This window comes from Hydra vulgaris, chromosome 02, assembly GCF_038396675.1.
Source record: "Hydra vulgaris chromosome 02, alternate assembly HydraT2T_AEP".
Lineage (NCBI taxonomy): Eukaryota > Metazoa > Cnidaria > Hydrozoa > Anthoathecata > Hydridae > Hydra > Hydra vulgaris.
In genome coordinates this window covers 56,653,258-56,725,346 of record NC_088921.1, presented here as the reverse complement: position 1 = coordinate 56,725,346, position 72,089 = coordinate 56,653,258, and the positions used below count along the sequence as shown (strand labels likewise).

The 72,089-nt window shown below is 28.5% G+C and overlaps 4 protein-coding genes across 4 annotated transcripts; 2 read left to right on the top strand and 2 right to left on the bottom strand.

Annotated features, from left to right (window-relative positions):
• Positions 1 to 41,240: 41,240 nt before the first annotated feature.
• On the bottom strand, positions 41,241 to 42,679 carry LOC136077048 (uncharacterized). The gene is made up of 4 exons (XM_065791457.1): positions 42,541 to 42,679; positions 42,264 to 42,463; positions 41,973 to 42,129; positions 41,241 to 41,511 (listed from the first exon to the last, which is right to left on the bottom strand). The coding sequence occupies exons 1-4, from the start codon at positions 42,599 to 42,601 to the stop codon at positions 41,279 to 41,281; spliced, it is 651 nt and encodes a 216-aa protein (XP_065647529.1). The 5' UTR covers positions 42,602 to 42,679; the 3' UTR covers positions 41,241 to 41,278.
• Positions 42,504 to 45,154, bottom strand: LOC136077047 (uncharacterized). The gene is made up of 9 exons (XM_065791456.1): positions 44,978 to 45,154; positions 44,502 to 44,651; positions 44,094 to 44,197; positions 43,919 to 43,975; positions 43,747 to 43,836; positions 43,510 to 43,599; positions 42,898 to 42,936; positions 42,775 to 42,817; positions 42,504 to 42,640 (listed from the first exon to the last, which is right to left on the bottom strand). Exons 1-9 carry the CDS (start codon positions 45,042 to 45,044, stop codon positions 42,627 to 42,629), a joined length of 654 nt encoding a protein of 217 aa, XP_065647528.1. The 5' UTR covers positions 45,045 to 45,154; the 3' UTR covers positions 42,504 to 42,626.
• Positions 45,155 to 65,162: 20,008 nt separating this feature from the next.
• Positions 65,163 to 66,038, top strand: LOC136076169 (uncharacterized). Its single transcript, XM_065789643.1, has one exon. The coding sequence runs from the start codon at positions 65,163 to 65,165 to the stop codon at positions 66,036 to 66,038; it is 876 nt and encodes a 291-aa protein (XP_065645715.1).
• Positions 66,039 to 69,470: 3,432 nt separating this feature from the next.
• LOC136076168 (uncharacterized) lies at positions 69,471 to 70,427 on the top strand. Its single transcript, XM_065789642.1, has one exon. It carries the CDS (start codon positions 69,471 to 69,473, stop codon positions 70,425 to 70,427), a length of 957 nt encoding a protein of 318 aa, XP_065645714.1.
• The last annotated feature ends 1,662 nt before the right edge of the window (positions 70,428 to 72,089 follow it).

Below are 72,089 nucleotides of genomic sequence, written 5' to 3'. Positions count from 1 at the left end.
TTTGCTCTGACGCCTTTCATATGCGACTGTAAAAAGTTTAAATCAATTTCTTGTAGTTTTAGTTTAATGCGATCAATCAAAACTTGCTCTGTTGAAGCTTGCCAACCTCCCTCGTAAACCTTCTGTGCCAAATGTCCCTAAAAATTTTCAATTGGTCGTGCTTGAGGCACATTTGGTGGATTGGATTCTTTATCAACGTAATAGACATATTGGTCCATCCAATTTAGAGAATCTTTAGAATAATGAGAACTTGCTAAATCTGGCCATAATAAATAGTTAAAGTCTCCATGATACTTGTGAATAAATGGAAGAAGTCGTTTTTTTAAACATTCATAAATATAGATTGATGAATTGATCACTACAGCCTTGGAAGTGCGAAACAATGGCTCGGACATACCACGGTCAGATATGGCTATCCACATTAATAATTTTTTTGGAAATTTCTTTTTTCCTATAAAACGAACACTTTTTGGGCATGTATTTTTGTTGTTTGTGTAGTATCCAGAATTTCCAGGCATGTTGTCCCCTGCAAAACAAAAGTATTTTTCGTCATCGACGACTAGAAGCGATTTTGTGTTAACTAGTTTAATGCTTCTTTTCTTTGCCTTTATTTGTTGTTCTATAGTGTATTTTGGAGTCTTTTAACGTTTTCTATATTTAATATTTATTTTTTTGAACTGACGACCAATTGTCGATTGATTTACACCGAATTTAATACCTATTTTTCTCTGACTGACCCCTTTTCGATTGTTGATAAGTCTCGTTAATTTGGCTTTCTTTTCTCTAGTCCAGGATGTCGGACGACCAGGGTGCTTTCTATCAGAAAACGATTGAACAGTTTCAAGTCTTTTTAGGTTATCATATATTGTACTTTGAGCAAATCCCTCCTTTTCAAAATGATTTACGATTTTTTTTTTATACTAGGCTTATCTACAAAAAACATTTTTAGTCGCTTTCGAAAAGATTCTCGTTCAGCTGCATTTAACCTCATTTTAAGTAATTGTGTTTCAAATAATAAAGTTTATATTTTATAGAACGTTTATGCCTACGCATAAAACCACAAAAACTAATTATTATGCTCAAATAATGAAATTAGGATTTGTCCGCATCACCCGTTATATACATATTTATTAAGACTTTTATTTGATATATTTCAAAATTGCTTTGAAAAGAGCAATTGACAAGTTTGAAATAACATTTTTTATATTCTTTCCTTCAGTTATTGTACTTAAAGCTGCCAAATATTATTCAATTATTGTTTATTCAACCACTGACGTTTTGCACGCAGATCAACTTACTTTTGTTGTTCGCCTGACGGAAAATTGAACGTTTTTTATTATTCTATTTTTGTTCAAGCGGTAAGATCAAGTTTTGACAAATTTGAAAAATAAGCTATGGTGTTGGTGGGCACCAAATGTACTCTGATGACCAGAAACGAAAAAAAGGGCACAGAAGCCAACATGACAGATTGATATCCATTAAGGCATCAGACATTACTGGAAAAGGAAAAATGATTGCCAAAGTTAATATCATCATGGATAACATTTTAGCTGAGTTTGAGAGGCAAAAGCAAGCTTAGTCTCTATTTATCTCCCGTTTAGGATTTCTTCTCCGCCTTTCAGATATAGATTCTGTTGCATTTGTATCGCACGCAAGAACTTTTAAAAATCTACCCAAACGTAGCCGATAGCTTTTTTTCAAAACGAATGTCTCTATTTCAAGATTACTGATTCAAGATTCTCTATTTCAAGAGCTTTGCTCTTATTTCAGTTGAATTTGGTAACGGTGAAACTAGAAAACCAAATCATTCAGGTTTATTTTTGATTATTCGATCAAAGAAACTATTATCCACATTCCCTAATGTCGACGTTATTTTGGGATGTTTCATTCTTCTGTTGTTACAAATTGTACCGGAGAAAGATCCTTTTCAACTTTAAAGAGGGTAAAAAATTGCTACAGGTCTAAATAGTGGACAAAAACGTTTTTCAGCTTTAGCTGTTCTTAAAATTGAATACGTTCTTCTAAAAGATATTACCGTGGAAGGTTTAATCAATAAATGCGTTGATAATAAAAGCCGCCGCAAGATATTAAAATAATTTATTAACCTATAAATGTAAAACAGTCACCTAGATAAAAACTATGTATACTTTAGAAATGTTTAAATTTCGTTTTACCCTACTGAATTTTTTTAATTAAATTTAAAAAAAAAAAAAAAAAAAAAAGAAAGATATTTTGGATAAGCTTATTATAATTACCACATTAACTTGATGGTTTTTGATCTTATGCAGTAATATTTATTATGTAAAGCATATTAAAAAAACGAGTTTAAGACTTAAACTTTAAGAAAGGATTTTTGTGTGAATGGGAGGTAGGAGGAGAATTGGGGGGGGGGGGGGGGAAGATTGAACGATTGAAGGCGGGCCTGGTTAAAAGTTTTAAATAGATCATAAATGTAAATTAAGAATAGGAGAGGTCTTAATAAGTATCTCGAGGAACTCTGCTCGTTAGATTTAAATAACTAAATGATTATATCTAATAAAATGAAAGTATATTATACTTTTATCTGGATAAATAAATTGTTTTCTATTATTTAAGTAATTTTTCAGCAAAATTAATTTATAAATAGAGAAAAAATATATATATAATAGATAAAAGTTAGAGTGATAAACATATCGCAAGGTCAGTATTATTTTGTTCTATCTCCACAAATCAAAAAAATCGAGTTCAATTAATTTTTTTGATTTGAGGAGTTTTTTTTTCTTTTTATAGATAAAATATTTATTTTTTACAAATAAGTCAGTGAAACAAAAAAATTAACTTACTATACCTGTTATTGCATTTTGTTCTTTCTCCTTAATCTTGTTTATAAATTAAAATTATAATGTGCTATCTCCATTTTATCCAATCAAAAGTTGTTTACGCCAAAATGGTAGCAGATGTTTTCATTAAAGAAAAACAAAAACAAAACGTTCAAGTTAAAATATGCTATTGTTCACACACACACACACACACACACACACACACACACACACACACACACACACACACACACACACACACACACACACACACACACACACACACACACACACACACACACACACACACACACACACACACACACACACACACACACACACACACACATACACACGCACACAAACACACACACACATATATATTTGTTTCTTGTTTTTTTTAGAGACTGATCTGACTGTTCTTGATTATCATGATAATAATCCTAAAATAGCACCAGCTCGTCGTTTACCCTTACGTTGAGCAAAAACTAGGAAAAGAAAGTCAGAACCTAAAAGTTGTACACAGAATGTGAAAAAGTAGCTAAGACAATCATATCAGCCTTATAAAAATAAAAAAGGAGAAAATGTTTCACGCAAATCTGTAACCAAAAAGAAAAACTGTTAAACTCTTGTAAATTTAAATGCACAAAAAATATCAGTGATGAAAAATGAACACGTATACTTGTTGATTTTTGGTTTGTGATATGTTACCCAAAAATTAGAGTAATTTAACAAAAGTTTAAGACAAGGGAATTCTAGTGTACAAAAGGTTGATAATATCGACAGTCAAATTGATAGATCACTAGCTCCTGTTGAAATATTTAGTCCCCTTGGTTTAATCAAAGCAATTCCTCTCTTCGATAAATAAACTTTTTTTCTGTTTACCAAATGAAGAAATTGGATTTCAAACATTTTTCAGCTATTGCAGGCTACTTTAATTTTAAGCTTGTTCTCTATATCCAGATAAGGCATCTAGCATTCAGGTCATATATACTACAGAAAGTCATGTTCTAATGTTTGTTCAAAAGCATGAATTAACAATCTACAATCTTGGTCGTGACAGTGGTACTAATATTTTCTGCCTTGAATTAGGGTGCTCAAATTTTAAATAATTAAGCCAATGTCCTTCAAAGTATGTTCAAGTATATGCCTGCTGTAAATATTGCATTTTATAAGAGTATTTTAAAACAATTTATTTTGTTGTCTAAATATTTATGTTTTATATATTATGTTGTTAAATGGGCTTCATACTAAAATGTTTTTAATGGATTAACCAGAGGTGCTGGTTAACTAATTATCATCTAATCTTATCTTTTTATTGTGCAATGTATTTTAGATGTTTGCTTTAAGTTTTTTTAGTGTGCTTTTTTGGTATGCTTTTAGAACTTATAACAAAAGTTTTTATTTTGTTGTGAAGATCTTGGTACATACCTTAGATAATATACTTATCTAAGGTATGTACCAATAATAACTTATCTTCTCTGTAGAATTAAATTTTAGACAAAATAGCGTGTTTATATTATTTGTTTACTAGTGTAAAATAAAATTTTTTTTCTAATAAAACTGATATGTATCTTACAGTAATTTAATTGCCAAAATATAGAATCATCTTGCCACAATATAAAAATATATAAAAAATACTAGTTTTTGTTATGTTTTTTTAACAAAAAATGGAGATAGAACAAAATAATACTGTATTTTTTTTAAAAAGTGTGTATTACATTGCTCTCCAAATCCGGGTGTAGTAATTCAGACGCCTGCACTATAAATATTTTAAAACAATTTCTTTGAAACTGTGGTAGCCTGTATAGGAAACTAATACAAATCGGTTTTGTTTGCGTTTTTTGTTATTTGACCTGCAGGTCCATTTAAAACATTGAACTTTATTTTTACGGTTCAGAAAAACATGGAGATAAAGCAAAATATTTCTAACCTTGCGATATAACTTTAACTTTTAAAAAAAAATTTAGTGATCAATAGAATCAAAAACTTTCGCCAGGTCAATAAAAACATCAAAATTAAATTGAAAACTTTCAAATTAGTCAGAAATATTTCAAGAAGTTTAAAGTATTCAGTAAACTTATTTTTTGAAAGCCATATAGAATTCCATCATAAAGTTAGCTGTTTATCGTAAGATGATTATTTTATTATCGCAAGATGGTTGTATTTATTGTTATCGTACGATGATTATATGTTTTGGTTGTACAAATTTTTTTTTAAAACGTTAGGAGCTCAGAAAGAATTAAAATTAGACAATAATTATTGATGTTTAAATATTGGCATGACTTCTTTTTTTAGACCTTGTGGAAAAAAAACCTTGTTTTATTGAAACTGAAAAAACCTTAAATAGTATATCTTTTATATCATTAAATAAACTTATAACTGTGTTGTCATTAACACCACCCGTACCTACACGTACACATACCTACTGATTTGTTTGACTTTAACATTTTAAATGTATTTTCAAATTCTTCGAAAGATAGTTCAAAGTTGCTTAAGTAAGAGTTGATAGGGAAACTTGTTTATTTGACTGTTAACTTAAGTAAAAATGGCAAAATTTGGTTCTACAGACACAAAATATTTCTTAAATTCTTGAGGAATTTTTTTTTTTATATATAAAAGAAATCATTTTAAATTTTGATTTTATTTGGTTGAAGGTGCGATGTAAATTTATTGCTGCCAGTAGCTTCCCTTATTTCGACTATGTGCGCTTTAAATTTAATTTATATTTTTTGAGTAAACTTATGTAATGCTTTTTTTTGCTTTCAAAAAGTTTAGCGTATTAATATAAATAACTTTTTTTACATTTTTTTTTTAGCTTTAAGTATTTAATGTATCGCTTTTGTTTAATTTTTGAATCGGTGAGGTCAAATAGAAGCTAGTAAAATTTGAAAAAGGTGCCGCGGACGTTGTTTACAAATTAAATTAAAATCCATACATTTTACTTTAATCTATAAAACTGCTGAAGTATCATTTAGTAAGATAGTAGCTAAAAATGCAAAGTTTATGATCTTTTATATGATTTTATATGACATTTATCAGATACATTAATTTTCTTTCCAAATTTAAAGATTTTAATAAAAACTGTATCAGTAAAAAACAAAACACGTTTAAAAACTTTATGGTTTATCACCAATTAAAAACTTAAAATAAAATTTCGAAATATGGTTTTTTGAACATTTTTTCACTTAAAAATTAAGAAAACAACAATTTCAAAGATGCTTTTACGAACAAAATGCTACTGTAAGTGTAGGATATTAAACAAGAATGTTTTTATTTACCTTTGATAAATGAATAGGCGTTTCAGAAACAGCATTTTCAAATATGGCAGAAGTTTTATGATAAGGTATTTTAATTATATTTATTGTATTAAGACAGTTTTCAATCAAATTATTTGTTTAAAGTTTGATTTAATAAATAATTATAATAACAAATTTAAAAAAAGGTTGTTTGCACAATTTATAGATAATCTTAATCTCTCTATAGCGCATGAACAGTTTTTCACAACCCTATCAAATAAATTAGATATAAGTATTAAATATTTAATAAAATAATTAAAACATATAAATAAAATAATATCTACCGTACCACAGCTGACATAAATCCTAATACAGCGAAGAAACTTCTTTTAAGTTAACAAATGAATTTCAAAAAAAAAAAAATTATTCTGCGGAAAATATGGTTATATAAATAAAATAATTAAAAGAGTAGAGATAAATTGGGAGTTTCCGTCCTGATTTTTAAGACTACAATCGCCGATTAAGGTATCAATCTGGTTTTTAGAATACAACCGTTGAGTAAGCTATCAATCCGGTTTTAAGCCAGTTCTAAGCTTTTTTTTGCCTAGGAACAATACCAGTTACTAAAAAAATTTTTATTAGTATTATCGCTATCCCGGATTCAAGACTGGTTACGATGGATTGAGATTAAATACGATTAATTACAACGGATTGTCAAGAATAATATGCGCTGGCGCGCAGGTGCTTACAAGACACTCATTAGTAAAAAAAAACTTCACAAGCGTCTAAGAATAATACTAGTTGCGACGAACTTTTATCGACTCGTGTAGTGCTTGCGCCATTAAATTTAATTGCAGTGAGCTGAAAAAGTTATCGATTATTTTTTTCATATTTTTAATATTAACTCAACTAGATTTAATAAGCAAAGCTTAAGAAGCGGCCACTGACGAACCCTGTGACTACATCCATACAAGACAATTTTATCTATTTGACCTATCCCAGTGTTCGTGTAATGGAAACTTGAATTCTGTCAACTGTGTTTTTAAACATTGTTATGTGTTGTGCAAATGAAAATAACTTATTAAAAATGACTATTAAATTGATGACTTGAAAAAAGACTTTTTTCATTGCAAGTTATTAAAATATTTACAACAAGGATTGACACTGAGAAGACACAAAAGGGTGTTCAGTATAACATGAATACAATTGTAAATGTTTAGTAGATATACATTTAGGTGTAGCAGTAAGAACTATAACTTTTGCAGTTTATGATGAGGGTTGGTGAGAGTTGTGAGCCCCATCAAGTTTAACTGGTTTATAGTGAGAGTAGATATGGTAGAACGTATGGCAGTATTACGTATTATTTATTATTATTACATTAACATTATCAGACATTCAGACTACAAAATACAAGATGAATTCTAGCAAAACATATAAAACGTGCATCCGCAAAGTTACTAGTGTCATTTAAAATACTATTTTAGAATAAAAATAACATTGCATTAATATTTCTCTATATATAAAGTAACAAGTAATATTAGTTATCCCACAAAATGTATCTAAAAATAAACAAATTTTGTCAATTATAGTTATATCTTATCATGACCTACTCAGCACGTAACTAATGTTGCACGTAACTATGATGTTCTAAGCAATATTCGGAATGGAGTAGAAGTATTCATTTCATTAGAAGTTAGTACGTGATCTTTATATATTTAACAAAGTATATGTATAGTATAACTGACTTTGTGCGGTAGCTGGGGGTTTTTTTGTAATTTTTAAATACGGATTTTATAATACATATAAAAAAAAATATATATATATATTTTTTTAATACATATTTCAGTAAATTGTTTTAAAATAAATTTCTTAAAAATAAAAAATTGTTACACAAAAAGAAATAATTAAAAGATAAACAGTATTCAAGTACTAACTAAAAAGAACGCGGATAATCGCAGAAGACTAATCATGTCTTGCAATCAAAAACCGAATGTTTGCAAAACGAAGAGCCAAATCATCAATCAACTTTAACAACGACATTATAATTTCAGCTGAAACATACGAAGTAGTCGACAATGTGATAAATACTGAAGAATCAAAAAAAGAAATTGATACGAAATTAGCAAATTACTTTTTATCAAGAAGCGAACGCTGTTAGGTTCGCTTCTTGATAAAATGTACGCAGAATGCTCCCCTAAATTGGAAGAAACTCTCGAATCAACTGAAGATTTAACGTTCGTCAATGATGGTTGGTCGAAAAATTAAGGGGCAATCTTTTAGTGAAATTTTGTATCAAAGCATCAAATACAAAACCGTTATTTTATACTTCAATCAACATATCGGACATAATTCAAAACACTGCAGCTGTTGCTGGTGCCATCATTGAAGTAATCGAGACATTCTGCTCACAAAAGTTCAGAAGCATTACCACTGACAACACTCCAGTATGAAAGCTGCTTGGAAATTATTTGAAGAAAAATTTGGCAAAACTCGTAAAAGATATTAAATATCCGTCCAACATCAATGGAAGACTTGAAAATGATGATGCCCCATTATCTTTGATGTAGTGTTATTTTGGTGAAGTGTACGCAAGAAATTCACAAATGAGGAAATTATTCAGGAAATGGTTATGAAGCGCTTTAAATTCCTTATCACCTCAAATTTAGGAATTGCCTATATGCCGACACCGAAGTATGCTGCAGAAAGATTCTATTTCGGTGAGGATAAGACTCATATAATTAGTCCAATTTCAGAATTAGCCTCCAAATCAAATCCACCATATGCTGAGAGAGTTGAAAGTTAAATTGATTAAATTTGTTGGAAAAATGACAACACTGGCAGAAAAAAGTAAAGAGACAATTTTTAAAATGAGCGTAAAGAGTTATTGGAACATTCTTTGGTCGTTTTAGACTTTTTTTAAAATACAATATAGTTGATTATTATATATAAACATATGTAACGATATTATTCACTTTTACAAACAAAAACATTTTTAAAAAAGCTGAAAATATTTAAAATTTGTGGCGTATATGTCATGATTGAGATTTTAAAACGTTTTTTAGACGTTTCTATAAGGTTTATACCTAATAAAAACGTCCAAAGAACGTTTTAAAAACGTACTGTGCCCACTGAGTTGGAACATTTTTGGTTGTCAGAAGTATCCAGCAGTCTTTGAAGTTGTAAAATCTATTGTTGAAATGATTTGTTCATCAGCAACAGCAGAGAGAACTTGGTCGACGTTTAAATTTATGTATTTATGATTGAAAAATCGCTACTTATGTTATTTTAGTTTTACATTTCATGTTTTTTTACAATTAAGTTGAGTTTGTGCAGGAAAATGAGTATACAACATGTTTATATATAGAACATAAAATATATAGAACTATGAAGTTGTTTTGATTTGCATTTTAAATACCAAAAATTAAAAAAAAAGCAAGCTGATAATTTGAACTTGCCACGCGGCGACCTTAAATTTTTAAAACAATAAGGGGGTTCAAAAAGGTTATTTTTAATAAGAACATAATTGAAAATTCTTATTTTATATTTAAGTTAAACCTTTTTATTAAATATATTATTTTTAAAAATTGTTAAAACTTAAAATTGTTTAATATTGATATAATAGGGAAATTATAACTAGAGTATTGCAGCCATTATAACACGCCTCCGTTAAATATTCTAAACCGAGTGTACAACAACAACAGAATTTAGATTACCATCAAAATAGTATTATACTCCATTATTTTTTGATTAACTTTGAGATTAGGGATCGTCCACAAATTACGCAACACTAAATTTCACTAATGAACAAACCAAAAAAAATAAACTTTTCTCTCGCAGAGTCGTAAGTTAAAATAAAAAATCAAAATAGCTCATTGAGTTTAATAAGAATCGCCACCTAAAAGAACTTAAGACCTCCTTCTTTTTAAAAATTAAATTTAGCGTTGCGTAATTTTGGGATGATTCCTTAGCGTTTTATAGTCTTTAGTTTTTAATGCTATAAATTTTTTTGCTATAAATGTTGCTATGATTATTATGATATTTACCTTAATAAAAATTTTGCTCTAAATATTGCTATAAATACGATTGAAAGATTGAAAAAAATATTCAAAATTTATTAGGGTAGGTCTTTAATCTCCAAAACGACACTGATGACAGCGCACTAAATCACTGAGCTATCAATGATATGAGAAAAACAAACTAATTATAAGTCTTTTATCAGCTCTAGGTATGCGGAAAAGATGTGCATGCTAATTTTTTTGCTCTTAAAACAATTTTTTAAAATGAACTATTTTACGTAAGAATAATGAAGCAATCAAATAATAGGTACAGAAATGATCAATGTGGAATAGGTAAGTATAGAAACGGTAAGTTTGGTAAAGACCCGTATTTTATGGGTCCAGAAAGCTACGAAGTATATATATAAGGAAAAAAAAATAGAAAAGGTCAGTGTGGAATAGACCCGTATTTTTACTGGTCAGATCAGCTAGTATTTAATTAATTTCACATACCATTCATCTGTTAAACTTGTAGGCGCATCGTATGCATATTATGCTCATAACTATGCGCATAACTTTTAAATGGTATATGCATATATTCGCCGATATCACAGCATTCACTTTTTTTTCCCCTAATATTGACCTAAAAAAAAGGTTTTAGTAAATGTAAGTGTTTGATTGAGGTTCAAATCATTGTCATACTCATTGCTAAGGTTTTGGAAAAATTTAAAAGCGACAACATCTTAAAAATTTTAGGAAACGGCGAGTTTTAAAGTAAATTTTTCAATTTAAAAGTAAATTTTTTAATTTTTTAAAAAATACAAATAAAGTTATATATATATAAAAAAATTAGTTATGAAATAACTTAATTACGGGCTATTAGGCTAAAAACAATTACGGGCTATTAGGCTAAAAATATTAATTTTATTAAATTTGTTAAAATTATAAAAAGTTCTTTTAAAAAAATGTCCCCTAGCTACTGTTACTATACAAGCTCAAAATAAAAAACCATAGTAACTAAAAAAACTTTGAAAACTTACGTTTTTAAACTTTGTTTCCTCGTAAAATTTCAGTTAATATTTTACTAATATAAAAAAATATTTAACTTTTTCACTAAACGGGTTGTAACTAAAAAAAAACGGCAATGACTTTAAAGACAAAGTAAAGTACTTTATATGGTTGCAATCTTACCTAGTTTGTAGCATTTTCAATTCTCTACAAAACTTGTTTTGTTTTAAATAAAAATAATATTTTGTTACTGAGAAAAATGAAAGAAAAATAAGAAGCCCGTCGAGAACGTTTTGTACAGCTTCAATTTGAAAAATCATTCTAAAGGGAAAAAGTTTACAGTTAATCACTTTCTTACTGAAAAAATTCCTATTTTATTCCTGAAAATAATTCTGGGTACCAGAAAGTCCTTGGAAGTGGTAGTATGGCTAAAATAATGACTAAAAAGAACATCGAAAGACATAAAACAATGTATGACCACAACGACGCCATGTCGGAAACACAAGCAGCTCGGAAAATTAAGTGCACCCAAGTATATATCAGCAAAACATTAAAAACAAAGTAATTAATCAGGCCAAAGATAAAGAAAAAAATTCTATCAAGAATTTGTGACCAAATAGAGACAGCTCGAACGAAGTGCAGTCGGCTGTATCGAAGTCCGCCAATAAATTGTTAATCCTTGACGACGAGTCGTACTTCACATTTAACCACTTTTCGATTAACAGAAATGATGTTTATTATTCAAGTGATGTTTCTCAAGCACTATAAAGTGTCAAAAACACCACTGAAAATATGAAAAGGAATTACTCGTTTGGATTTGCTTTTCCGATAAAGGAATATCTTCGCCAATATTCAGAGAAAGTGGCTTTGCAATCAACGAAGAAATCTACAAAAATGATTGTATAAAGAGCAAACTAATTCCATTTATCAAAAAGTATCATTCCGATGGCGAATACAAACTTTGGGCTGATGAGGCATTGTCTCATTACGCAAAATCTGTACAAAGCTACATGAATGAGAAAAATATCATTTTTGTCAAAAGAGAAGATAACCCTGCAAATGTGCCTTAATGTTATCCGATTGAGGATTTTTAAAGTATTCTCAAAGGAAAAGTGCATGAGAATAATTGAAAAGCTTATAATATCGGGAAGTTGAACAGAATAAAGTATTACTCTTTTTAAAATGGAAAAATCTTTTGTACAGCGCCTTTGTGAGTCGACTCGGCGCCTATTAGACAATGTAAGGCGCAATGGTTTGATTGAAAAAAATTGTTATGCAAATAAATTGCCCATCTAAAATACCATTTTTTCTTTTTTAAATTAAGCTTTTATCTCATAAACCAAGGGAGTTATGCTACTTCAAAGTTATTACCGATTTTTTAGTTATAACCCGTTATTTAATGGTAAAGAAGTTACTTAATCTATATAAACTGTAGAAAAAAACTGAGGAGGGGTTAGTTTTATATTTGTACATAAAACAAAATATATCAAAAAACATTGAGCTGGTATATATTAAGAATTTTCATTTTAAATAAAAGAAGTTTGGCATGACTAAATCTTTCTTTATAATTAATAAAATGAGCAAGGTTCTTCTGTTGACGATAAAAAGGCTTTAGTTCGGATTTATTGTCAATATTTGCACTGTTTAAATGACATTTCATAAATGAGAAATTTAAATGAGATAAAATACGTTTGTTTAATGCACCTGTAGATTTTTACAACATTTTAATACATTAGCAACTTTGTCACACAAAAATGAAATACGGTACTTCCAACAAGGTTTTCATCAACATAGACATTGTTTATTTTATTTGGATGGTAAATATAAAAAGTTAAAATAACTCGTACACAAAAAACAAAAAGTGAAAAGTTTTGTACTTTTTTATAGAAAGTGCAATTCATTATAGTGTAGCTGGTCCAAATAGTGGATGCCTTTAGAAAAATATCAAAATTATAAAGCAGTTTGCAGAGTGAGATAAATAATAATAGATATTATAGTTCAACTAGACGTATAAAAGTGAAAAGATGTATAAGCAATGTTCCAAGGTTATGGTTATGAGCAAATATTATTTCTCTGTTCAAAAAAAGACATTAAATATAAATAACAAATTATAGACCTGTATCACATTGATAGAGTTCAAAGTATTTGAAAGCTTAAAAAGAGACAAAATAATGAATCACGTGACTTTGCACAGTTTACTCTTTAACTCTTAGTCAATAAGACTGTCAAAAACGTTGTCGAAACGTTGCAGCAAGACTTCAGTAAGCTAGTTAAATGGAGCGAAAAATGGCCTTATCAACTTGAATATAGAAAAATGTAAAACTATGTTTATTGGCAAAGCAAACTTAAACAGTAATTACGTACACTTAGTACACATATAATTCAGCAAAATGTTCCGATTATGCAAGTATCCACGCTAAAGAGAGACAGATCTTTAGATGTTATGATATCAAAGAACGTCAAATGGGAAAATAAATCAACACAATTGTTGCATAAACTAATAAAAAGCTGTGTCAGATAGAAAATTTTTTTCGTCGATATGATGAAAGTTTAACGACATTATTATACACGTCATTGTTTTGTCCACATTTGAAAATCGAAGCGTCTAAAAGAAATCCTTATTAAAAAAAGGTTTTTGATTTGTAAACAAGCAAAGAAGTCTTGACAAATAAATACTTGTTTTTGAAGACAGGCTGTAAAGATTTTTTTTAAAAACTTTTTAAAAACCGCTTTTAAAAAAAGAAGAGCAACATATGATATGATTTATTATTATTAAATAAGTAAAGTATCTTTAAAGTTCAACGGAATCATCCTCCTAAAATAACTAAGTGTGCAATAACAAGAAATCATTCACAGAAAACAAAAATAAAAAACTCACACGCCTTATTATAAGATTCAACTTCTTCAAAAACAGAACAAAAAACAAATGGAATAGTGTCGCAGAATTAATTGTATTTAGATTATGTAAACATATACAAGAAAAAGTTTAATGGTTTTGAAAGCAATCAAAAAAATAAAAAATTAGTTATAAAACAAACTTTATTTTACAAAGACTGTCAAAGTTTAAACTTTAGCATTTCACACGAAATAATGAATTTCTGCATTGTATAATATGTCACTGTAAAATTACATCAAAGCTCACTTTTATTTAGCTAAGAAAACTTTTATCACATTATAATTAAAAAAAAAATCACTATGTAGCTGTTTCGACACTCAGAATAAGTTCTATTTGAATTTCCCTGTTTTCCCTAAAGTGATCATTTTAAGTTTATAATTACTTTTTAAAAAAAGTTTATTTTGTTTAAATTTTTTTTTTTTTAAACTGTTAATAGTTTTGTTCAATCATGATAAATATGCCAGATTTTTGGGATACTTGTTGATCAGAAGATCTGAGACTTTAATTCACTATCAGCTTTTTTTAATATAACTTCGATACGAGGCTGTGGTCTGCTTAAATTTATTATTGCATCAACGAAGAAATGCTTTTTGGTTATGAGTATCAAAATTAAAAGAAAATAAAAAAATGATTTTCATGCAACAATTATATTTATTAAAAACAAAAGTTTTTGAAAAGATTACACAAAAACTTCTTTTATATCAAATTTTGTATTTTTGATATTTTATTTTATATACTTATAAAAAAAATACAATCTGTTTTCATAATTTATTTAATCCATCTACTTTTTATATAATTAAAATAATACTTGTTATTTGTTTAATATTTTTCTAAATATATCATCTAACTAAAACACCAAAAAAATATATGTATAAATCTTAATACAATCAATTTTTTTAAAGACTTAAAAAACAATTATAGTTATTAAGAGTATAAGTAAACAATTTTTTATGACTGTTACCTCGTAAGTATGTACTTCTAAAGTAAGGCAAGACTTCTTAGCAAAGCTCAATTTATGTTGCATCGATTTTGCTATTTGAGGAGAGGTGTTGTGACGGAAAAAGTTATTTTTTTTCACGAAGAAAGTTAAATTTTTTATTGTTTGCCGAATTAAGTACAGTTGTTTAAGCATGATTACAGCTGTAATTCCGGTGTTTAACAGAAGCAGTTCAAAGCACAAGATACTGAGAGTGTATCGCGAAAACAAAGCTAAAACTTTTTAGAAGGTTGCTTTTCATAAGTGATTTTCCAACTGTTTTAGCCTTAGATGCGTGCATTTTTGGGTGTGGTTTCTATTGATTATTGGTTGAGGTTTATTTATATTCTCACCTCCGGTGATGGACTCGATAAACCAGTTAAATATGTGGTGCAAAGGAAAAATTATTATGACGTGTCCGGTTCTTGACTGAGCTTTTTTAACATTTCTATTGTTATTACTAGTGGAGTTTTTAGCTTTCGTGGTGCTGTAAACAATAACATTAAAATTTTTACCCATAATCTGCTCATTCCTCTTAAACCTGACATGTCAGAATTCCAAACTTCAAGAAGGTTACTTTATTTATAATTTTTTAATTTTCCATGATCCTATAAACTTTCTGTGTTAACTGTCTATGTATATAAGAACATATAAACAAACAAACAATCGTTTTTTCAAAAATATGGATTCAAATTAGTTACATCAGAATAAAAATGATTTTACAGTTAAATGCCTTAAAAAAGGTTGGTCAATTTTTTTTTTCTGAGTTTTAAACTTCTTTTTCTAGACAAAGACAAAAATGATACAATTTGAGAAAGAAAATTTTAACACATATGTTCGGGGCGTATGTTTCAGGCTATAGATGTAGGTTGTACACTTCTGGATATATTCCGTTTTAACTTTTTTTTTTTTGTTCAGTAGGCAGTTAAATATATTTTTAAATTCGCGTCTTACAGGCAAAGAAAAATAAATAAATATTATTACGTCCAAAACTATACCAATATAATACATATTAGATAGATATATATTATAAGTTTTAAAACTGTTATCATACCAATATATAAACCAGTTAATCATGTCTGGGATTGCCATAAATACAACATAGGATGCTGTTAATAAGCCAAACAGCACAATACTTTTGATCAGTTGCTTACGATTTTTTAAGAATTTTTTAGAACATAATTGACTGACAAACAAAGCTGAATAATTTTTAATCTTGTTTTTGTTCCGGATTTTACTTTCATAATATATACAACATATATAAGCATAAGAGACAAGGACAACTAACAGTATACAGATATTTATTATAGGAAATAACCACTTAGTAAAAACGAATTCGCATTTAAAATTATGATCAAAAATGATAATACATGCTGTTAAAACTGTTGTCGTTATAAAGATAATAGCTAAAGCTGCTTTTACACGATGATATGTCCATGTTTGATTATAATGTAAGTTAAGATATACTTCAGAAAAACGATTAACAGATAAAAGAAAAATAGTGCAGTAAAAATTCAAACATAAACCGCTGCCCAAGTAAATTGAAACAAAAAAAAGTGGTTTTATTTTCACAGTGTTGTATAAAATATGAGTTGGAAGGGCAATATTTAACTGGATGTCAAGAAAACAGTTATTCAGCAACAATAAAAACTGAACTTTATCAAGTTTTCTTCTAACTTTAAACAATAAATATGATCCTAATATTTGAATCGGTAGTATTCCATATCCAACATAGATAAGTATAAAGTTTGATGTATCCATTGCTATTTATTCAAAAAAAAAAAACATATTATATAAACTTTAGCAAAATATTTTTTTTGTTTACTTTTTATTTTTTTAAATATTTTCAAAAAGTTATTAATTAAAAATGATAACTTTTGTTAACTTAATAAAACTATTGAGATTTTTTTTTTAAATACATTTCTTTTGTTATTTTAAAGTTTCGAACATTTTTTTTTTGCCTTTTTGTCTTAGTTGGTTCCTTATATATGATTACGTCTTCTATTATATTAATGTAATAAAAATATGTAACGGCGGTATAACGGTATTCATTCGGCCAGGTGGGTTTTAATACTTTCACAACAGCATAACGATAACACTAATAAAAGTACTTTTGAAAATAAAAAATGATTTGATTAAAAATGTATACATATAACAAAGTGAATTTTTAAAAAGAAATGTTTTCAGAAACCATATATATTTAGATACAGATATCCTGAACTGCAGCTTTTTTATAGACATGTTAATTTTAAAATTGCCAATGTTATAAGTTAAAAAAATTTGGTTTATCTCTTTACATCCCTCCCTCTCTCTCTTTGTCACTCACTCTCTCTCCCCTCCTCCTTCATCCTTTTGTAACATTATAATTCGCTGTAAATTTTACACATATATTAACACTGTAAATACTACACATTAGTTTAAAACTAATTTGTTAAGCGGAAAGAAGTTTTTTGACCAGTGGGTGGGATGATAAGATTCATAACGATGGAGTGCGATGTATCCTGGAGGCTGAAGAAATTTAAAGGAGGGAGGGCGTGTAACACACCTTATCTGCGTAAGAGCCGATATTAACACCACGCGTAAGCCGTGATGTTAAAATAGCTTTAGCATAGAAGCTCATCAAAACGCGAATGTTCACAAACTTCGTGACGGTCTTTAAAAAAAATTGAGGCTGAAGTCAAAAGCATCAAATGAACTAATAAATCGGCAAATAGTAAACATGTTCCAGAAGTAAGTTAAGAAAAACAATTTGGATCTTGACGTCAAGCTGATATCGTAAAAAGAAATTCCAGTCGATCCGTTAACAAAAGTTCACAGTCGGTGGATGAAAATCCCTAGTCTTGAAATCTCTGCAAATAAAACCGTTATTGCTTTTACACATAAATATTCAAATTTGGAAATGTACCAGCAGGCTGGACACTTTATCTACCGCATAGATGCCAGGAAAGTTAAAAGATGAAAGAAATCGGAAAAGAAAAATCATATATATAACTCATTACAGAAAGGATCATTATCTAATTTTAACTGATTGTGGTCCTTTATTATTCGCAATGCAGCAGTTGTCACACTCACAGGGAAGCACCGTAGTAATTCGACATCAAGCAATATTTTGCAAAAGAAGAGCAACTAAAAAAAATATTGACAGATAATGATTCTCCATTAAAAAGTTTTCAGGAGAGCTGAGGTTTTACCTCCAAGTTGAGAGAAACCACCGCATTATTAATTGAACGGCTGAGCAAAAATAAAAGACTTTATATAATCCCATATATGAAAACCCATATATGAAAACCCATAAATGAAAACCCATATATGAAAACCCATATATAAAAACCCATAAAGAAAAAGTATATTTTCTTCATATGGAAAAAAAAAATGATCGAAGACAAACCAAACATCTGCGAAATTTTGAAACTGTTATCCAAACAAAATACGACTGCACCACTCTGCATAAGAGAAACCACAATTTTTTCTCAGAAAAAATCTTAGAAAAAATTAACACCCACTATTTAGGATTATTCCCTAAAAATAAATTTATATTTACGTTTATTGATCAGAAATCCAAATCCCCGTTTACAAAAGTAATCAACTCCAAACATTTAAAAATTTCTATCAAACATTTCCACATACCATAACACTCTATTTTCATTTACGTTAAGCCTAGTTATGTAAAAACTTATTATTGATCGTAAAATGGGGTAATTCTGGACATATTAAAAACCAATTTTCTTTAAAAATTTAATTAAGAACGATAATATTTAGATATAAATTGTGTTAAATGTTCATCATTTCAAATGAAAAAAACGAGAAAATTAGAAGGAAAAGTTTTATGCTTGTATTTTATAAAAGTACTATTTGTAGCAAATATTTATAGTTTTTATTATATTATTTTATCTTTAAAGCTGGGTCCAAGTCACTTCCCTAGTGGTGGGGACTAAAGGGCCACCTAAAGGTAGTTTCTAACTATTGACGAGTTAATAGTTTCATATTTTACATATACCCAGATATATTGACACTACGTAATATGTTTTCAAGACGAAAAAATTAAAAAACTAGAGCTTGAAACTAACTTTTGTTTATGTTATAAAAGACAAATAAATGATAATCAATCAATATATTTCTGAAATAGTTGTAACACTTTATGGATATTTACAAATAGTATATGCACTAATCCTAAGTAAAAAGTTAATAACAATAGCATTATATTATATTTATAATTTATAAATATGGTAGTAATCAATAACAGCCGAAATAGAAATAAAAATAAGAACGAAAGTAGAAATGATTACAATAATAATACAAATAACAATAATAATAATTTAAGTTATTTATGTGTTTAAGCGACATTTTTTGTTGTACGTATCCCCAATATAAATTCCCCCACACGAACACGTAAGCTTGTACACCCCAGGGTTGCTGTTTGGCATTAAACTAAATTTGTTGTTAAGGAGAATTGTTTTTAAATTAGATGGTGTTGTAAAAGTAACTTTGACATTATATGTTTTTAGTGCTTTTCGTAGTTTCGGTCCAAGTGTTGGTAGCCAAGGTAGCTTTATTATTATTATTAAGTTATTTATATATATAATAATCGCCCGGAAATAATAGGCAAGTTAGGATGCATATATTTGGGACCATAACGAAATTGTATTCATAAAACATTATATGTAATACAAACGTATGTGCCGAAATAATAAAGTCGGATTGTCTTATTTTATTTCTTATTTTTCAAGTAAAATTCTTTTGAATGCACCAGGTGCTCACATGTTTCAATAAAGCCTGTCAACCATACGTAATACTATGAAATGCTCATTCTGTAACGAACTGTTTCGCAAATATTCATTCAAAATGATTTTTTTCGCAAGTTTCTTTTCGTAAAGCGTTATTACGGAATTGTTATTATTTATTTTTTTCGTATAATGCGATACGGTAGGGAAACTTGCGCATGTACAATACACGGGTTTATAGTCTCAGTTTCGTTTCGTAAATTATCAGAAAATCGTTTAGTAAGATAAATATTTCGAACTTAAATTAGTGATAAATTTGGCTAGGAAAGATATTAGGCGTTAAAAAAAATTTATATCAAAGATTTTATATCAAGGTAATATCAATATGTTATATTCTGCTTCTCAAATTTTTTGTCAAATCTTCTCAAATTCTAGAAATGTTTACTTTTCTCAACCATTTTGAGATTATTCGCGGAACGGAATTGAGACTATAAATCCGTGTATTTCCATAATAGCAATTTGAAAAAGAAAAAAATGCGAAATTTTTGTAAGTTTTGTTTTTCGGCGAGTACTCCTAAACTGGTCGCCTATATCGCTTTTTATGAATCCGCTTTGAATGTTGCATGTTGTAAAAATTAGAGATGCCACGAATATTCGGCAACTATTCGGTATTCGGTTAATTCAGCAAAATTTTATATTATTTGGTATTCGGCCGAATATTGCAAACTATTCGGAATGCCGAATACAGAATACTGAAACATCAAAAAAAAATCGTATTATAAATAGATTATATTACCGTAAACCGGGGTTACTTTGAATGTTTTTGAGATATTTTTACTTGCTCTTCCTTCACTATTGACAATATTTGAAATAATATAGAGGCTAACATTGACTCATACATAAATCATATTCAAAATAATATTTAAACAAAAAGATTTTGCATAATATTAATTTAAATAGTCATTCAAAGTTACCCCACAAATGGGGTAACTTTGAACGTGCTTTTTGTAAAAGCTAAACCTATTCAAAAACGCCTTGTTTTGTTATAAAATTTAACAAAAACAATAGTCTAGTTTCACAGTAATTTCTAAAATGTTATAATATTATTTCATAATAAACACCCAGTTAGCATTTTATTTCGTTTAAATGGGTATGTTTTAAGTGGATTTGCATAAAAAAAAGTCTCATTTGCATCAGTTTCACTTATAGACTATGCAAGTGGAATATCTTTACATTTTGCTATAAAATCCTCAAAAGAAATATTTTTAACATGGTCAAAAGTAATTTTTTTTTCCCTTTGAGCCTGCTTTTTCCTAGACATCAACATAAAAAAGTTGTTAAAGAACATAAATTACTGCTCGGCATACTAAAGTTACAACTACCATCTGGCAAATGATTGAAGATGATACCTATATCTAATGGGTAAACCCCATATTTCTTTCAAAACCACTAAGCTACTAAGTTGCTGATTACCTTTTGATTTGACAAGTATAATGATTATAAGTAAATAAAGAACAAAGGAGATTTATTTTTTGTAATTGTCTGTACTTTTTTAACACAAGCGGTTCCCAATTGATCAAGTATTTTTCCTCCGATTTTTTTTAAGAAACCCATGAAATGCAATATTAAGAGATTGCAATTTGTAAATTCAAGTACTTTTTCACTGTAAAGATTGCTTCGATTTTAACTAATAAGAATGTTCCTAAAATTTGACAAAAAACAACTAATAACCAACCAGTTAAAAAAGTGAATAGAGTAAAACTGTCCTGACTTTGATTATATTTTTAGTTGTATATACATTAGGTGGTCCACTTCGGTTTTTGTTGTGCATAAGTGGTTAGCTTTATAAACATAACCAGAGACAATTTGACCAGAGACACTTATCATGATTGACATAACATAATATGTTGTACAGCTGCTATATTTTGCATATTTGTAAAAACTATGGATTTCCCATGTGTTTTTTTAATAATTTTTGTTATAAAACAATTTAAAGCATTTTAAAATTGGTTATAAAGCATTACAAAGCAATTTGTTTAAAAGCAAAGTTTTTGCCAAATTTTTTTCGGATTACATTTTTAAACTTTATTATACAAAGTGGCAACTTGCACCCAATGAACATCTATTAATGTTTTTATCGAATAGTTTTTATTGTTACCATAAAATTTGTAAACTGGCACTCAGCATAATTTATATATTGCCTTGTATTAATTTCTATTCGTATAAAAGTGGGATAGTACTACTATGAAACGCTAAACAAAATCAAGTTTAAAGATAAATAAGTGAAAAGTGAAAAGTGAAGCCGTGGAAGTCATTTCTTTTTCGGGCAAAAAAACTTATCAAGCTTTTAATAAATAAACTTTACTTTACTCCTACTTTTACTTCGCACTTTTACTTTGCACCGATTTTGAAAAGTTTTTGTAGTTCACCAGCTCTAATAACAATGTTGATTTTTAAATATATTTGTTTTTTTGTTTGTTTGTTGGGCCATTATCTTCAATTTTCGGAATTAGTTTTGAATGATGCAGTCAATTTAGTGTTATTTTTTTAATATTTATGAAGCCATTTTTTTTACCGATTTTTTTCTCCTTTAAAAGTGGCGTGTTTCTACACGAGAACTTAATCAACTTAAGCAAAGTTTAGTTTTTTTATGCGAAGAAACTATCAGTAGTTTAAATTATGCAAAAAAAAAAAAAATTAAATTTGACTATTATATATGAAAGTGCTGTTCAAAATAGTTTGTGTGTCATGTTTTAAACAAAAAGGGGCTACTTTGCACCAGCTAAGAAAGTGGTGAAAAGCAACCTCAGACTATAGATTTTTAAGCATTTTATAGCTTTAAATCTTGCTAATAGATACAAATTGTTTTTAAGGATGGTAAGGTATTACAGGAGGAAGATAGGAGCTCGTAGTTACAAAAATTATTCAACTGAAACACTAAAATTATGTTTGGATTTAATAAAAAGTGGAAGTCAAGGTATAGCTGCTAAATAATTTAATATACTAAGAAAGACAATAATTAATAAGTTAAAATCAAAAAATTTTTATGAGACCCGGTAAACAGCCTATATTTTCAAGATTTGAAGAAGAGTTTTGCTGCAAATATCAAATGCTGCAGAGCTGCAGTAAACGAGGAAACAATACGAGCATATATTGAAAATTTGAAGGAGATTGTGAAAAACTTACTTGCAGAAAACATATGGAACCTAGATGAAACTAACTTAACTGATGATCCTGGAATAAGAAGAGTGATATGTCGTCGTGGAATTAAGTATCCAGAGAAATTTTGTAGTTTTTCAAAGTCCAGCACTTTTTTAATAATGTGTGATAGTGCAGCTGGTGAATTGCTTCAACCATTTGTTTTGTACAAAGCCACTAAAATTTGGAATACATGGACAGAGGGAGGGCCAAAATATTGTCGCTTTCAAAGTACTAAATCAGGTTGGTTTGATTCATTTTGCTTTTAATAATTGGTTTGAAAGTCTTATGTTGTTAAAACTAAAAAAGTTAATTGGTAAAAAGGTTCTCATTGCTGACAACATATCTACTCACCTTAATGTTACTATATTTCAAAAGTGCAGAAAAGAATATATTTTATTTGTATATTTGCCTCCTAACAGTACGCATCTTACACAACCCTTAGGTGTTACTTTTTTTAGGCCAATGAAAATAGCATGGAGAAAAATTTTGTTAGAATGGAAAGGAACTCCAGAAGGTTTATGTTTTGGTGTCTTACCTAAGCAGTACTTTCCGTTGCTACTAAAATAAGTCCTTGATTTTCTAGAACCAAATATTATAAAAATCTTTAAAATGGTTTTCAAAAGTGTGAAATTTACCCTTGTGATGTGCAACCACTGCTTGATAGAATTTCTAATAAAAAAATTGGTGCTTCAGCCATCAGTTTGACATTTTTGGATGCTTTCAAATTGACAAAAACTTCAATTGTGACAAAACCAAAGTTAGCAAAAAATAAATTAGTTAACATACCAGCAGGAAAAAGTCTTTCTCATTTAGAGTTACTTGATATGGAACTAGATGGTTCCAGTAAAACAGAATTATTAGCTACCCAGCTTCTTGATAACCATTTATTTTATGACTTGGTGAAACCAATTAACAAGCAGATTGATGCATTTGTAATTGTAATAAATTGTAAAAAGGAATATTTTCCTGGAATCATAAAATGTTTTGACGAGAATGGAGCAACAATAAGTATCATGGTAAAATCTTCATATAATTGGAAATGGCCTCTAAAAAAAGATTTTTTTATACGTGGGATACAATAATTGGAGGAATAAGCCCTCCTAAAATTTTGAGCAATAGAGGGATCTTCTCAGTGCCAGAATTTTTTAATAGTGTGGAATAATGTGAAAACATTGGTATTTTAATTCAGTTATTTTATTTATGAGATGGCCTATTTTTGTTTTTTTTTATTTATTTTATTTTTGATGTTTGTTTGTTTAAAAGAAAATATTACACTTATTTAATAATTTGTTTTGTGAAATTACTTTAATTATAACCTCATAATTAAAGTAACTTTCAGGGCGTTTTTTTTTTTTTTAGAGTTTAAAGACCATATTTTTAAACAGATAAAATATTTTAACTATTTAAAATAAAATTCTAGTATCATTAGCTCCATGAACACGATGTTGAAACCTCCATTATATTTGAAGATCTTCACTCTACCCAACTTATTAAAAAAGTATGTAGCATTTATTTTAATATGAGATTTGCTCGGTATGTACATGTGTACACTGAAAATTTAAAAAAGTCTACACTTGGGCTAAAACAACAAACAAATAAACTCCTTTTGTTTAAAGGTTTGTAAAAATGTTTATTAAATTTAAAAAAAATATACGATAATGTTTGATTAATGTTTCCTAAATTCTTTTCTGATAAGGTAGGGATTAAAGTTTTAAATAAAAAAGCTCCAAGTTATTTAACTTGGGACAGGCGCTTTTAGAGCATTTCTACGAGTTATGATATTTTATAAAGAACCTAGGCTAATAAAAAAATTATCTTAGTAATTATTAAAACGAGTTTTGGAATGATCTTTAACTTATTGGTAACTTTAGATGCTCTGAACATGCATTTTTAACTTTTATTTTGCACGTTGGATATAGCTTTTGCCCTTATTACAAATGGCGGATTCAATTTTTAAACAAAAAAAGCGGCTTCACTTTTCGTCTAATAAAATCCCACAAGTTAGACATCTAGTATATATAATATATCATTGATTTAAGGATTATAGCACACTAAGTGGAATAATTATGTGGATGCATTATGTGTTCCACATGTGGGCTACACTGATCTTCAGCATATATATCAATCATCAACTAGAATATAGTTTTACACTTTTATTCCATCTGAAGCACTATGGCCACCCGGTGGCCACATATACCTTTCTTGTCGGGATATGACATATTTTTTATACAAGATTTAAAATTTATAAGTGTTCTGTAAACAGTATATATAGGGCCGGATTAAGCCTTTTTAGTGCCCAAGGCATAAACCCACATCGGTGCCCCTTTCTGCACGGGGCCCCTGATTTTTCGCTGACTGTGAACGCTGGTATGTTCAATATTATGCAAAGAAAACAGTTGTTAACAAATATGTTTGTAGTTTGTACTACTATCACTCATATAAAACCTACAATAAAGTATTTCTGTATTAAAATTAATAGTTAATAAACTTTGAAATATTAACAGACAAACTGTATTTTTTATTAGATGAAAAAATCAAAAAGATATTGTCATTTACATTTTAAAGTTTTTTTTTCTAGATTTATATCTACCAAAGTCTTTGAGTATATCGTAAAAGTTAATTTTGCGGAACATATCTGCCTCAATCATAAGCAGAGATAAGGAATCGAGCCTTTCTTGTTTCATTGTTGATCTATTTGGATTATTTGTACGTTTCAACTGAGAAAAAGAACGCTCAGTTAAACAGTTAGTAACCATTAATGTTAAAAATATGTGGAAGGCGATTTCAACACTTGGAAAGGCACACTCAATATTGTCTCTAACTATTACTTGGTATAATTCTCCATGATTGAACGTGTTGTTTTCCGATTTTGATGCTGCTGGAAACTTGTGTCGAATATATGAATGAAACTGTTGTAGTTCAGTATATAAACTATTGTTCAGATCTTTAGGATAAGCATTTATTAGTTTTTCACAACACTGAGATGTATGTGATAATAATCCATTGACCAAACAAGAAAAGCGAACTGCTACATCATTATATACTTGTCTTCGTCTACTCATTTCTGTCTCAAGTTTGTCAACAAAGGCGTAGAATGCAGATATAAGAAATTTGTCTCTGGCCTTCAGAGATACTTCAGGGGCATCACCATCATTGAACACTGTCTTTCGTTTACGATTACGGGTCAAAGTTGACTTATAATCTACACCTGGTGTCATTATTTTTGCAGCTTCTTCAAATCTTTCAAATTCATTCCTAGATTTATGCAAGTGATCTGCTAGTGAAGAATACAAATCATCTACAGAAGATTGAAGAGGGTTACACTTACAACAAATTTCATTATCAAGCTCTATTGCAGTGTCTGGATTTGCAGAACAGTCTATAGTAGACTTATCAAGAGGGCCGATAGTGTCAGTAAAATCCTTTTTTGCCTGTTGCTGATCTAAAACTAAATAACTTGTTAGTTTTCTGCTTGTAGCTTTCACAACAGAAATAGTGTGCTCTTTTTCTTTAGCATGTTTTCTCTTTTATGCACCACTTAACTAAACACGTTTCATTTTGGGATCTGAAATTGAAAAAAGTATGCGAAAAGATGTAAATAAAAATGATTAAATGATATAAAACGAAAATGCAATTTACATAAAAATTAAAAAATTATGCAAAATAAGGCAAAAAAACAACAAACTTAAGGTGTAAGTTCCTATAAATAATTCCTTAATATCAGAATCAATAAAAATGATAAAGCAAATGATAAAACAGCTTTAATAATAGTTTCACGTTGTTAATAAAAAAATATCCTCAAGTGAAGTCGTTAAAGCGCAAAAAAAAAGTCATTAAAGCGCGAAAAAAATAACTAGTTTATAAAAATGCAAAATAGAAAAAACCGGCTCAATCATAGCTTAATTTTTAACCGTTCAAGATTTTACAAAACTTGAATGTAAATCTTTATTGTAATGTACTTCTTCATTTTCATAGCACTTGTTCTATTTTCAGTTGTTTCTGGACTTAAATTTGTTTAAAAAAAATATTTCTTGAGGACTTGTGGTGCCCCCAAACGCTTGGTGCCCAAGGCAAATGTCTTGTTTGCCTAATGGTTAATCCAGGCCTGAGTATATACACACAGACGCACACAAACATATATATATGAATATATTACATGTTTACATATATATATATATATATATTATTACATATATATATATATATAAATATATATATATATATATATATATATATATATATATATATATATATATATATATTATATATATACACACACTCACACACAAGCACACGCAAACACACACACACATATATATATATATATATATATATATATATATATATAAATATATATATATATATATATAAATATATATATATATATATATATATATATATATATATATATATATATATATATATGTATATATATATATATACATATATATATGTATATATATATATATATATATATATATATATATATATATATATATATATATATATACACACACTCACACACAAGCTCACGCAAACACACACACACACATATATATAAATATATATATATATATATATATATATATATATATATATATATATATATATATATATATATATATATACATATATATATATATATATATATATATATATATATATATATATATATATATATATATATATATATATATATATATATATATATAACAACGACAATAAAAATTTTTTAACTAATAGTGTTTTTGTTTTTATTTTTTTTAAATATACTTTTAACACAAGCGCGAAGTGTTGGTAAATCGACAATCTTATAGTCTGCTGCTACAAAAAAGTTTTACTACATTGACTATCTTATAGCCTGCTACTACAAGGGAGTGTTGTTTCATCAACTATTTTATAGCCTGCTGCTACACTGAAGTGCTGCTGCATTAACTATCTTATAGCCTACTGCTACAAGGAAGTACTACTACTTCAAATGAGGGATTGGTTAGAGCAAGCAATCTGTATCTCTCTCTCTCTCTCTCTCTATATATATATATATATATATATATACATATATATATATATATATATATATATATATATATATAATATATATATATATATATATATATATATATATGTATATATATATATATATATAAGTATGTGTATGTATATATAAACATTCATTTTTGGTTAAAATTTATTTATTGTTGTTATTGTTATGCTTTTGTGAAAGTATTTAAATCTATTTGGCCAGAGACTTTTATAACGTCATTTAAACTATTGTAAACTTTGCATGATTTGAGTGGAAATTAATTTGCAATTCAATACAAAACGTTATTATATATAAATCAAAAAACAACTGAAAAATATAAATAAAAAATTCAAAGCAATAATAAAAACGTATGTTTTTTATTATTGTATCTGTTTTAATGACATCCAAAATACTTTTTTGAAAGTCGTTTTAATCAAGTATTTACTTCCTATTATAAATATCTGTTTCCTGCTAGCTGTCGTTGTCTCTTATGCTTATGTATGTTATAAATATTATGGAAGTAAAATCCAGAACAAAAATAAGAACAAAAATCATTCATCTTGTTGGTCAATCAATTTCTAAAAAGGTTCTTACAAATTATAAGCAGTTTATCAAAATTATTGTACTGTTAAGTTTATTTGTAACAGCCTATCTTGTGTTTATGTCCATTCCAGACATGATTAACTGGTGTTTATATTAGTATCATAACAGTTTTAAAATATTTAATACACATCTGTACATTTTGTATCATATTAGTATACTTTTGGACGTCTTTATTTGACATTTTGTTTTCTTTGCCTGTAAAACACATATTTATTAATACATTTAGTTTCCTAATAAACAGATAAAGAAAAGTTAAACAGAAAATATCCAGATGTATACATTCTACAGCTATAGCCTAAAAAATACATCCTGGATACATAATAAAATTTTCATCCTGCAGCTGTTTTCTGCATCTATTCCCTGCATCTGTATTCGGCCTTTGTATTCTGAATTTTTATTCTGTCTTTTGCAGCGCTGTACAGAAAAATTATTTTTATATTCAAAAATAGATAGTTATGCAACGGTTTTTTTTATACATTTATAAAATAGTAAAAATTTAATATTTTAATCTATAGCTTTTTTATTGCGAATACAAATATAAATATAGAATTTATATAGTTGATTTATATAGAAAAAACAGTGTTTTTGAAAGAGTTGATGTCGAAATGGCAATTATAGCTTTTCCACAATTTAAAATAAGTATTTATTTATATTTCCTTGAAGATTTCTTAAAGAATTTGTATATAGAAATTATTTATATAACGTTTTTTTTTTTGCTTCTCGTATTGTTTGTTTTGATTTTTGAGCTAAAATTTTGATGGTTTCTTATTTTATTTTGGTGCCATTTTACACAGCTGATTTTACATACTTTAGTGTAAGGTGTTTCGTCAAAAAATCATCAGTGTTTCGAGCACAGAAATGCAGTAACTGCGGATCAACTTAATTTATGAATTGAAAAGAACCTTCATTTTTTAACTATTTTAATTATTGTGTTAACCGTATAGAAAATTGTTGACAAAAAAATCCTGTGGAATGGCTAATATAGCCTGATTTTAGAGTTTTACAAATATATATTTTAATGTTTAAATAAAGCCCTAATTAAATTTGTTAAACAATGTAGCATTGTTTGTAAATAATGTAACATTTTAAATACGTTGGAAAATGTATTTATAAAAATAACAGTTAAAAATAATAAATAAAAATAATAACTAAAATAACATTGATTATTACTTTTGTTGTTCAAAATGTAACAAAAATACAAACATTAAATGCTATGAAAATTTTTATTTTTATACTCCTATTTTTATACTTTTATATTTCAGCGTTTTTAAAATAAACCATTTGATTATTAAGTAAACAAATTTGGTTTTATATCTTACTAAGGATGATTTATCTTAATTTGTTAAAAAATAAGTTAAATTACCTTTGCAAAAGCATTATTATTTATGAATCTGTCAAAACATCTTTACGTAAATATATTTGTTTATAAATCTGGCTGTACTAGACATCCCAGAAATCCCGTTTGCTGAATTACAAGAAAACAAACCAGTCGCACAACACTAGTGCAAACTTAGAGTTATTTTCGTTTTTTTATCAGTATACTTTTTCTGAAATAATAACTCCATTAAACTGTGCAAATTACAGCCTCTAAACTTACTGTGGAGTTATAAGCCCACACTTTTTGCGAGAGTATAGGTCGATAAAATTACTTTTTTAAAACAAAGCTACATTATTTTGGTTGTAATTATATCAAAAATCCTCACAATATTTTTACTTTGACTGTACTGAGTAAGTTTTGAAACTTTGAGCAATAATTTGTTTTCGATCTAAACAGTATGAAATTTTATTTTACCGAAACAGTTAACACACACAAAAAAAGTTTCTGAAACCGTAACAAATCATCACAAATCAAAACATAAATCAAAAAATTTATCGTTGCGTATGAAGTGTATTGATATAATTACAAGTTTTTATGATGTATGATAAACTCGATAAAACTAGAGGTTTGAACATTGAATTAGAGGTTTGAACATTATAGTTAACGGTTATCAAAAATGAATTTTTAAGAGCTCTTTAGATTGATTAAAATTGAATAATGTACTCGTTTACAATTTCTATTTAGAGTTTAGCTATATTTTGTGTATGGCCTTCATTATTCTATATGAACCCGAGTTGTTTCAGTTTATCATTGAGATGTACAAAAGAACAATTAATTTGAATTGTACTTTTATAAATGATTGTTTACAGCAGATAATAATTTCGATTTTTTCAGTTTTTAGTTTGATATAGAGGTTTTTGCATTGTGTTTAAACTTTAATAAGCAACTCTTGTTGTCCAAAAAATGAAGGCCTTTGTTGAATTGTTTCGTATGCGTAATCAATAATGCCAGTGTATATACCACTTACTGTTGTCCTAAAATTGCATGAAATGCAAAGTTGCAATCTGATACAATTTAATTTAATATATATTCAGGGTAGATATTGTATAAAAGTGGTGATAAAATGGATCCTTGACGCACAATTTCAGACAAACGGAAATGATTTATGTTCAAGGTATGATATATTAGCAGTACCCAAGCGGTATAATAATTGTAATGCGCGAACTTTTGTTGCGCGAAGTTTTGATGTTGGAGGTTGATTTCCTTAGACTCATTTACGGAGGTCAGCCTAATTATTTATAAGGTCCCGGATAAAGACCAGATATTTGTTTAAAAAAATAATGTCAGCTCAAATTTTAAAAATAAAATTTGGACACACACACATATATATATATATATAAACACTTTTAAAATGAATTCTACAAAATAGAGTGATTTTCTACTAATTTATATATATATATATACACATATATATATATATATACACATATATATATATATATATATATATATATATATATATATATATATATATATATATATATATATATATATATATATATATATATATATATATATATATATATATATATATATATATATATATATATATATATATATAAATTATGTCAGTGTATTCTACAAATAAAGTGCTCAATGTTCTCAAAGAACAGAGCAATAATAAATTAGCAAAAAAAAACCTTATCTAACTTTTATCTTCAACATTATGTTTCACCATCAGTAGGTTCATCAGGAAGAATATATATATATATATATATATATATATATATATATATATATATATATCTATATTATATATATATATATATATATATATATATATATATATATAAATTATGTCAGTGTATTCTACAAATAAAGTGCTCAATGTTCTCAAAGAACAGAGCAATAATAAATTAGCAAAAAAAAACCTTATCTAACTTTTATCTTCAACATTATGTTTCACCATCAGTAGGTTCATCAGGAAGAATATATATATATATATATATATATATATATATATATATATATATATATATATATATATATATATATATATATATATATATATATATATATATATGTATATATATATATATATACATATATATATATATAGATATGTATATATATCTATCTATCTATATATATGTATATATATATATATATATACATATATACATATATATATATATATTTATATATATGTATATATATATATATATATATTTATATATATATATATATATATATATATATATATATATATATATATATATATATATATATACTTAAATTTTAGAAAAAACGATATTTAATGGAACTTAAAGTTTCATGACTATCGGCAATCATTAGCCATGAAGTACAAAATCAAAAATATAAAAAACCGTTTAAAAATTAAATACTACGGTAGAATTAGTTCTGACGTTATACTACAAGAAGGCGTAATGGAAAACTAATCTACGCTATCAAATAATGAAAAGAGAAATTTATTTTTGTGTCTGCATTTTGAGACTAACTCGCCTCTTTTGTTTAGCAGATTGTTTCCTTTGTAAAATTATATTTCGAACTTCTCATTTAAACGAAGCTTACAAATTTTTGACGCAGGATTGTATGATTTACAGCGTTTAATAATACTTCATTTGATTGAAGTTGTGAAATTGTTTTCTTTTAATCTCCATACTTCCTTAGACAACTATTTTTTTATGTTAAAAGATTTATGATGGTTCGCATTTAAGCTAAGTTATGCGAACCATCAAAAATCTTTTAACATAAAAAAATACAAAAACGACACTGAGTTGTCTAAGGAAGTATGGGGATTAAAAGAATACAATTTCACAACTTCAATCAAATGAAGTATTATTTATTTTAGTTTATTTTTGGGGCATAAAGAGAGAGATATATATACAATGAAAAATGTATATCAAACAAAATCTCAACTTCAAAAAATTTTTTTTTTATATATTTCTTTAAAGGTTTGTAAGAAATTAGTAGAAAATATATTTAACACTAGAGGCCTTTCAATGTTTCATCAGTAGTGTTAGTTTAAGTGCTGTTATGTACAAATTTGTTTATTTTTTGTTACAAAAGTATTTTTTAATCAATTAATGTATTGTTGCTATTAGTTACCATTGTCTAATATTTTTTTTTAAACAGGAAGTGTTAGTTAAAAGTATCATGCTTTTGTTTATGCAAATGACTTTTATAAGATAATAAATTTTTATCACTTTTAAGTTCCAGAAATACAAAAAGCTGGAAAAATGGTTCCATTATTTTTTTATTTATACGTTGGCAATCATATACATGATTGTCAAACCTGTCTGTTGAATGGCCAGTTCTGCAACTTGAAATATGACCATTAGTGCGATTTCTCAAATTGTTTGTTTTTCCAGTATACGTTGATTGACCATTACAAGACAAACATTTTAGATAATAAATGACATTCTTGCTGCTACAAGTAATGTGACTTTTAATGTTCCAAATAGTACCGTTGGATGTTACGAAATTATTTACCTCTTGTAGGTAAAATAAACAAATTTTGCAACGACTATCATTACATTTAAAAATTCCTATTTTTTTGTTATTAGATGTTGTGGAATAAAATTTAGCGGAAGTAAGTTGTCTCAGTAAATTTGGTGGTTGTTTGTAAGCTATTACAGGATTTATGTTAGAAAATATTTTTTGTATTCTTTCACTGGTGGATAAACTGAGTAGAAGTTTGGTTTTAGTTAATATAGGTTGGCAATTTAGGTTGCTGTAAAATGTAGTGACTAAAGGAACGACTTTATTAGGTTTCTTTTGTTGAGCTGGTCCTTGTAGTTTTGCATTATGAAATGCTTTTTCAATAACAATGTCTGGATAATTACATTCTTTCAGCCTGAATTTAAGCTCTGCTAAACGCAGGTTTTCGGTGATATTTCAATATGAATTTCGGGAAAAAAAGATTGTTTCTACTAAATTAGCTTTCGATAAAGATCGTCTATATTTCAATTCAAGAAGCTCTAAATTTAACCATCAAAAAGAAAAAGAGAAAGAAAATAACAATTCGGCAAACTTTAATTCTTCATCAAATAATATTATAAATTATGACCAATTGTTAAATAGCGCACCTTCAAAAAACTGGACAAGCACAATCCCAAGAAAATACAACCTAAGGTCATCAACATATTCACCAAACACCTGACCACTTTCCAAATATCACTTCTGATAAAAGGTCCTAAATTCTGCCCAACAACTAAAGGTAAATTTTTACACATTAATTCAGATATAAGACAATTCACTCGAAAGCTTAAACTAAAAGAAAAATTTTATGAAACCCATAATAATGATATTAGCATTTTAAAGAAGAAATCAAATTATAATGTTAAATCAACTCTTCCAAAACTTAATGAAATAATTTCGAAAATCGAACAAGTTGATCCCATTAAAAATCTATCAGTTGATAATATTTCATCACAAGTAAGAACAGCTCTTAAAGAGCTGAGAGAAATGAAAGACATTGTTATTAAAATAGCTGATAAAGGTAGCAGTTTAATTATGATGGACTCTACATATTACAGCGATAAGCTTGTTTATCAAGATCATCTATCATCTTCAATCACGTATGAAAAAACAAACTTAAACTCTGATAAACTAGTTTTCAAAAATCTTTTAAAAATGATTGATAAACATAAATGCTTAACACAAAACGAGATAGACTACATTACAAAATTTGAATGGAAACCAAGCAATTTTTATGTAATTCCCAAAATTCACAAATGTAAAGAAATAATCAAAAAAGTTCAAGAGTCTAATTCTCTAGTTATTGAAATGCAACCACCAATCGATTTAAAGGGTCGAACTATTATTGCAGGAATTGACTCACCTACGTCACATTTAAGCCAATTTCTACACGTAATTCTATCTCCTATTGTACGGAAGCAAAAAACTTATATAAAAGATGATTGGGACTTCTTAAGAAAAATTCCTAGAAAAGTAGAGCTAGATAGTATTATACTAACATGTGACATTGTTAACCTTTACACTACAATTCCCCTCAACCTTGGTTTAGAAGCATTAAAATTTTGGGTTGAAAAACATAAAAATCTAATACCTGAACGAATTACTACCAATTTCATTATAGAATCAGCATCATTTATTTTAAAAAACAATAATTTCCTCTTTCATAATCAATTATTTCACCAAATCACATGTACAGCCATGGGTACAGACTTTGCACCAGACTATGCATGTCTTTCGATAGGTTTCTTAGAAGAAACAATACTTTTTCCAAAAATTCTACCAAGATTTTTTTCGAATGACGAGGTTCATACTATTGAACAGTTCTACTTTAGATATGTTGATGATGGTTTTAACATATGGCCTAAACACTTAGATATAAACAAATTTAAATTGTCACTCGCCGAATTAAACAATTCAATTACCTTCACAATTGACTATGGCATTGAATTAGTTGAAAAAGAAAATATTTATAGTATAATTAATTTTTTAGACATTTCTGTTATTCTTCAAAATAACAAATATATCAAAACTGACATATTTCATAAAGAAACAAACACACACGATTATCTTAATTTAAACAGTCATCATCCTTACCACCCCAAAAAGAACATCCCTTATAGTCTTGCAAAAAGAATAATTGTATTTTGATCTGATTATATCACCGAAAACCTGCGTTTAGCAGAGCTTAAATTCAGGCTGAAAGAATGTAATTATCCAGACATTGTTATTGAAAAAGCATTTCATAATGCAAAACTACAAGGACCAGCTCAACAAAAGAAACCTAATAAAGTCGTTCCTTTAGTCACTACATTTTACAGCAACCTAAATTGCCAACCTATATTAACTAAAACCAAACTTCTACTCAGTTTATCCACCAGTGAAAGAATACAAAAAATATTTTCTAACATAAATCCTGTAATAGCTTACAAACAACCACCAAATTTACTGAGACAACTTACTTCCGCTAAATTTTATTCCACAACATCTAATAACAAAAAAATAGGAATTTTTAAATGTAATGATAGTCGTTGCAAAATTTGTTTATTTTACCTACAAGAGGTAAATAATTTCGTAACATCCAACGGTACTATTTGGAACATTAAAAGTCACATTACTTGTAGCAGCAAGAATGTCATTTATTATCTAAAATATTTGTCTTGTAATGGTCAATCAACGTATACTGGAAAAACAAACAATTTGAGAAATCGCACTAATGGTCATATTTCAAGTTGCAGAACTGGCCATTCAACAGACAGGTTTGACAATCATGTATATGATTGCCAACGTATAAATAAAAAAATAATGGAACCATTTTTCCAGCTTTTTGTATTTCTGGAACTTAAAAGTGATAAAAATTTATTATCTTATAAAAGTCATTTGCATAAACAAAAGCATGATACTTTTAACTAACACTTCCTGTTTAAAAAAAAATATTAAACAATGGTAACTAATAGCAACAATACATTAATTGATTAAAAAATACTTTTGTAACAAAAAATAAACAAATTTGTACATAACAGCACTTAAACTAACACTACTGATGAAACATTGAAAGGCCTCTAGTGTTAAATATATTTTCTACTAATTTCTTACAAACCTTTAAAGAAATATATAAAAAAAATTTTTTTTGAAGTTGAGATTTTGTTTGACATACATTTTTCATTGTATTGGTTAAAATTATATTAATAGTTATATATATATATATATATATATATATATATATATATATATATATATATATATATATATATATATATATATATATATATATACATATATATACATATATATATATATATATATATATATATATACATATATATATACATATATATATATATATACATATATATATATACATATATACATATATATATATACATATATATGTATATATATATATACATATATATATATATGTACATATATATATATATATATATATATATATATATATATATATATATATATATATATATATATATATATATATATATATATATATATATATATATATATATATATATATATATATATATATATATATATATATAATTGTGAAAACCTATATATATACTCAACACTTTTATAAAATAGACTCGGATATAGCAGTCACAAAAGAATTCACAACATTCGATTTGACCATATGAGACCACATACATATACATGGGATTGAACCCTCTAGCAAAAGATTATGCTTGCTTATAGCTAAACATTCCATAATTTAAACAGACAAACTACAGTTTGCGTATTTTGTCTGTTAATGACAAAAGAAAAATGCAAATCATATACAACAACATTTTAACACACGTTTTTTAGATGGAGGAGATGCTGCAATGCTTTGCGTTTCTAGGTATTCAAAATCTAAATTGCGAGCAAAAAAAAAAACATTACCATATATTAAGCAGAACTAATATATATCTCAAACAAAATCTTTTTTATTTATGTCTAAAAAATGTGATCATTTTATATTAAAGAATGAATTGTTTATTTCTTGATAATATTCAGCTTTTTTACTTAAACTTCAACTTCGACCATAGGTAGTTTTTGATGTGGTTGATTTTTTTTTAAGATTTAATTAATTGAGAATTAACGCTCTGGAATTAACCCTCTGAATAAAAGTTGGTTTTTTGACCTTTTGATTAAAAAAACTGTCATTTAAATTGTCCAAAAATACTTTTTCATGTCATTTGTCACAAATACGTCTGAAGAAGAATTGATACATCTCTAATAAGTATGTCTGATGTGATGCATTCTTCCACAGATTAAAAAAACGCTTATTTGAGGGTCAGGATCAGGGTTTAGGGGTGTTATTAAATTTTAGTAACCTAAACCCTAACCGATTCTGGATTAGCCATGACCTAATTTCAGATCCTAACTATAATCCTTCTTAAGGAAGGAATTTCTTCCTCCCTAACTATGATCCATCCTAAACCTTGCCCTCACTTTATCTATTTTTTTTATTCATTGAAAGACGTTGTTGTGACATGCGCAAAAAAAAGCGAAAAAATAATTTTATTTACGCCGCTTACCCTCATGAAATAGGGCGCTAAGTTGCATCTCTACCCCTCTATTTTTATTACTAATTATGATAGAGAGTTTTATGCTCATGAAAATTCATACTAAAGCATAGACCTGAAAACCAAAAATTTGATGTTGAAGTTTAAAACACTAAAAAACGCTAAGATTCGCAATTTTTTAAAAACGTTTTACACCAAAGCACAGTGGGCCAGATGGTGGACAAAAGTAAAAAAAAAATACATTTTCAAAAATTACATTATTGTATACCAATTTATAACTTAAACATTCAGCTTTTATAAAATAAATATATTTTTGTATAATTATCATGACGTAAGCTTCTCAGCTGAAGAGTAAAAAGCTTTTTTTTTTTTTAAATTATTTTGCAAAATTTTTTTAAATTAGTAATATTTTTAGTGTTACTAGTAAGCATGGAATAGATGTTAATTTTAAAACCTTTTTTCTCTTTTTATTCCATATTTTATTAAAATCAAGTATTATCTTTCAAATGATTATTTAATTACAACACTATTTTACACGTAAGTTATGTATTATCAATATAAATTTGGTTTATAATCCGCGTATGTCCGCCTGGTCTCTAATAATGATTTTTATAAGTTAAATGATGTATTCAATTTAATTTTGGGAAAACATTATATGTATTTTATTTTAAATGGTTATGTAATTATTAAGTCTCAACAAGACTAGATTAGTGTTACAAACTTGTTTTTATATTTATAAATCTTAAAATACCTATTTACAAGATTTTTGTAAATTAAACTCATATTTTTATATAGTTAAAACATGAAAAATATAGATATTTATTCATATATCAAACAAGAAAACTTAAACTTACATAATCCTAATATTTTAGATGCAGTTATCAATGGCATAAACAAACCGCAAATAATAACCTGTCTAATTTCATATATCATCTTTGACAAAGCGTCACCCTAGAATAGGTGTGTTCAGTACCCACTTTTTACTTAAAATGAGTTACTGTTACAGAAGATCATTTTAAGATAAGCTTGTTTAATATCTACTATAAAATATACAGAATCTGCATTTCTTATCAAAATATTCAGATGTCTTTTGTTCAAAATCCAAAAAAAAGAAAACATAACTTTTTTAGATTTTGTTCAATATCCGAATATTGAACAAACCAAAACGTGATTTTAATGCGTGTGTAATTGTGGTTTAAATTCTAAACCGTCGTTACTTCTGCTCTGTTTAATATCTAGCTAAGCCAATCACTGCGTCCGGTGAGGTCGCGTGACAAGTTGTTTGATAAAAAGTCGTTGTCAGTTAGTCAGCACTTATATTGGATAAATCTTTAGTAATTGAAAATAATGATAATATTATAAATGAAACTGAAACCACGAGTATGACAGAGGATATTTACAACATTGAACATGTAGAACAAAGTAATAGTACATCTACAAAGAAAAATGAAGATCGTTTAAATAAATCTAACTCTTTGATTTCAACAACGGAAAGTAAAGGAACATTAACTAAAAAAGAAAAAAGACCCCAGAAAATTGGCAAAAAAAATATATAGGAAAACAAAAGAGAGAGGGGAGAAGAGTATGTTGATATTAAAGGACAACTTCATCTAGCAAAAAAAGTTAAAGGAGACCGTAAACCGAAATACAGTGATTATTTTTCCAGTGAAGAAAGAAATCAGATAATGAAACAATTACATAAATTGTCGGATGAGAAAAAAGCTACATTTTTATAGTAAGTACACCATTAGGGTGAACCGTTTCGGAAGCGAATATACAAAGAAAAAAGCAGAAAATCACATGTGTATAAGTATTATTTAGAACACAACAATACACGTGTGCAAGTTTGTAAAGATTTTTTTTGTGGCACACTGAGCATCAGTCAACAACGTATATATTACTTTCATGAAAAAATTCAAAATCCAACATCTTCTGTTCCAAGATCATCCATCAAAGTTTGAAAAGTCAAAAAACATGCATCAAACGAAAAACTAGAAATGGTTAGAAATCACATTAAATCGTTTCCTGTTGTTGAATCACATTACTGCCGTGCCAAAAGCAATAAGCAATATTTAGATGGTAGGTTAACTTTAACAAAAATGTATGATCTTTACAAGATTACAGATCAAAATTCTGTAAAAGAAAACATTTACAGAAAAGTCTTGAATGAGGAGTATCTATCATTTTTTAAATCTAAGAAAGATAGATGTGATGAATTCAAAGAGTATAAAATCCTTGAACAACCATTAGAGGAAAGAAAGTATAAAAATTTAGAAATATACAGTCCAATCGTCCTGATGAGAGTATTAAAAACATGCCTACAAAATCAAGTAATTTCAAAATCCTGCAGATAGTTACCACAGATTTACTGGACTATCAAAAAGCAGCAACCTCTCTATTTTCTGAAATTCCTTAGACGAAAATAAAATAGACTGTGTACAATAAAAATACAATTTTAAAAGTCAATTTTAGAACATCTTTCAATGAAGGCTATAAACGTGTTAGAATTGGATATAAACGAAGTACAAGGAAACAGAAATCTACTGAATTACTGCAACTGCCTAAAGTTATGGCTCTATAAACTGAGCAATTTTAAATATCGGAAAATAAAAACGGAGATTTAGCCAAAATGCTAAAGTATATTGCTCATGAAATTGACAAACAATATTATGAATTGATTTTAAAAACTAAAATACCCATAAAACAAAGCCAAAAACAAAGAAGACTGCTTTTAAGACTCTATGAAACCATAGTATTATAATTATAATACTACATAATATTATAATTATAATATAGCTCTTCAAAGTGGTGATAACCTATATGTTTGCTTAAAAGAATTATTATTGAATTTATTTTTTCTATGGTATTTCCATTTTGTAAAACTGTTAAAGAAAACAAGGTTATATATTACTTGTGATTAGTGTTGCTCTGTTCATTATACTGAAATTTTGTTCAATATCCTATAAAATTATCAAAGATTTTGTACTCAGTACAATTTTGTTCTAAGTCCAAATAAGATAAGCTAATACCGTCTTAAACTTAGGTAAACAAGCTTTATATTTCAATTTATCAATAATTTTAAAGTAAAGGTAGTACATTAAAACATCTATACTACCCGCCTTAAAAAAACTTAAGGGTCCCTTAAGGGCTAGCCCTTAAGGGACCCTTCCGAAAATGTCCGCGCGGAATTTAAGGGTCCCTTAAGGGCTAGCCCTTAAGCGACCAAAAAAAAAACCACGGTTCACTACTCAAAATGTGAGTAGTGAAACGTGGTTGTTTTTTAAATTATTATTTTTTAAATAAATTATTAAAAACACTAACATAATTTATATAGTTAAATTATTATAAATCTTCAAAAGATTTTTTTTATAAGCGATTCTTCTTTTTATGGATTTTGATAGTTTTATTATTATTATTTATTTAAAGCATTACAACTTATAATAAAAGTATCCATACAAAGATTTATTAAAAACACAATACTAATATTTATTTAAAAAAGTCTTCCGTTTTTTTGGTTGAGGATCGTTGTAACTGTCCACCTCACTACCCTCGTTACTAGCGCAATCTATGTCTTGCTCGATTAAAACGTCTGTCTTTTTCAGACCTCTCTGTAGTCGACCACCACAGCGATCTCTGGCGTTATTAAAAAATCGAGCCACTTTTAATTCAATTTCTTTTGTTGTTGTACCGGGAAAAAAGTGAATAGTTGACGCTAAAAATATAACAAAACAATCACTTAATATGATTTAATTTAAATAATACAATAATAAATGTTCAAACAATATAGTTAATATGGATTCACACGTATAACAGAACGTTTTATAGAATCATATAAGATTCTCCATGATTCGATATGCATGAATCAAATAAGATTCTCCATGATTCCATATAATTTATTATAAATATAATATAACTGTTCTTATTATATAAATAGTTATTATATAAATTAATATACAAGTAAATTAATTGTTATAATAAGTAAATCTTATTATCACAATAATTAATCAATTTTTAACATCTATAGAAGTATTTTAAGAATTTTAAAATCTAGACTCTTTAAACCAAACTTTTTGTTATTGATTTTAAATGAAACACTATGAGTCAAAAATGTTGACTCACAGACAAACTCCTATTTATACAAAAATGTTAACAGTAGATCTGAATTAAACTCACTTTTGACCAGATTTTCCAGGTTATCTAAAAACTTATGCTTGCCATTACTCCCAGTCCTGTTAATATTTTGCTGCAGTTCAAGTGCCAGCAACTTATTCAAGACACGAGAAATATGCTCATTGGCTGTCAATCCTCCTTCAAGCTTCATCCATGACAACTAAAAATGATCAGGTAACAACATAAATTAATAATCTCATTAATATTAAAATCTTTCATAAGAGATATTCTTCTTGGCAATCAAACACAACATAGATATACTGGCATAATGATAAATGAATTAAAAAAATTTACCATATCCTTGGGGTGCTTAGCAACTTCAGAATATTGCAGCAGAGATGTAAAAACAGGAAATTGGGTATTTGAGGAATTCTGGTCAATAGAAACACTGCAAACACGTGCCTCCAATCTTCCCTGCCGCTGTTCCAAATTATTTAATTTAGACTGAATTGATGTTAATTCACGTAAAATGTACGCATTCATAAGAAACTGTCCTGTTAAGACAACCACAATAAAAATACATAATATTTCTGCCATATATTTAAAAAATTAAAAATTACAAATATTAAACCTTGTGCACTAAATGGTTCAATGTTAAGACGGCTACAAACACCTAGCATACTATCGTTCATCCGCAATAAACTTGTATCAGAGAAATCATGAGGACTTGACTAAAGTTAATATTTATACATACATACATACATATATATATAAATAAATATATATATAAATAAATATATATATATATATATATATATATATATATATCAAAATAATCCTTATATATGAAAAATAAATAGTTAACTGCATATAATTGACTGAATATCTGTTTGTGAAACATTTGAAACCTATAAGAAATTACAAGAAATTTACATAATTAATTTTTTTTTATCTAAATACAACTAGATCCAAAATTTTAAAAACTTACAATTGGTTGGGTAGATAAATGTAGTTGTACGCTTGGAACCTTCCATAAATAAAATATCAATACAAATAAATCATAAATTATGATATAAATAAAATTAGAAATTTTATTATACATCATATTAAATAAGAAGTGCTTGATAAATTCAATTAAATTCATAAAATGAATTTATCAAGACAAAAACAATAAAGTAAATAATTAAAAACTTCAAAATACATGAAGCATGCTTTTAAAAATCAATCAATTATAGAAGTACTTTATGATAATAAATTACTTTATATAGATTTAATGATGTTTGAAAATTATTTTCATTTTAACTCTAAAAATGTAGAAACTTGTTGTAAGTGTTCAAAAAGAAATCTTATATGTAGAATAACACATGTAATTTGCAAAATTTAAAACTATCTTTTTTGAAACAGGATTTTGAGTTTTTAGTAGTGGCTATAAAGTTTAAAAGCAGCCAAATATGTTATAGCAACCAAAATAAAATAAAAAAATATAGATAAAAGAGTATTAAATAAATTGTCTAATATACAAAATATTCTGATTGGCTATGAAGAATCTCTAAAAATTTGATTCAGCTGCGTGAAAAAGCTAAATACGAACAAAAATTACCTTGTGTGTAGCAGGAAATTTTTGAGATTTAAGAGGTGGCAGAGGCTTTAAAACAACTGCTTCAGCAGCAGTATCTTGATTATGTGGTGCCTAAAAAATTAATATATTTCTATAGATAAAAGGGTATTAAACAAATTGTCAAATCTGTAATTTAAAATATTTTGATTGACTCAGAAGAGTCTGTATCCAATAGTTTTTTATTTACAGAAGCTACGTGAAGAAGCTATATAAAATTACCTTGTGTGCACCTAGAAATTTTTTAATTTTAAGTGGTGGCAGAGGCATTAAAACAACTGCTTCAGCAGCAGTATTCTGACTATATGGTGCCTAAAATATCAAAATATTTCTATAGATAAAAGAGTATTAAATAAATGTTCTGTATAAAAATCTACATTAAATAAAATATTACGATGGAATCTGAATGATCAGTATCAAAATTGGAGCCTTCAGAAGCTGTGTGAAGAGGCTAAATAAAAAAAATTTAAATAATAAACTCTTTCAAAAGGTAGATGGCTTAAGTATAAAATCAAAAAATATAATAAAACATATATTAACCTATTTAAATTTTTATATTTAATACTTACATAAACTGGAGGCAGTAATAATAATAATAATTTTGTATGCAGGGATGAGAAATTACTCTTGTAATCTTTGTTACTTTCCTGATTCTCTTCCGATGGAACTTCACCTGAAGAAAAAAAAGATAACTTTTTAATCATTTTCACAATTTAAAAACATATAAATTGCTATAGCAATTTATATGTTAAAAACTAATGTCTATTATAAATTGCTATAGCAATTTATAATAGACATTAGTTTATAATGGTCAGTTTAACAGTCAACATCTAATCAACTACCAGCACTTGATAAAATTACTTACAAAAATCAATACTACGTGTTATATTTACTGAGTAATATTGTCAAAAACTATGCAACTTTGTTTAAAATTAAAACAAACTTCATTTATTAAAAATAAAAAAATTAAAAATTACTTTCATTGTTTTCCTCCTCAGTTGAATCACATATTCCAGTCACCTCATCAAAAATAGAAGATACATTTTCATAAAAGTAATCTTCGCCAATTGCAACATTTTCTTTATCTGCTGAAGTTTCAAACTGTGTTAAAATATTGCCAGTTTCTCCTAAAACAAATATGTAAAAAATAAAATAATTCAAACTTGTTCATTTAAAATAGAATTAGATTTTTCCGTAAAAAGTATGGAAATCTTCAAAAACAAGCTTGATAAACATATGGATATTATGAAACTCTGATCTCTATGATTATTATGAAACTGTAATTAGCATGTGCTCATAATAGATTCAACATGGCGTTGAATCTCAAGGAGCATAAATAAATAAATAAAAATAAATATATATATATAGTCTTTTAATATAGATCACAACTGAAAAGATTTCCTTTATATGATTATCAAGATTAACAATATTCTGCATATTTGGATTGTATTACCTTTCAATCTCGATATAAAAGTATCCATTTCATTTTCACGTTTTCTTCTTTCATTTCGTGAAGCCATAATAAAGCAAATAATTTAAAAACTGAAAAAATTGTTATTGTTATCATAATTTATGAAAAATTATTAGGATTATTTAAACTCGTTAATAGATATAATGAAACTGTAATCATATTATAGCTACAAATAATTGACTTGATTTTGATCACTTATAAGCGAATTCATTACCGAAGAAGTTTTGGAAAACTATGCTTTTACAATAGCAATTTTACAGAATTATTCCGTAAAATATTATTTTTTCCGAATTTTAAAATTAGCCCTTAAGATACCCTTAACCTTTAAGGGACCCTTAAGGGTCCCTTAAATCATTTTAAGGCGGGTAGCTATAAATAGAATACGAGAGCAGTAATAACCTCCTAAACTTTAACCGCGTTTTACCGACAATTTGTAAATTGGTCTGTTGAACAAACCAATTCTAGGGTGACGAAAGGTCTATATGCAAAAAACTCTGAAATTCGTTTTGAAGAGAATAATAAACAATGGCTACAAAATGTTTAATTTCTAATTGATGATAAGAAAATTCTACTAACTGCTTCCATTGATAAAGAAAACTCTGCTCTTATCTAACTGTAGTATCTAGCAGGCCGGCGGTGAAATTTGGTACTTTAAGTAGTAAAAGAAAGATAAGAAGATTGACGCCATTCGTTGCATCATATTCATCTTGAGTATTGCTTGCATCAGGTTGTAGTTTGTGCCAAAATGGTAAAGAAAAAAGAAGCTAAAGCTGTTTTACAATTATCAGAATATATGAGTTTTGGTTTGAAAAATACTTTTAAATCAAAATTTTTATATACAAAAAGGTTTAAGCTTTCGGTTCCTTTTTATATGGATTATGTAGTAGTTTCGTGAAATATGAAAATAGAGTCCTGGAGCCGCATAAAAATTTTTTAAATTAGTAATTGGAAATATGTTAAATTTTTAAAAGGCATAAAATTATTTGTAATCAGATTCCCATATTAGTATTAGTCTAGTTTATAACATTGATGCTTTAAGAAAAGTTACTTAAGCTAATAACTATGCAAAACGAGCTGTTGCCAGGCAATTCAGGTGTCGCTATAAATCAAATAAAAAATCTATAGTACCACTACATTTGTAGTATAAAAATACCGAATGTGGTAATTATGGGAGTAATCTAATAAAGTTATTACTTTTTACAGTTTGTATTTGTTAAGGTTAATAAAACATGTGATTGCTAATTCAGAAAAATGGTGTGTGATTTGACCCGGTAACCAAATTGTGTAACCACAATTCAGAAAAAATTAGGAAACAGTGCAAAAATGGTTCCTAAACCTTTTTTATATGACGAGTTATTAGTTTTGTCCAGTAAAAGTGAATTCTGGCCCATTGTGCAAAGTTTACATTTAGAAATTGATCGTTTAGAAAATCTTTTCTTGATTACGCGACCCGGTTTTTATTGTCGTCAAAATATAATTTAAATTAAATTGAATTATTTTATGATTAGGTCTATATGGTAAAACCGGGTCAAATTTCACACCATATCAGTCCGCACTCTGATCGAAATTATAAAATAAAAAATAAACGGATATGGCTATGAAAAAAATAAAAATGGATTCAAATAGAGAACCATCTTCTCTATTCGAATTGATAAAATTATATCCCGATTCAACTCCATTTTTTTCTTTTTTTATACAACTTTACCGGGACTCAAAATTTTTTATCTATTTTTTTCGTTGCGAACAAAATAGCGCTTGAATCGAAACTGATACGAAAATAATTTTAGCACTATCTTGTTGGAAATTTAATTTTAATTCTGATAGTATAAATTTTATGCATCTAGAACAAAAAGTTAAATAAAAAATTAAAAAACTAAAAAAAACTCTTTATTCTGATAAAACCGCACACTCATTAATTACTCAGTTTAGTTTTTTGCAAATGACTAAGAGCCTATCTTTATCTAATTAACTTAGTATTAATTTCGGTTTAATTATGAATGAAATGTAATGTTATTTGTTAACATAATAAACTCTTACTCATTAAAAATCAATTATTATATTATTTCTCAATATAATCATCACTCAATTTAATTTAACTCACTCACTTTAACATGTCAACTAAAATAACAAAAGCATTCAAGGAAGACGATATACTAGCCGCATTAACTGATATGAAAGAAAATGAAACATCACTGAGAAAAGCTGCATTCAAACATGGCGTTCCAATCTCATCGCTCGAAGATCGAAAAAATAACAACAACAAAGGCTGGCTTAGGTACAACAATGATCAAAAGAAATTTCAACAAGAAAAGCAGATAACTTGGCATCTAAAAGAGCACGTTAAAAAAAATTGATCGCTATTTTTAAATGCGTTGCCAAGCAATATCAACAGACTGGTATAACTTCTGCATGTTTGGAATTGTGATGAAACAGGTTTTTGGGTGACCAAGGAAAAGCAACCGTAGTGTGTCGAAAAGGGACAAGACGTGCATTTAACTTACTAACAACAATGAAAAAATTCATTACACTGTAAACAATTGCTGCAACGCTGATGGGCATTTTGCATCACCATTTGTGATATACAATGCCAAAAGAAACTTAATGTTTTTTACACTTTAATGCAATCGTTTGTTTCCAGTACACTGGCATATTTTCACTTAATAAAACCAAACATAAATTATAATCATAATAATCAACATAAATCATAAGGTGTTAGCAATCACACAAAAATTTAATCCACTTTCATGAGCTTTAGAAGCCTCCGCAGCACCTTCATCATCTTGCTCAGACACAGCTTTATCATCTTCAACAGCCGCTGCAGCACCTACTCCAACTACACACCAATTACCATCTTTCTCAACTACACCAGGTTCAAGTTTTGAAAGACATTAAGCATGTGTTGAGCGTTGCAAAAACAGTATGGAGATAGAGTTAAGCAGTTTTTTCAAGCCAGAAATCAATCGCATGTTAAGAAATCGAAGCAGTTCAACATGTCAAAACTTGGCGGAAAATAGATTACCGAAGTAAATGTGATCGAGTTCCTCAAACAAAAAGATGAAGAAAAAGCAACAAAGGAAGCCCTGAAAGTTGCTAAACTTAACGCAAAGCGTAGACTCTCTATGCCAAGTACTTAAATGCCTGAGCAACCTCAACAAAACAATAATGAAGAACAAGTACCAGCAACCAAATGATTAAAGTTGCAAAATGTAAAAAAAGTAGAGTACAGTTACACACAGAAATGTTGTAGAATTCGATGTGTCAGGAACGGTTGTGCAAAGAAACATGTTTACCAAAGAAATGTGTAGTTGGAACTAAATTTTTTTGTTGCAAAAAATGTAAAAACTTAAATATAGTTTTTTAAATATAAATTGTGTTAAAAAAATTAATAAAAAAAAAGTTAAAATTTAAAAAACTTAATGTTTTCTCAAATGGGGCTTTATCAGAACGTCGCCTAAAACGCACATTTTTTTTTCTTTACATTAAACATTTTTTGACAATTTTATTATTACTTTTTTTACCATATATTTATATTATCTTATCTAGTTTTTTATTACCTATCTAATAAAAAAGAAATGTAAAAAAGAAAAATGAAAAGTAAAAATGTTATTTAATTTTTATTGATAAGTGAGCGGTTTGACCCGGTTTTACTCTATCCTTTTTAATTAATTTTTTTTTAATTCTTCAAAGATGTTGTTTTTTAGATACATACATTACATACATTAACTGCTAAATAGAGATTTTTACTTTCTCCATTCTTAAACATTATTTGGATATTCTCATTGACGAATATATAGGTGGGTGGGTATGTGGGGGGGGGGGGGGGGAAGATGGGGATGGAGGGGGATGCATCCCCCACCACCAGAATCTAAAAGTCCTAAAATATCTTAGAAGTTAAGTTTCTTTTTTTAGGAGACGCAAATAAGGTACAAAATAAAAAGAAATTTCAAAACCACCACCCTCCCCCCACTGACACGAAAAATCTCTGCATCTACACTAGATATTCTTACCATTCCATTTCATATTTGGGTAATTGAGGTCTCCAGCTAAGAGTAGCCGTTTTAGTTTTTAAAATAATTTCAGCTCTACGGGTGCAAAAGCTCTTTAGCCTAATTTTGCTTTAGATTCAGATATGATCAAACAATATTGCCATGATCCAACAACAGTGCCAGTAGTTCAAAATCTTATTCTTGTTTTGGTTTAAGTAAGACTTAAAACCTAATATAACAAATGCGCACTTTTTAATTATAGTATTATAAATTTTTATAATACTGTTATAATGCATTATGAAGTTAGGGCTGTTAAGAAAGTTAAGAAAAAAAATATTTATGCATAATAATCTTTTTTAGAATTAAATTTTTTCCTTTTTCATTTTACTTTTTATTTTTCTAATGCTAAACCATGCCTATTCTGTAAACTTAAGTTTTTTTGAAACTTCAGAAACCAGTCAGGTCAAATCATTTTTGTTTAAGCGCTTAATTAAGCGCTTAAACAAAAATGTGTCAAGCATTATAAGGTGTCCAAGTTTGCATTATTTGTAGTGTATGCAGCTTATTAGCTGTCCTAGTTTGCATTATTTGTATGCAGCGTATAAGCTGTCGTAATTTGAATTGTTGTTATTCGCGCTTTTTTTGAAATGTTATGGTCCAGTGCGTCCATCTGTTTTTATTACTTCAGTTCAATCAAAAACTCGTTCTCTAATGTTAAGGTTTAGATGTTTGTGTTTTTTGTCAGGTTGTAAAATTGTTATATTCATGTTTAAGCTATACGAGTTTTCAAATAAGGAAAACTGATCCTCTCCATCATGGCTATTATTATTTTAACGTGCAACATAAACGGTCTAAACGACCAAGACAAACGCGACAATTTTTTTGGGTTTCTCAAAAAGTCCACATTCGATCTTATCCTTTTTCAGAAATCCGGACCTTCAACTGTTAAACAGTGGAGTGACAAATGGACTGGCGAGTCTTTTTGGTACTCCAGTTCAAGTATAACTGTTGTCGGGTGGCGGTTCTTTCTTAATCCAATATTTCTTTCACGGTAGAAATATTAAACGTCATGATAAAAATTGATGAACACGAAATGCAGGTGCCGAATATTTACGATCCTAATGTGCCGAGAGAAAAGCGCCTTTTTTTCGGCAATCTTGGAGAATTTTCACAGGACACAAGACTACCCGTCCTGTTCGCCGGAGATTTTAACATGGTCGAAAGCCTGCCTCTCGACACAGAAGGCACAAACAACGCTAAATATCACACCTACGGCATTGACGAACTCAACGTCTTCCAAGGTAAGTATAACCTAGTAGATATTTTTCGTTTTAATTTTCCAAACAAAAGAGAATTCGAAATGGCGAAAGCAAAAAGTAAAATGTAGGCTCAATAGAATCTACTGCCTTGATAAAATCTCCAAATAGCAATATACACTAAAATTCTCATCAACCCCTTCCGATCACGAGTTCCTAACAACAACGTCAATTTTAGTAAAATTAGGAGAGAACCAGGATACTGGAAATTAAACTGTTCTCTTTCGGAAATAAAAGTGCATAGGGAAAAAGTTGAACTCGTAATTCAAGATCGGCAAACAAAAAAACGGTCCTATGATTCAATTTTAAAATGGTAGGACAACTGCAAATGTTTTATTAGGGCTGAATTGCAACAGAGATCGATACAGGAATGTGTGTTAAACAAAAAAAAAACATTAAAAGGATTGAAAACGAAATCCAACATGATTTTTTCGAACGAGTTTCCGGGAGCGTTTATTCGCACAAAGCAAAAACTAATCAAAGAAGGAGAAAAACGCTCAAAATTTTTGTATAATTTAGAAAAAATTCAACAGCGGAACAAGCCAATTACCGAAATTTGCAAGAATGACGGCACATTGACGAGTGAACCTGGTGAAATACTCAACGCCCTTGTTTCATATTATAAAAACATTTACACTAAAACGAAATTATGCAAAGACAGCCAAAACTATGTCTTGTCACACATCACTAAACATTTAAGTGATGATGAAAACCAAATTTTAAATACTCGCCTAACCGGCGTGGAACTAAAAGAAGCCCTTTTTAAATTTGAAAACGGAAAATCTCCGGGCTATGACGGACTTCTAGCTGAATTTTACAAAACTTTTTGACATATTTTAGAAAAAGATTTTAAAGAACTTGCTTCCGAAATACTGTTTGTAGAGAAATAAACCAGCCACTCTATGAAAAAATCATTAATTTCACTTATTCCTAAACAAGAAGACCTTACTGAATTCAAAAATTGGAGGCCAATATCCTGAAAAAAAGTTGTTTGGAAGTTATTGTTTTCTGGTTTTTGTTGCTTTCTGGTTGTTGTTTTCTGGTTGTAAAGTTGTTCAATACATTCAGTTGTTGAAAGTTGTTATTTTCTGGTAAATTTTTTGTTCTATTTTTTGGTAAATTTAAACAGATTTTTTTCTGATTTAAATTCAATAAAAGAAAAATAACTTAATCATAATAAAGTAAAAGAAGAAATAATGGAAATTACATTGAAAAATATCGAGAAATTAATTACAAACAAACTTGAAGAACAAAAAAAGAGTATTTTAAAACAAACTATTAAAAGATCAAAAAAAATTTTTACTGGTATAATTAGTGCAAATTTAAAAATACTCACTAATCGATAGATAAAATTGAAAAAGAAGTAGACACTAACCAAAGGATCCGTTCGGAACTCCGTCTCGTCGGATTTTTCTTGGTCTTTCGGAGTTTCGGAGTTCGAGAGAAATCGAGAAACATCGACAATTTTTCAATTTTTAAGCAAAGATTGTAAACAGTAACTTTTAAAATAATATGCGTGTGTGATATTAGTTAATGTATTTTAACTATTTAATAGTTTACCTTAACAAAAAAAATTTTAAGTCAAGATCATTATTTGTAATATATACAAAAACTGGTCGAGGTAACAACGAGGTAAGTTTTAAACATATAATACATTTTTTTTTTACAATAATGTCGTACTATTGCGGCAGAAAGTAAGTATACACCCTACCCAAATCGTAAAAATAATAGTTTAATGTGGTATTTCTTATTTTTAGAAACATAATAGAAGCAATTATTGCATTCTGTGAATTTACTTAATCAATATTCTTTGCACATCCTGTTTACAATAGCAAGTGTGACTCATGTTGTGTACTAAAAATTAAACTTTAAAGAGTTAACTTTGTATTGTTTAATTGTGCAAATTTTGAAGACAAGGTTAGTAATTGTTTTACAATGTTATAGTATTGTTATTATAATTAAGTTTTTAATAACAATTAACAAATAACTTTTTTTTATAGTCCTAAAAACTTTCAAAATGGTTCTGACCAGTTTTGACTTTAGGCCAAGTCATTAATAAATTATTATTATCCATTGTTGAGATGCATGTTGGGTTTTAGAGAATTTTTAGTTACAATTTGTTAGTTTAAGCTAATACTGATTAATTAATGTCTTAGGTTTTTCATTATTCATATTTGGCCATTTGTGTGATATATTTTGTGTAATTATTCATTTTTATATTTGAAGGTATGCCCAAATATCGTCGACTGAGAACAGAAGAAAGACTTCGCGCAGTGTTCTTGGCAGAAACAGGTGCAAGTTTAAGAAAAATAGCCAGAGAACTTAAAGCAACACCAATGGGTATTAAGAAAATAATAGATAAACATATCGAAACTGGTTCAACAGCTGATAAGAGGCGATCTGGAAGACCAAAGAAAACAACTCCACACACTGACAGAGTGTTAGTTCGAATGTCCTTGCAGGATCGTAGACTCACTGCCCCTCAACTCGGTCGAAAACTTTCTGAAGAACATGGGGTTACTCTGGCAACTCGAACTGTACGTCAGCGCCGTCTGAAAGCAGAACTTCGTGGATGTGTGGCTGCAGAGAAGCCACTGCTTTCAGCTACAAACGTTCGTCGACGATTGGCATTTGCCAAAGCACACAAAGACTTGACAGTAGATGATTGGAAACATATCCTGTTCAGTGATGAAAGTTCTTTCGAGTTGTTCCTTAGTTCCAAACGAGTAATTGTGCGAAGAAGAGTTGGTGAAAAATTCAGTAAAAATTCTATTGCGCCAACTGTCAAGCATGGAGGAAAGAGTTTAATGATTTGGGGGTGTATGTCTGGCTATGGGCTTGGGCACCTTTATCGATGTACTGGAAGTATAAACCAACACCAGTACATTGATGTACTACAAAACACAATGTTTCCTTCTGCTAGTGCACTGTTTGGGCAACTTAACTCGTTCTTCTTTCAGCATGACAATGCACCATGCCACAAGGCCAAGACTGTCACAGATTTTCTTCGGCGTAATCAGGTGGCAGTACTTGATTGGCCTGCTCAGAGCCCGGACATGAATCCGACTGAAAATTTGTGGAGCGTTATGGCAAAGAACATTGAAGGAAAGAGGCCATCTATCTTGGATAGTCTTTGGTTAATTTTGCAAGATGCATGGAACAATATTGATGATGTTACAATTACTCGCCTGTTTGAGTCAATGCCAAACCGTATGAAACATGTTATTAAAGCGCGAGGTTACCATACTAAATATTGATCAAACTGCATGTTCTTGATACAGAGTGTTGTTTTTGATGATTCTGATAAATAAAAATTGTGTTTGCAACAATTCACAGTGTTTTTAATTGCTTAAAATAATAAATGTATGCAAAACTCAATGGTGTATACTTACTTTATGCCGCTATAGTATATCGTATGATCAAAATAACTTTGTCCACCATAAGTCTAATATTCGGCCCACTATGCATTGTGGCGAAATTATGTAATAAAATGTTATCACTGATAACAAATAATAATAATTAATATTTCATTATACTTACCTATTAGATTAAATAACTTAATAACTTAAAATGTGATAACTTATCACAATTAAAATAAAATTAAGAACAAATATCTATCACAGTCAAATTGATATTTTTTCTTTTATAGAGAAAAATGGTTTCGGAAGCGTGGAAATTTTTTGATAAAATAGTGATAAATGATAAGAAATATGGAGATTGCAAAAAATGCCATAAAGATCGCTTTTACAGGAAGCAGCACAAACGGCCTAATTGGTCACGTCAAAAGATGCGAGAAAATAGATTTAAAACCATCCAGTTTCAGACCAATCTTGACTAAGATGTCGTTAAACTATCTTCTTGCCAAGTTGACAGCTCTTGATGGATATTCGATTAGGTCCATAACTCAATTTGAAACACTTGTTGTTGAATGTTTTTTGAAAATTATGGGCATAGTTTGCCTAAGTCAGCGTTCACAATTTCAGAAAAAATTAAGATGTTTCATGCTGAAGCCAAATGTTTAATGATAGCTGAATTGGCTACATTGAAAGTAAAAGGAGAAAAATTTGGACTAACAGGTGACGAATGGTGTAGCAATACAGGTAGAAGATACTACAATTTAAATGTTCATTACGAGCGAACATATTGTTTAGGAATGGTAAGATTGCCAACTCCTTGTTCTGCCGAAACATTAAACATTTTGATAATGCAAAAATTAAAAGAATTCGGTATAGATGATGAAGATGTTGCAGGTAAAACTACGGATGGCTGTAGCTGGATGGTGACATTGGGTACCATATTTAAGTTTCCACATCAAATCTGCCAGAATCATTCAATTCATATGAGTGTTTGTGATTGTCGCGAAACTGTGAACAAAGAAACTGAATCGGATATTGAAACAGAAACGGAAACTGATGGAAAGACTGAAGGAGAGTTTTTTATTGAATATTTGGAGAATGAGATTAAATATGAAGAAAGTGTGACAAAAAATCTACAGAAACTTCGAATACTAATTAAGTTTTTAAAATATTCATCGTTTCGATATGAAGTTCTTAAAAGAATAATACACAAAATTTTCGGATCTTCGCATGACAAAGGACTGTTGCTTAACAACCGCACTAGATGGAACAGTGTTTTTCAGATGATCAAAAGATTTTGTGAATTGCTTAGAAGCTGTAAAAAAAACACTCGAAGAACTAAACTGCTTATACATGTTAGATGAAATTGACTTGGATTTCCTAAAATCGCTGTCTGACTTATTGGAAGTCATTGCTGACGCTGCAGTTCGCTTGGAAAACCCAAATATAACAATTTTAGAGTGTGACATTGTTATGGAAACATTAGTAAGGAAATTGAAGGAACTAGAAACTAACATCAGTTCTAATTTTGCTGAGGCATTAATCTCCAGATACGAAAATTGTAAAAACATTATGTTGGTATCATAGAGTCGTTATTTGCACAATCCCGATTTTTTTAAAAATAAAAACCACACATTTTTTTACGCTTCTAAAAAAGATATTCAAGTTTATGCTGCAAAATTATTTTATCAACTATTTGCAGCAAAAAAAAATATTCTCGAAACAAAATCAGATGATTGCGCTAAAAGCAAACAAGAAGAACCATCACAATCGACATCTTTTTTTGCCGAAATTCAAGAATTTTTATATCAAAATCAATTAACAGCTAAAAAACCAAAAAAAGTCAAGACCTTCACCGATCAGTTAAAAGAATACGAAGTAACTGGTATGAAATCAGAAGCAGTTTTGAAATTTGAACAAGCCATCCACAGAATTCAAGCAACTTCCTCGGAAGCAGAAAGAGTTTTCTCCTCGTCTTCCAGATTTGTCTTAAAGTTTCGTAGCTCGCTTTCTGAAATGAAATGATAGATATTTTTATCTTTTTAAAATATTATTTTAAAAGATCTTCAGAATAAATACTCTTTTAAAATTTTTTTTTAGTTTTTGCTATAGGTACCCCAAGAAGTCTTTATTACAGAGCACCGCGGAAGAGCATTTAACTGAAAGTTCACGCCTCTTTCCTTACCAATGCCGGTTAGAAAGCCATTTATTAAATATAACTTGTTCGTTAAAAGATTGTGATAAGAAAAATAGCTAAGTACTAAGAAATATATAAACATAAATTTTTTAAAAGTTTATTATTAATTATAAATCGAAATATATAAAATTAAAAAAAATTAATATAAGAACAATGCTTAATTATCAACTAGATAGTTTAATTTTTTAATTTATAACAAAGTTTTATCGAGACTCCGATTTGTTCTCGACTCCGACGGAGTTTTTCTTGATTTTTCTCGACTCCGTTTTTTCTCGATTTTGGATCCTTTGACACTAACAAATCGAAAGTCTTGAGCATAGAAAACGACCTACGCGATTTTAAAGAAAGTCTAAACTTTTAAGAAATAAGTATCATGGAAAAATTAAATCAGATCACAAAGCGTTTCGAAAAAGATATAAACAATTCGGTCTCGAAGGAATAATTTAAGAATAGACGGAATATATGAAAAACCAAATGAAAATTGGGCTGAGTGCGAAAATGTAGTAAAGGAAATGTTCAAAAAACAACTTAAAATTACCAATGATATTGTTATAGAAAGAGCCCATAGAATTGGCCAATCTAAAGAAGATAAGAAACCAAAAACTATTATTCTAAAGTTATTAAATTTTCAAGACAAAATAAAAATACTCAACGCTACAAGAAACTTGCGAGGAACAGGGATATATGTTAATAAGGATTTAGCTAAAGAAACGATCGAAAGCCGAAAAAAATTGTGGGATCAAGTCAAAAAGCTGCGACTTGAAGGTAAGTATGCAGTTATGAAATATGATAAAAATTTTTTTAGAGAATTTTGGAAGTAAATGCGTTCGTTCTTAAAAAGAACTCCTTTTCAATTTATTTGTTATAACTTATCATGGCTTTAATAAGTGACTTTAAAACTCTTGCCTTTAATTTTTTTGAAACGAAATTTTTTTCATTACACGAAAACTCCGACCCAGATATTAATTATTTTCATGACACAAAAATTGAATGTTCTTACTATTATCCGAATGAATTAAAAGGAATTCTATTTAAGAATGTAAACAAGGAAACCAACGATAAAATTAGAATTCTACACGTAAATATCAGAAGCATTAATTGTAATTTTGAATAGTTTTAAAGTTTACTTGAGGAAACTTAATACTTTTTTAATATTATTTGCTTAACTAAAACTTGGGCTACCTCAAACGACATTAATAAAAATTCGAATTTTTATCTTTCTCGTTTTGAAATGATTTTACTTGAAATGCAAATAAATAAGCGCGGTGGTGGAGTTCTAATTTACGTTCGTGAAAATATCAGGCATTGCTTTAGAAATGATCTTTGCGTTCGGTGATGAAGAAATTAACAATTAGAGATTATTAACGAACGAACAAAAAACATAATTAGCTGTTGTTAGCGACCGCCTGATGGTGTGAGCGAGAACTCAAGCATGTTTTTACAGCGAAAAGTTATTGCAAAGGGTAACGACGAAAAGAAAAAAAACTTTCTGGTTGGTGATTTTAATATGAATTGTTTTGACTACAATGGCAATAACCAAGTTAGAAATTTTTATGGTTCAATTTTTGAATCTGGAGCAATTCCTTTAATAAATCATTCAACAAGAATAAAAAAAAATTCAGCAACTTTGCCGGATAATATTATTTCCACAGACTTGTTCAACAGTGGCATAAAATTGGGCATCTTAAAAACAGATATTTCAGACCACTTTCCTATTTTTCTAGCCATAAACACTGACCAACCGGCTAAACAAAAATTAAATAAAGTTATAAAAAACGTTTTTTTAAACCATCAAACATTGAGTCTTTCAAAAATCAGCTCTCATTATTACATTGGAAACACTTAAATTTTAATAAAAACGCAAACAACCTTTATGAAAAGTTCTTTGAAACATTCACCTCTGTTTACGAATCTAATTTCCCAATTGTTACAATTACATTAAAAACAAAACACTTTAATAATCCATGGATTACCAAAGGATTCAAAAAATCATCCAGTACTAAACAAAAGTTATACATAAAATATCTGAAAACAAAATTACAAGCTAGCGAAAAAATTTACAAAGATTACAAAAATCTTTTCGAAAAAATCCAAAAAAATTAAAAAAAAACTTACTATTCAAAATTAATTAATAAGGTTAAAAATGACTCAAAAAGCATGTGGCAAGTATTGAAAGAAACCACTGGAAAACAAAAAACATGCTCAAGCTCTTTGCCACAAATGCTTTAAGTCGATAATAATAGCTTGTATGAACCGCAAATAAAAGCTCATGAATTCAATAAATATTTCACAGAAATTGGATCAACTCTGTCAAGTAAAATACCAAAAACCCAAACCTCATTTTATGATTTTTTGATACCTATTGATAAAGATACTTGCTCTGAAGAATTATCTGCCGAACTATCACTTGATGAGTTTGAAAAAGCCAGGGATAAGTTTTTAAAATTAAGTTAAAAAAATTCATTCTCTTTATGGACAACATTCTAAAATTCTACTAAAAATGTATGTAAAATGTATTTGTCAATTGTCTTTAGCTTATTATATATAAGGATGTGTTGTATCTTTACATAATGTAAATACGTTAAATTTTTAATATATATATATATATATATATATATATATATATATATATATATATATATATATATATATATATATATGTAATAAATAAATATTTTTACTTTTTAAGGTTCCGATGATAAGATTCTTATGATCTTCTTTCAGAAACCTAGCTTTATATTGTTAGTACGCTGAATTGTATCATTTGCGTAATTGTGTTACGACTTATGTTTATGTATTACGACTTATGAATCATGTAACACGACTAACATTGTAAACATTGTAACATTATAAAACTTTCGGAATTCCAGGTATCACATTAAGCCCGTGATCTTATAGATAACGCAGAATTTAAAAAACTAGTTTCATTTTATCTATAGACCAAGAAAAGGCGTTTAACAAACTTGATCGTGCGCTTCTGCTGCAAATTCTCCTAAAACTTAATCTCGGAGAAAATTTTGTATCTTCTGTTAACACTCTACATTCAGAAGTTTCGGCATCTGTTCTGAATTGCGGTTTTTGTCGGTCTTCTTCCCTACGGTAAGAGGAGTCAGACACGGCGACCCTCTCTCTCTTCTGCTGTACGTTTTTTTCGCCAAAGCTCTTGCTTTGGCGGTTAGAGCGTTTAGCAGAATGGAGGGTTTCCCACTACCAGGAACACCAAAACCTCTTAAATTACAACAGTAAGCAAACGGTTCGAACTTTTTTGCTAGGGACGTAAAATCTGTCCCTAATTTTTTTGAAAAGGTAAAACTGTTTGAAAAAGCAAGTGGTTCAGTGATCAATGCCTCAAAAACCAATGGGTTTTGATCCTAAAATGTATCCAGAATTGGACAACATAGAGTGGAACAATAACACAGGTTTCAAAATATTAGGTGTTACTTTTTACACCTGAGTGAAACTACAATTTCAACTGGTTAGTAACTGTAAACAAAGTAGAGAAAAAACTCAATTTCCTGGGACTACATACTTTGTCACTTAGGGGAAAAACGATGTTGATGAATACGCTAGCAATGTCAAAAGTGTGGTTTCTGGCAAACTTGTTGCCCATTTTTGATTGGGTAATAGAACGATTGCATAGAGTCATTTTTGAAAATCTGTGGCAAAAGACCGATTTCAATCTGATCAAGAGAGAGACACTTTTCTTATCCGTCAAAAGCGGGGGTCTCGGAATTTTATCTCCAAAGGAGCAGAGTCTTTCACTTCGCCTCAAAACGCTCTTTCAACTGAAAGAATGCCGAGATTACTACTTATCAAAGTATTGGTTGGCAAGTTCACTAATAAAATTTACAAACCAAAACCAAAGCTAGAACTTTTTAAGACAAAACAATTTTGCAAAATACTGGGACAGCAAAACGTCTCAGTACTACAAAACTACAATTAAAATAATAGGCAAAAATGGGTCACTGTTTAACATCCCCCTAAAATCAATAAAAAATTTTTACTAAGAAGTGGCGAAAAACAAAAAGACAGCCGTACCAGCAGAACTTTTCTGGAACGGTTCAACAAAAACAAGAATGCCGTAGACCCATATTTGGAAAAAAACTTTACCTCCCACGCATGCGGACCGACGCAAAAAATCCTCTGTCAATTTTTACACAACAGTCTACCTTCTGCGGCCTTGCTATCCAATAGCTCAAGGCAACAGATAGTTAAAAACACCAAATGCAAAACTTGTGGTAAAATTTAAAATGGGTGCTCCAAAAACAAGAATCTGAGTTTTTATAAATTTTAATTATATCATTTTGTTTTACATCTAACTAACATTTAGGAATAGAGCAGGAAACTTGTGGTAAAATTGATGACAATATCCACATCTTTGCCTACTGTCCTCCTTCTGTTGAAATATGGGAGTATTTTAAACATGTATATAACTCCTTGACATCCCAAAACCCAATTTTCTCCTAAAAATTCAGTTTTCTTGATTGAAACAGCTAATCTATTGGAGAAAACCTCCACTTCGTAATTGTAATTGACACTCAAACTCAAAGATACCACCATATGTTTAGCAACATATGGTGGTAACATACTGCGGAGATTTCCTGTCAACATTTTTGTATTAAGAATGTTTTTTGCGAAGTAGAGAATGGGAATCTAAAACTAAACGTATGAGCTAAAACAAAACAACGGCTCGAAGCAAGATCTGCATATTTTGTAAAGGCTTACTCTTATCTGCATATTTTCCTTATCTTTTATACTACAAAACTATTGTTATTTATGGTTAGATAACCACCGAAAGCCCTTATTTAATGATATGTAATTTCAACATATAAATGTTATCTATAGTGTTTGTAACGTAAAGTTTGTGTAAAAGTCCTGTAATTTTTTACTTGTTTTGATAAAAAAAAAAATTTTCCTTCCAAAAAAAACAACTTTTAACCTATTTTGAATATCCTATTCTAAAACTCTATCTATATTCTCGATTCCTTTCCGCGCAACGGCCCTAAAATGTATACATTTCTATGTATATATATATATATATATATATATATATATATATATATATATATATATATATATATATATATATATATATATATATAGATAGATATATATATATAAATATATATATATGTATATATATATATATATATATATATATATATATATATATATATATATATATATATATATATATATATATATATATATATATATATATATAGATAGATATATATATATAAATATATATATATGTATATATATATATATATATATATATATATATATATATATATATATATATATATATATATATATATATATATATATATATATATATATATATATATATATATATATATATATATATATATATATATATATATATATATATATACACAGTATTGGACAAAACATTTGCAACCAACATCGAATAATGCTAAAAAGTGTTCCTAATTTTACATGTCTTAAAAACGAAACGAACTATACTACCACAGCAAACGGTTCAGGAGTCTGGAGTCATAGCATGCCATGACATGAGCAATCAGCTGACAGGTGAGAGCACACAGGCAGAATTTCGTTGACAAGTGCCATTTTGCAGCGGACAAAACAAGTGCAACTTTTTTGGTTTGTTTAATTTTCTTAAGTCTGGTTCGTGTCAACGTCACGGAAGTTTTTTAATAATTAAAGGAAGTATCCAGAAGTTTCCGGATGTTTCCAGAAGCATGCAAAAGTTTCCAGAAGAAGCATCTAGAAGCATTCAGTAGCATCCAGATATATCCAGAAACATTCAGAAGCATCCAGACGCATCCAGAAGCTTCCAGAAGCATCGAAAAGAAGCATCTAGAATCTTCCAGAACAGGTTCACACAGGTTCATTTTACTATATAAGAGACATGTAATTCAGTCAGTATATGGAAGTCAATCAGTCAGTATTATCAAGACAGTTTATCGAAGTGAGTTTTATCAAAGTGTTTTATCGAAGAACATCAATTCAATACAAGAAGTGAAATGCAACAAGTGTTTCATTACATCAATACAGTCCACATCCAACCAAGACGTTGTGTTCCACAGAGCATTATTGTATCATCACAAGGTAAATGTAACACGGTAAGCCTTGAGAAGCGTGATTATTTATTTTTATTATTTTTATGACTTCAAGTGCAAAAATGGCTCCCGACAGTCTTAAATTGGAACTAAGAAAGAAAATTATTGGCGATTACGTAAGTGGAATGTCACAAAAAAGTATTTGTGATAAATATCGCGTGAAAAAATGGACCGTGTCGAGACTATGTTCCAAATATCGTTCTCCGGATAAGTTGGCAGCAGATAATAAAGATAGAAAACCGCGTTCCACCACTTCTAGAGAGGATTCTATGATTGTCAGATCCGTCAAGAAGGATCCCTGGATATCGTCAGTCGAGATACAAAAGCAATTAGAGCTACCTGTATCGGACCAAACAATCAGACGACGTGCTGTTGAAGCCGGATTGTTTTCTCGACGCCCTGCAAAGAAACCGTTGATTTCACTAAAAACCAGAAGAAAAGACTTGCTACATCTCATATTGACTGGAATGTGCAGAAATGGCGAACTGTCCTGTTCAGTGATGAATCGAAGTTCAACATCATTGGGAGCGATGGCATTTGCCGTGTACGTCGACCGGCCGGAAAACGCCTCGATTTACGTTACTGCCATAAGACCGTGAGGCATGGTGGAGGCAATGTAATGGTCTTGGGGTGTTTTTCTGCTAACGGTCTAGGTCCAATACATCGAAACGATGGAATAATGGACCGTTTCATGTATAAAAATATCCTGAAAGATGTTATGTTACCTCATGCTAAATGGAATATGCCAATAAAATGGGTTTTTCAGCAAGACAACGATCCGAAACACACTGCAAAAGTAGCCAAGCAGTGGTTTCAAGACAACCACCTATCGGTGATGGATGGGCCGCCTCAATCTCCGGATCTCAACCCTATCGAGAACCTGTGGGAGATCGTCAACCGCAGAATTAATTGTGAAGGTGCTCGTAATAAGTATCAACTGTTTGAACAAATCCAAAAGGCCTGGGCAGCGATTCCACAAAGTTTCATTGATCATTGATAATAGACTTTATTCTTTCTTAAATGTAAATAATATTCTTTACAATAAATAATTTGGTTTTAAATCCGGTCATTCGTATCATGCAATAATTAATCTTTACAAGAAATATTTAAAGTTTTTGATGAACAAAAATTTACTTTAGGTGTTTTTATTGATCTAAGCAAAGCGTTTGATACCGTAGATCATAATATTCTCCTATATAAACTTGAAAATTATGGTATCAAAAATTCTAACTTAGATTGGTTTAAGAGTTATTTGAAGAATAGAAATTAATGCATTTTATATGATGGCGAAAAAACCGATTTAATGACAATTAGCTGCGGAGTCCCCCAAGGATCGATTTTAGGACCGCTTTTGTTTCTCATTTATATAAATGACTTGAGTAAATTTTCCAATATCTTAAACTCAATTTTATTTGCCGACGATACTAATGTATTTTATTCTAATAAAGATATTAATATTTTATTTGCAACAATGAACAAAGAGCTTGAGAAACTAAGCGAATGGTTTATATCGAATAAATTGTCCATAAATGTTAAAAAAACAAAATATACTTTCTTCCATCGTCTTCATGATAAAGACAACGTTCCTTTAAAACCTCCTGAGCTTTTTATTAGTAACTCTTATGTCAAAAGAGAGCGTTCTTTGTTGTTTCTAGGTGTAGTTTTAGTTGAAAATGTAACGTGGAAAGAGCACATACGTAATCCATAATAAAATTTCAAAAAATATAGGCCTCTTATATAAAGCAAAACAGTTGTTAAACCAAACTTGTTTGAAATTTATTTATTTTTCTTTTATTCATTGCTATCTAAATTACGCTAACGTTGCTTGGTGCAGCACTAATGTATCTAAAAATAAAAAGCTTTTAATTAAACAAAAACACGCTGTTAAAATTATTGGAAATGTGCACACTAAATTGCTCGCACACTAAATTTCTTTTTAATAAATTCAAAATACTCAACGAATTTCAACTTAATTTATATCATATTCTTATATTTATGTTCAAAGTAGACAATAAAATGGCACCCATTTTATTTAACTCATTTTTTGAAAAATTAAATCATTTATACCCAACAAGATTTTCAAATAACAATTATATTCAACCAAAAGCATATTACTCTGCTACTAAGTTCTCGATTGCAATCAGAGGACCTAAATTATGGAACACATCGTTCCCTTGATCAATTTAAAAATAAAATAAAAAATAAACTTTTGATAATTGACAATGAACAAGACTTCTTCTGAAACTTTTAAATAGGAGTAATCAATCGTTTCATTTACTTGTTATTTACTTTATTTTTGATCATATTTATTTTTGATTTTAATCTGAATCTTTACCTTTCTTTGATGTTCATGTTTCATCTCATTTTTATTTATTTTTAAATTCAAAATCTTAATAAATAAAAGTTTGAAAGGAAATAAAATTATGTGTGTAAAAAGTATTTTTTATATTTGCATTTTATGCATATATCACATTGTGATAACGGTAATACTTTTTTGTTATTTATATTCTTGTTTTGAAGGGGCTTGGCGATAAGACTGAATTTGTCTTCTTCTTGCCCCAGCCGTGTTTATACATTTTGTAAAAGTCTAATTTTGTAAAATAATTCTTTATGGCGAAATACATAAAAAAAAAAAAAAAATTTTGTGATGAATAAAACTTGAAGAACTTTGTCTCTAAACAGTTATATAGTTATTTCTCTAAATTAAAAAAATGCAGCACTTTTATATAAAGAAACTAAATCAGCATTATTTGGTTGCACTCGTTTTGTCCGATACTGTATATATATATATATATATATATATATATATATATATATATATATATATATATATATATATATATATATATATATATATATATATATATATATATATATATATATATATATATATATATATATATATATATATATATATATATATATATATATGTAAAATTCAATAAATACGACTGCGTATAAACTTTTTAAATATATATATATATTTTAATAAAGTGAATTTAATAAATAATATTAATAAAAAATAATAATAAATAAATTTAATAAAATATTTTAATAAAAAATATAGTTTAATAAAGATTTGAAGATACGAAATGCGAACTCAAAAAATCAACTCGTTTTTCTTCAAAAATGCTTATCCAATAACATAACTTCAAAATCGTTTAAAATAAAAACTCCAATCCATACTAAAAAAGCAAAAAACATAATGAAGGAATACAGTAAAAAACTACTAATTCATGCTCGTAACGAAGCCAAACACAGATTATATTCAAGTAAGAAATTAATTAATGAATTAAATATATTTCTTCAGACAAAAGTAAGATTACACGATTATGAGTTAATTAATAGTATAACCAACAAATCAAAAAGTTACCATTATATTAAGAAAAAAACGGAAATGAAAGAAAAATATTATAAATTACAAATTTCACCGATTATAAAAAATACTTTTGATCCTCCCAATCAAGTTATTAAACTTGCTATACTCAATTTAACTAATGTTACTCTGGATAAATCAACAACTGAGCTACTCAATTTAAGTCCAAATTTTGTACCGTTGCAGAAAAAAATTCCTTATATGGATATTATAACTAATATCGAAACTTGCGCTTTACAACTTGAAAAACTTAAAAAACCAACACAGGCAGAAGCTCTACGACAAAATTGTTCACAAATTTTAACAAGTTCACTAAAATTAAAAGATAATATAACTAAGCAACAACGTCTTTCCATAAACAAATTAAAAAACAATTCTAATATTAAGATAAAGCCTTTCGATAAAGGCACAGGTTTCGCGTTATTAAACCAAAATGATGCATCTCTCAAATTAGAAGAACAAATAAAAAATAGCAAAATTATTGATTATGATCCAACATCCACATTGACTACTAAATTTCAAAGACAATTGTGCAAATTAAGAAAAGAAGGTAAGCTAGACACAAATACAAACTTTAAAATGTATCCATCAGATTGTAACCCACCAAGGATTTACGGAATGATTAAAGCTCACAAACAAAATGCAAATATAAAAAATACTTTTTACACACATTATTTTATTTCTTTTCAAACTTTTATTTATTAAGATTTTGAATTTAAAAATAAATAAAAATGAGATAAAACATGAACATCAAAGAAAGGTAAAGATTTAGAAAAAGATTACCCAATGCGCCCCGTTGTATCAACAATTAACACACCACCTTATGGAACATCTGATTATCTTGTTAAAATTATTCAACCGACTCTGAACAAAAATAAAAGTAGACTTATGAATTCTAATAGTTTTGTAAATGAAGCTAAGCAATGGATAATAGATCCTAACGAAGTTCAAGTTTCATTTGATATAGTCAATTTATATCCATCCATACCCATTGACGAAGCAATTCCGGTTATTATTGATATATTGAACGCTGACATTGATGACTTAAAAACTCGAAATAAACTTACTCTTGCGGACATTCACCAATTAATTGAACTTTCATTATGTATATGCTATTTTTTATATGAAAACAATATCCGAGTAATACCTAATTCAGGTCCTATAGGTTTATCTTTAATGGTTGTTATAGCGGAAGCGTTTTTACAAAATATAGAAAGAAAGGCCCTTAACATAGCAATTGTTTATACATCCGTATCAAAAACTAACAAGATATATGTAGATGATTGTCACGCTCGCTTCGCTTCAATAAAACAACAACAAATGTTCCTGAACATCCGTAATGAACAACATCCTGCCATAAAATACATAGTGGAACTTGAAAACGACCTCAAACAACTCAATTTTCTAGATATTAATATTACAAACACAGGCTCTGGAGCTTATGAATTTCAAATACATCGAAAAGAAGCTATTACAAATGTTCAACTTAAACCTAACTCGAACATTAATCCTAACATTATTATTGGCGTTTTCAAAGGATTTTTATGTCGTGCAAAAAGAATTTGCTCTCAATAACACTTTCAAAAAGAAATTGATTTTCTAATAGACATATTTGTTGAAAATGGCCACGACAAGAACATTCTAAATAATATTACTATAGACTATTTAAAAAACGATTCAAAAACACCACATGTCAACCATTAGATACCCAACCCTTTATAAAACTACCTTGGATACCAATTGTTGGTCCAAAACTTCGTAAATTTTGAAAACAAAACATAAAGGCTATTTTCACATTAACTCCCAATTTAAAAAATATTTTCTGCAACAATAAAACTAAACTACCACTAAACACAAATCCTGGCGTATACCAGCTAAAATGTTCATGCGGTTCGATATACATTGGTGAAACTAAAAAGGTGATATCGAGATGTATTGAACACCAGAAAAACAGCTTAAAAGAAAAATGGTCCACTTCGGGTGCAACTGAACATTCCAAAACATGCCATTGTAAGTTTGATTGGTTGCACCCCAAAACATTATCTGTAGCCCCAAAATATCGAGCTCGGAAAATCAGACAGTCACTCGAAATAAGCAAAGCTAGGGTTCGACAGGAGTTGAGAAATGGTGATGTGGTTCTCAATCGGGATGACGGTGATAACGGGACAACTAAAACCTGGGGGCCATTTTTTAATAAAATCTGCTGAAGTCAGTTATTTGAGAAAGTTTTTTGTATTATATTTTGGCTTTTTAGTGTTATATATATATATATATATATATATATATATATATATATATATATATATATATATATATATATATATATATATATATATATATAAACAGTTGTATAACTCATATATTGTAAAACCTTAATATAATTGTAACCTGAGTTAATGTAATTTTATAAAATTGTAAATATTTATTGTTTAAAAAAAAAAAAAAAAATAACCAAATTAACATCACGAGGCACTTTAACCTAAATCTTTTTAACGTTTCTTAAACTCTCTTTTTCAATACAACATTCTTCCCAATACAACTTCCCAATACAACATTCCATACAAGCCTACTCGTGTAACTCCTCGAACCGAATCTCTCATTGATAACATTTTTACTAACATTTTTACTAGAAATGCCACAAATAATGACTTTGCCGAATACCGAACACCGAATATTCGGGTTAACTCTGCGTTAAAAAGCCGAATATTCGGTAACACTTAGAAAATTTTACGGTTGACAGTTTCCAATCTGAATTAGTAAAGTTAATACTGTTGTCACGCTACGGGTAATTACGCGTATTTTTTTTATTTGTGTGTTTGGGCATGTTATTTGTAGACTATCTGTTACATCAAACTTTGGTTTTTACAAGTTGTATTTCTTAAAACTCGTTAAGTAAGATACATACACAAATGCGTAATTCTATAGTTTAGAGCATTTAGTGGTAATGACGTCGCTTGCTAAAGATTTGGAGAATTTAGTAATAACTGCGTTGTTTGCAGTTTATATTAGTAGTTAATGTATCTATAGTAGGGGAGAACGGGGTGAGATGGGACATGGGGTGAGATGGGACTTGGCAATATCTCTGTGAAAAATTTAATAAAGCAAAGGTTTTTATATATGTTATAAGTTTGCAATAGCTTCTTCATATTACTGTCTTTTTTAAGTTTCAGAAGTATTTTTTTTTCGGATAATTTGCGAATATGTAAAAATCTAACAATTTTGCTGGATTTTGAAGACATCATTAATATTAAATATTCATGTGTTGTTTGCATATATTTTTATGTTTATGGTTTTTAATTATTCACTATTGTTTTATTTAACTACTGAAGAAATATGATTAGCATATGGCTACGAGAACTATATAAAATAAAGGTTTTCTCACTCCTACTAGTGATGGGTTGACTTGGGACAGGAGAATTGGGGTGAAATGGGACACTGTTCAATTTTATCATTTTTTTAATTTACTGCACTTTAACTTTTATAATCAATATTTTTGTAAAAAAAGCAGGTGAACTGAAAATTATGTTTATGTTTATGATAAGATTTCAATGTTTACTTTATAGTAAAGTGTTTTTTATCATAGAAAATAATTATATTGGATTTCTTTGTTACTTTGTCCTGAAGACATTTTTCACAGTAAGTATTGTTTTAATGCCAATCATTTTTTATTTTAAATTCAGTTTGAATAAAGTTCTTCACTATTAGCCTTATTAAATTTAATCACATTATAAGTTTTATAGGATTGTGATACTATTTTATTTTCATTAAAATAAATTTGAAATTTATAGCCTAATCTGGATTTTGGTTAATGCAATTAAAAAGAGCATAATTTTTTTAAATAATTGAGTGAGTAATATGAGTAATAGTTTTTCGGATGCCAAGAAAGTACAAACGAGTGAAAAGTCGGTTAAAGCCTGATGCTCATACAAAAGCTGCTGTGATGGCTGCCGAATCTGGCAGTTTATCACAAAGAGCAGCTGCACAAGAGTATACAATTTCAAAATCAAGTTTACAGCGGAAAATAAAGGTAATAAAGAAACTTCTTACAGTAACTTATGCTTTGATGAGCAACATAAATATATTTTTAATAAGACACAAGAATATGAACTTTCAATATATCTACGTTAAGCACCTAATATGCATTATGGGCTCGATGTTAGAGAAACAAAGCAACTTGCATATCAATATGCAATTAAAAATGACATTAAAATACCAGAAAACTGGAAAAAGAGTAAAACAGCTGGAACTAAATGGTTTTATTTATTCTTAAATCGTACAAAATTATCTATTCGTAAGCCAGAAGCTACCAGCCTCAGTCGAACAACTAGTTTCAATCGCACAAATGCAGATACTTTCTTCAAAAACCTTGACAGTGAGCAGAAGCGCTATAACTTTTCTGCTGATTGCATTTACAATACTGATGAAACAGGTCTGACAACTGTTCATAAGCCAGTAAAAGTGATTGCTGGTAAAGGTGTAAAGCAAGTAGGACAGGTAACTTCTGCTGAAAGGGAAACCCTTGTAACAATGGTGGGTTGCATTAATGCCCTTGGAAATTTTATTCCACCGATTTTGATATTTCCTCGTGTCCACTTTCGTAGCCATAAGCTTGAAGGTGCACCAACAGGTACAAAAGGTGATGCTAATCCTAGTGGATGGATAAATACAGAAATTTATTTGAAATGGTTTGATCATTTTGTGGAGTATGGACATCCTAGCAAGGATCATCCATTACTTTTAATAATGGACAACCACAAAACTCATATATCGGTTGAACTGATGGATAAAGCTAAGGAAAGAAATGTTGTGCTCTTGACATTGCCACCCCATTGCAGCCACAAACTCCAACCACTTGACAGATCAGTATTTGGGCCATTAAAGAAATTTTACAATTCAGCATGTGATTCATGGTTAAAGGCACATTTAAATACTCCTATGACAATATATGACATTTCTGAAAATTTAGGAATAGCTTATACGAGAGCCGTTACTTCCCAAAACATTCAAAATGGTTCTAAAGCAGCTGGCATTTTCCCGTACGATCCATATATTTTCAGTGATGTCAACTTTTTATGTTCTTGTGTATCTGATTGACCAATTCCAGCAAATGACAATTCCGACAAACAAACAATCCCCACATCACTGTGTATTGTATCTTAAGTTATTAATGCACTTCTGCCTACCATTGGACAGCAGAAGATATAAGGCCGTTTCTAAAAGCTGGTGAAAGGGTGGCAAAGAGAAAAAGTGCAAAAAGAAAATGTTCTAGGTTTCTAGTATTGACTCACACACCAACAAGATATGAACTAGTTGAAAGTTTATCAGAATGTAAAAGAAAAAAAGAAGATAAAGAAAGAAAAAGAAAAAAAGTTACCCCCTCAGACATCAACGTAATTTTGACTCAATTTAAACATCAAGCAACCTGTTGAACAAAGTTACAAATGCATTTAGAATGGTATTTTATTTTTGTTAAACATAAATAAATTTTGTGTATTGTTATGTTTTATAAGGAGTAGAATAAACAATAAAATAATGGTTAAAATTATTTGTTTCTATTTTTGTCCCATTTCACACCAACCATTGTCCCATTTCACCCCAACATGGGGTGACATGGGACAAACAGTGTCACTTGAAAAAACCAAGCCCTTGAACTTAATTTGATGGTTAAATAATGGGTTTTGCAATAATTTAACATAATAATTCATTGGACTATAGTTTTAAACCGATTTGTATGGTTTTTGTGGAAAATTTAAAGCGCAGCACGCAAGCAAATTTTTTGTCCTATCTCACCTCGTTCTCCCCTATAAATATCATAAGAATTTGTAAATAAATAAAAAACACGGATTTATAGTCTCAGTTCCGTTCCACAAATTATCTCAAAATTGTTTAGAAAAGTAAACATTCCTAGAATTTGAGAAAATTTGAGAAAAAATTTGATAAGCAGAATATGACATATTGGTATTACTTTGATATAAAATCTTCAATATAACATATTTTTAACGCTAAATATCTTTCCTAGCCAAATTTATCGCTAGTTTATGTTCGAAAAATTTATCTTACTAAACGTTTTTGTCATAATTTACGAAACGGAACTAAGACTATAAACCCGTGTATTGAATTTACAAGTCCGATAGTTTATTTTTAATTACAGATCTCAAATATTTTTTATCAAAAACCGTATTTTTATCAAAAACCGCACATTAACAATTAATTATCCTTTAAAAACTATTAAAATTGAAAAGTCAATTTAGTGAACATAAAAGACTTCGTATTCGATTGTCGTTTTGCTTGCGAAAAACTACAACAACTTTCAAAAGTTATGTTGTTTCAAATTTTTGTTAGCTAAAAGTTTTTAAAATGGCATCTTTTAATAAAAAATCACCTTTTTGGAAATATTATGAAATTTGCGAGGAAGACAATTAACTAGCAGTTTGTTTACTGTGTAAAAGCATGATCTCGCGCGATGAAGATGGAAGGAAAGTAGGTAAGTAAAACTATTACGTATATTATAACTAATTATATATGTTTTAATAAAACAAATTATTTACAAGGCAGTATCAAAATAAAAAGTACCTTGTTGCACCTACATGATTGAGAAAATAATCCCCAATATATTTAATAGAGTTTGCACTAAAATTGAAGCTAGTGTTTCACAAGCAACAGTATTATCCGTGACATCTGACATGTGAATATGTCAGCACATCAACTAAAGTATCTTAAATTTTACCGCGCATTGGATATCTCCAGATTTTATTC

Coding starts and splice junctions, on each gene's coding strand:
- LOC136076168 (XM_065789642.1), top strand. CDS start 69,471: ATGCATTATGGGCTCGATGTTAGAGAAACAAAGCAACTTGCATATCAA.
- LOC136077048 (XM_065791457.1), bottom strand. CDS start 42,601: ATGAACGATAGTATGCTAGGTGTTTGTAGCCGTCTTAACATTGAACCA. Junction 42,130..42,263: donor CTAAGCACCCCAAGGATATG/GTAAATTTTTTT, acceptor GATCATTTTTAG/TTGTCATGGATGAAGCTTGA. Junction 41,512..41,972: donor CCTGGAAAATCTGGTCAAAA/GTGAGTTTAATT, acceptor TTATATTTTTAG/CGTCAACTATTCACTTTTTT.
- LOC136077047 (XM_065791456.1), bottom strand. CDS start 45,044: ATGGCTTCACGAAATGAAAGAAGAAAACGTGAAAATGAAATGGATACT. Junction 43,976..44,093: donor TATTACTGCCTCCAGTTTAT/GTAAGTATTAAA, acceptor TTTTTTATTTAG/CCTCTTCACACAGCTTCTGA. Junction 42,937..43,509: donor AATTTCCTGCTACACACAAG/GTAATTTTTGTT, acceptor TATTTATGGAAG/GTTCCAAGCGTACAACTACA.
- LOC136076169 (XM_065789643.1), top strand. CDS start 65,163: ATGAAGGAATACAGTAAAAAACTACTAATTCATGCTCGTAACGAAGCC.